The sequence below is a fragment of the Sorex araneus genome, chromosome 5, assembly GCF_027595985.1.
Source record: "Sorex araneus isolate mSorAra2 chromosome 5, mSorAra2.pri, whole genome shotgun sequence".
Lineage (NCBI taxonomy): Eukaryota > Metazoa > Chordata > Mammalia > Eulipotyphla > Soricidae > Sorex > Sorex araneus.
The window spans coordinates 80266605-80338693 of NC_073306.1; the positions used below are offsets into that span (position 1 = coordinate 80266605).

Below are 72089 nucleotides of genomic sequence, written 5' to 3' on the forward strand. Positions count from 1 at the left end.
AATTTGTATCTTAACATTGAATTTTCCGGTCCATGAAGGAGGTATGTCTTTTCATTTGTTTAGCTAACCTTTGATTTCTCTCAGCTATATTTTAAGGTTTTCAGGACATAGATCTCAGAATCCTTTTGATAAAATTATTACTAACTATTTTTTTAGTGCTACTGTGACTGGAAGTTCTTTTTTTTAACTTTATTTTTCATTTGTTTAACAGCATATACTTCAACTCTTGCTTCAAAACTTGCTTCTTGGTTCTTCTTGTAGATTCCTTAGGTTTTTCTACATACTTATTTGAAGATTGTGTCATCTTCAAATAAGGAGTTTTAGCTCTTCATCTCCAATTTTTTTAAGACGAACTGCCATGTGCAATAAATCATTTGGATGTGTCTGGAGTCTTGGAAGCTTGACCACCCAACATTCTCCCAAAAATGGACCTTGAGAGTTTGGAGGTTCTAACAGGGGCATGCAGCTACTCATGTGCTCTCAAACAGAGAGTAGTCTGCTCTATTTGGGGAGGGACAGCCAAGCACATGGCTTTTGACCAAGTACATGGTTTTCAGAGGGACACAGATGGGTCCCGGAAGAAGGAACCCCCACCTGTTGAGCCAGCCAGATTAGCAGAATCAACTCTGGAAATCAATAGGGTGACATTTTGCTGTCAGATTGCCCTTACATTCCAATGTGTATTTTTAACTTTCATTTTATCCAATATTCATTTTATGTTACATTCTTCTGGTAATATCAAGCAGGGTAAGGTGTTGAGCGCTCAGTGCCAAGCTAGAAAGCTGCAGTTTGGTAGTGACCTGCAGAATCAAAGGTACAGGCCACACCTCTGAGGGTAGCTCTGCTCTTCAGGGCACCCAGAGCTGAGCTGCCACAAAGGTTGAGCAGCCTGTTCTCCCCCAAGAATGCCAAGGGTGGCTAATCAGCACCAGGTTATTTTATACATAGCAATAGAACTATAATATTATGTGTACTGACATGCAGAATTTGGGAGTCTCTATCAGGTGGATACAAACTTTTCTTTGGTGTCCAGTTGTGCAACTTCATTACAAATCAAGGCCATGCGGACCCAAGTACTGGCTAGGGCCAATGACATTAAAGAGAGTAGGAGTGGTGAGAATAAAACCATTCTTGCCTCTGTCCTGCTCTCCTGACAGACCTTGGATGTTCACTGTTCAAGGAGAATCCTGCCACCTCTTCCAGAAAAGGAAGAGAAATTACAGATACCCATGATTCTCGGTTTAGTAACTTCCCAGCAGTGACCCGTCCATGTCTCTTCTCTCCATCTCCTGACTCCTGTCCTTTAGTCTAGCTTTCTGCCCCCACAGCCAGTCTATTACCCAAAACATTTCTGCTTCATTGTCATCTCTCATATTCTTGATTCCAGGCTGAAACAACATTTGAAATTAATTAGATACCCATGTTCCCTGTGGAGGCACCTCAACTTTTTAGTCAGTTTTAGCCTCTCTGAGAAATAACACCTAAATTTTCTTTTTGAGGGGGGTGGTCCACTTATTGGGATTCAGTGAGGGGAGAATAAAAATCAACTGAAATTTCTGAAACTTGAATGCAAGATTTCTTTCAGCCCCCTAAGAAACTGAGGTTGAGTCTCAGAAGAAGCACCTGAAAGCCTTGTATGTATTATAGGGGGCTGTCATGAGCTCCTTCATATCCATTTGTCTGTGCTCTCCTCCTCTTAGCTCCCACTAAACTCCAATAAGTCAAATCATGCAAAAGCTCATAAACCCACAGATTTCTCAGGAACTTTGGTTGACTGCTCCCTTCCTTCTGTAATGCCATCCCACTTTCCTCTGCCTGCCCCTAACCTGCCCATCCACAAGCACCTCACCCCAGATCTTGCTCCTTCAAGACCTTCCCTCATCACTCCAGTCTCTAGGACCACTGTCTCTCACCATAGCTGTACTCAATTGTCATCCCTCAGAGCACAACAGTTTTGGGCTGTGTAATTATGGATATGAATTTTCCCAGGCTTCTTGAAGGTAAGAAATTTGACATTTGTTCATTCCAAGTCATGATCTCTGGCTTGACCTCACCCACCAATGCTGATGAGAAGCCCAAAATTGGACACGAACTGTGATGTCTCTTCATTTTTGAGATTCCTACAGTGGCCATGAAAGAATGTCTTCCATGCACCTCACCACTGCTGAGTGGTTCTCACCCATGACTTTGGCAAAATGGAAGCCCAAGTCTGATGCCATGCTGAGCCAGAGCAATCACCAAGCAAAGACTTGTTGATCAGCTGATAGATGGTGTACATTGGCTTGCTACCCTCTAAGCTGTGGAGAGCCTCCATGGGACCGTGCTTCGTGAACACCTGTTTCTTGTTGGTTGCACCCTGCTTTGTGAACAACACCTGATGGGGAATCAGGATGTCTTGTCACGCTCACAAGTTTTGGCTAGTTTATCAGCTGCAGACACTTGAGGGCAAACAAGCAGGGAGAGGTAGATAAGGAGGGAAGTCACCTAGCTAGTCGGTTCCCCCTCATGCGTCCCTCTTTCCTCCTCCTCGTTCCCCCTCGTTCCCGTTTCTTCCCTAATGCATGAGAAAGTTCCTGAATAAATCGCAGCCAGAAGGATCTCCGAGTTGCGTGTTTCTTCGCTGGTCGAAGTGGCGCGCGACACTAAGCTACTCGTTTTGCGTTCCCTTCTACAGGGAGTCTTTCTGTTCTCACAGACACCCACAGTACCCAGCAAGGGTAAACCTGAAATTGGGTAAATTTGGGAGATAAGATTGCCCAAATTTGTGATCACAACCTCTTCTAGCCAGGCCAGCTTGTGACAGAAAGAGCTGTGCTGGAGGGGTAGACCCTGAAGCCTGTACGAGCAGCCAGACTCTTGGGAAACCCCGTTCTTGACCCTGGAACAGGAAATTGTCTCATAGCTCAAGCTCTCTCTGCCTGTAGAGTGCATGTCTATCTTGTTGCTTTGCCAGCATTTCCATTGCACACAGAAGGCCATCGATTGCAAAAGTTAACTTTTCTCCAGTCAATTCAAGTCACCCTGGCCTCAGTCCCTCATTCTCCTTTGTCTGTGAGCAAAGACCCAGTTGTTCACGCAGCTTTGTCTTGTTGCAGTGAGGCAGCCCTTTCCCTGCCCTTCTTCTCTCCCTCAGAAGCCCCGATTGTGCCTCTCCCTTGACCCTGCTCTACCGCATGTGCAGATTCTGCTTCTCCCCCTTTGACTCACATGTCAAGGGTCATTCCAGGACAGGTGGGGATAGGGACAGGAGGAGGAAGTAGTTGCAGTTGGCAACTGTTAGATGAGTGTTATTTTACTACTGGGCAAGAATGACCAAAATAACCCCATAGGGTGGTTTCTAAAAGCCCAGACCTGAGTGGAGTGAGGCCAGCCTGGGGTTGGGAGGCAGGATGTGGTCCTGTTGGTGTCCCAGAGGTAGTTTGAGAAGAGGGCCTGGTGGGTCCTGAACAAATTCAGGTATTTCTTTCCTATTTTAAAAATCTCATGGCTTTTCAAGAAGCCCTTTTCCAGAGTTTGTTCTGTCCTGCCTCCAAATTTCTAGCTTGTATATCCTTCTCTCATTCATGTAAATGACTGTCCCCGCTTCCCCAGCACCCCATGATCTCCTGCAAAGCACAGTGTGAAATGGACTACTTCTTGGGGAACTTTTACTTCCAACCCACCTGGTTCCATTCCCACCTTTTTCTCAGTTCACTGGTGCTTGTTCTGTTTGATTTCTTTTGCATGTGTTTAGTCCACTCTTTGGAAAGATCTAAAGTTTTATCCTTTAATTAAAAATCCCCTGCAGTCAGAAGTTGCATATTCTGGCCCCTTTCCTACTCTCCAGCCTCTCAGGTTCTGGTCCCACAGTAAAAGGATCAGCTTCCACAAAGCATCGCCTCTGCCTCACAATGAAACTGCAGGATCTCTGAGTCAGACACTCAAGACTGAGTTCCTGGCTCCCAAAGAGCAGCCACCCTCCTGCAGACACTCAGCGCTGCTATACCCTCATGTCCTCTCCCAGGGGTAGTCAACGATGCCTTCAGGCTTGTTAAAATATTGCAAACATTTCATTCAAGTCTGTTGCTTGTTTCTAAATTTTTGCTAAATCAATGCCAGTCTTTTCTGTAGACTCAAAATAATATTTTGAAACACTGACTGCACTTGTAAAAAGTCTATTAGATTTCATATTTAAGTTAAGTTCTATCTTCAGGCCTGCTGCTTCTGATACAGCTCTAGTGAATAAAATATGTACAAAAGTTGAGAGGATAAAAGGACGTTTTCAAGGAAGGTAGTGAATTGGTCTTCTGTGTATATGCTCTCAACCCAAAGGTGAACTCTGGTGCAAATGGCCAATGGAAATTCCCAAGAAGACACCATTTTCATGTAACTCTTTGTCTTTAAACCACTGGGTGACCAGGGCCTCAGAGTCTGTCATTTAAACAGTGATTTAAACATGCTGTTAATTCTGAGAAGCAAATGTTTGTTCCTGAAAGTATGATCTTGGAGAAACAGCAGCAGTATCAAGTTCGGGTATCAAACCCAGGTTGGTTGTGTCCTACCCACAGTACTATCTCTCTGGCCCCTCACCAACCCTTTCATAGGCAGCTCATCAGCTATCTTCCTTCCCCAGAGGTTGTGAGGAGACAACATGGTGTCCACCAGTCTTCACAGTAAACTAGGGCTGGCTGCCTCATCAGCATCCATCACAAAACTTTTTCTATTCTATACCTCAAAAGAGCAAAAGCACAATATGGGCTAAGGAGTGATTTAGGTTTCCTGTGGTACACACATTTATTGCATTGTGGCATTTCTTTTTCCTATGTATCTAATGGGGCAATGAAAAAATTGTGGAAATTAATTGGAAATACAATATTTCCCTTTATAGACTTTTCAGAAAGACTTTTCAGGCTTGGAAACTACAGGACAGAGATCCATCTGCTTTATATCCCAGGAAACCAAGGAAAGAAGAGATGTGAGGGACGCTAAGTTCTATGAATAGTTCATGTAGTAATGAAAGGACATGAAAGAGTCAGATCATCTCCTGAATTATTTAATTTGATCCCTTCATGGTGAAAGTTTCTCATGAAATATAGCTCTGTTTTTATGTTTTCATAGTGCATACATTTGTTCTCCTACTTGGAGACACTTGAGAAGTGCGAAATATTATGTGACATTTCCCATGAACGCTAATGTTGGAGACTTACAATTAAAACCCTGAGTTGGGGTCTGGGGTGGAGCACTGTGCAGGAGAGCAGTGTGTCTTGTATGTCTGAGGCCCAGGTGGGAGTCTTGGAATGATTAAAAAAAGGAAAAAGAAAAATCAAACTCAAATTTTAGAGCCATAAAAATGTGTTTGGACAAATTAACAAAGCCCAGTTTTCTTGTCTATAGAGAAACATTTCTGATCTTTGCTTCGCTGCACATTTCACTGAGTATTCCATGAGAGGAGACAGGGAAGGCATTAGGCATACGCTCAGCTCCCAGTAAATACTCAATGATGGTGATTGTTGGAACTAAGTCATCACTGAGGTCATTGTGTGAAGAATCTATAGGATTTAGCTCATCAGCTTAACTTGAAATGTGTCTCCTTCAGTGGCTTCCTGAGGCATCCTCCTTGTATGCTGGACCAGCAAGCTGCAGTTCTATGTAGCTTTTTGTTTTACCTTTTTTTTTCTACTCCGTTTTTTCACTTCTATTTAAGGATTAAAACTACATCTATTTAGTCTTTACACTCATTTCAGACCTGAGTTTCAAAACTGAGATTTTAATTGTTTAAAGATCAAAATTGTCATGAAACAGAACTTCTCTGTGTTCTTATGATTTCCTGATCACTCAATTCTGAAAAGCTCATGCCTCAGGGTTCAGAACAGTTAGGCCAGGGAGAGGTTGCCTGATCCCAAGCATTCATATCTATTTTGAAAGAGAGATCATGTTTCATTCAGCCACTACCACAAATATTTCATCTTGGCCACCAAATGATTTAAGATGTGGTGCAATCAGGGTATTTTTTGTTTGTTTGTTTGGTTTGGTTTCTTTGTTTGTTTGTTTTGCTTTTTGGGTCACACCGGATGATGCACAGGGGTCACTCCTGGCTCTGCACTCAGGAATTACCCTTGGTGGTGCTCAGGGGACCATATGGGATGCTAAGAATCGAACCTGGGTCAGCCAAGTGCAAGGTAAACGCCCTACCCGCTGTGCTATCGATCCAACCCCACAATAAGGGGTTTAATGCACATGAATTACATTAGATTCAAAGCTAGTTACATCTCTGGGATTTCGTCGAGTCTCCAGATAAACAATTCTACAGTATAGACTCCCTTCATTGTAACCATCTGAGAAAATTTTAGTTCAGGGGAGGAAAGCTATTGATTATCTGTGCAATTGCTATTATTTTTCCTTTGATACAGAATGATATGCACCACCTACTTATAGTTCTCACTAAAGACTCAGTCCTGGGTTGTTCAGTGCAGTTTGAATTTGTTTCAAGAGAAAATTTTAGTATTTTCATACCTGATTGGCTGTCTGCTGTTCATATATTTGACAACTGTTTGTGAATATCCTACTTTGATCTTCTGATGTTGGCTGTGCTGGACACCATGTTGAACAAAAAGTGCTCATTCCCACATTCTAGTGAGAGGAAACCTCCAAAAATAAAACAAACAAAATTTACAAACAAGTAAACTATTAAGATAGTGGGAAATTCTACACAGAGAAGTTTAATGGGGGTTGGAGGAGCTATTCAGAAGGGAATAATTGGGTAACTGCTTCATATCAAATGTCAGCAAAACGTGATTCAAGGAAGCAAATTACAAGAAGGAAGAAAAACTAGGTCCAATGACCTAGGACTTGAGCAAGCTTGATATTCACTGCATTCCTCTATCCATTGAAATATAAACTCTAAGCAATCAAGATCTGGATAGTCTTTTTTTCCCCTTTGACATGTGTTTCATTAACATTAGCAAATGTTGATAATTTTATTAATGTTGAACAGCAAGAAAAGGCAGTGGAAAGAATTATTTAAAAAACAGAATAAAAAACAGAATAATACAGGTTTCTGTATTTATTCATGGTATCGAAGTAGCTAAGGCTTTTTTTGGGGTGGGTCACATCTGGCAATGCACAGGGGTTACTCCTGGCTCATGCACTCAAGAATTACTCCTGGCAGTGCTTGGGGAACCGTATGGGATGCAGGTCAGCCACGTGCAAGGCAAATGCCCCACCCACTGTGCTATCGCTCCAGCCCTGGCTAAGACTTTTTAAATATTTTAAAATTCCAAACCTTGACAATGAGAGAGAGGGAGTGTGAGAGCGAGCGAGCGAGCAAGAGAGAGAGAGAGAGGTGAAACAGAGAAGACAGAGAGATTAATCCAAAGAGCAATTCCAGTTTTGACCATCTGACTATTGGCAGACTACTTCAGAACAATACTCCAGGATCAAGAACATGATAGCAACATAAAGCATTGTGGAAAATGTCATTTTGGTTACTTTAAATGTTTAGTTATCACAATAAATTTTCAATTCCGTTGTGTAGATGTACCAAAGTTTCTTTAACCAGTCATCTGTTAGAAAAGATGAAGTCATGAAATTTGCATATAGGTGGATCAACATGGAAAGTATGTTAAGTGAAATGAGTCAGAAAGATAGGGATAGACATACAAAGATTGCACTCATTTGAGGAAAATAAAGTAACAGAATAAAAGACTAACACCCAAGAACAGTAGAGATAAGTATCAGGAGGATTACTCCACAGCTTAGAAGCTGGCCTTGCATGCTGGAGGAAAAGGCAGCTCAGATAGAGAAGGGACCGCCAAGTAAAGGGTGCTAGGAGGGCCCGTTCGGGATGGAAGATGTGGGCTGAAAGTAGACTATAGACCGAACATGATGGCCACTTAATACCTCTACTGCAAACCACATCACCCAAAAGGAGAGAGAGAGAGAGAGCAAAAGAGAATGCCCTGCTACAGAGGCGGGGTGGGGTGCAGAGAGGATGGGGTGGGGGTGGTGGGAGGGATGCTGGGACCATTGGTGGTGGAAAATGGACACTGGTGGAGGAATGGGCACCATTGTATAACTGAAATGCAAGCACGAAAGTTTATAAGTCTGTAACTGGACCTCACAGTGATTCACTAATTTAAATCTTTTTTTTTAATTTTAATTCCATCTTTTCTTTTAAGCTGTTGAGGTTTTTTTGTTTGTTTGGTTGGTTGGTTTTTGCTTTTTGGGTCACACTTGGTAATTCACAGGGGTTACTCCTGGATTTGCACTCAGGATTTACTTCTGGCGGTGCTCAGGGGACCATATGGGATGCTTGGGATCGAATCTGGGTCAGCCACATTCAAGGCAAACACCCTACCCACTGTACTATCACTTCAGCCCCTAAGCTGTTGAGTTTTGAGCCATTCTGGAGTTGGGGAAGGTTACACTTTTTTCCTATTTAAAAATGAGGTGGTTTGGGAGTTTGTTTCTGAGAATAAAATGAGGGCTTGGTCTGAATCATTTATTCTATTTCTTCAGTATAAAACAGACATCCTCATTTTTATATAATATGTGTTACTGAGAAAAAATACTAGTTTAAAGAAATAAATTTTATGTCATATTTCTTCTCTGAATCTTCTCCAAGTGATGACTCAAAAACCCACACTCTTAGGGCTGGAGAGATAGTAGAGCAGATAAGGCACTTGCCTTGAATGCCCCTAACCCGAATTTGATCCCTGGCATCCTATATGGTCCTTGAGCAATCAGAATTAATTCCTGAGTGCAAATCCAGGAGTAACACTTGACATCACCAAATGTGTCACTCCCTCCCCTCTCCCCAGGCAAAAAAAAAATCTCAACATTCCTTCTCTCTCGTATTACTGCCATCTTGATTCACCACAGAAGAGGAAATAGCACCTGGACAGTTAGTTGTACGGTAATATTATAACTGGATCTGAAAGTAACAAGTACCTTTTCTGCCCTATCCTTTTATTTTCTTTTTGGATCACACTTGTCGATACTCAGACACTGCACTCAGGAATCACTCCTGGTGTTGCTCAGGGGATCATATGGGATGCTTGGGAATTGAACCCAGTTCAGCCGCATGCAAGGCGAACACTCTACCCACTAAACTATTACTCCAATCCCATTTCTGCCCTATTCTGTGAGAAGAATGACCCCAACTAATAAGCACTCCCAAGGGCATTTGGGAAATAAAGTTTTTCCCATGTGCTTGAGAAAGATGAATGACATGAGATTTGGTGAATTTAAAGAATTGTTACTGTTGCAGAGATATCTCCCTTGTCTTGCCCACCTCTTAGTCTCTTATTGTATCTAAGCTCTGGGCTCATTTTCCCCTTTTTAGTATACTTTTAAAGTATGATTGAAATATGCATTAAATAAATGTTTGTTGGTTAGATAGAAGGAATGATGAATTAACTGTCATTTAAGATCTTGTAGCTAGTAAAAACATTGAATTAGATGGTATCTGTTACATTGGTTAGCTAATTAACTGAAAATAATGGAATAGGATCAATTATACTGATTAGCTCATTAATTAATTTTAAAAATTATGGGAAAAAACAAAAATTTTACTGTTCAAAACAAAATTGCTTCATGTCCGACAGCCGCTACCATATCAACAACAGCCTAGCTTAATGACTAATCTCAGAAGAGATGCTGGTCCAAGCAAATGCAACTCACAGAGACATTGGTCTTCAGGTTACAAACTCTGGGGTTCCCTCAGGAGAGGTTGGGCCAAGTGTCTACCCTGCTGAAGTCTATAGTGCCACTATTCAAGTGGCCCAACCTCACTGATACACAACTAATGTAGACAGAGAAACCAAGCAGATGAAACTGCCAAGTACACTAGTTTTCCATCTGAAAACTCTGGGGTCTTCCTGGAAAGAGAGTAGACAGACTCTTCCCTACTACCCCTAGTAACTCTGGAAACCCCAGTAGTCACACACAAATCCCACAGCTGCTTCTTAGTAAATAACAGCTCAGCTTCACAGGTAATATCAGAAGAGATGCTAATGCTAAATTAAACTGATACAACTCACAGGTACAACAGTCTTCAGGCTGAAAACTCTGGAGCACTATTGGGAAATGGTTAGGCCAAGAATTTTTCCAGTTCTACAGGTTTGGGAGCTCCTGAAGTTCACAGCCACATATGCAGCCATGAGACAACTCCAAATTCCACCATACTGACAGCTCAATAGGAGCATAGAAAATTAGATAGGAATGTAGCATAAAAGTATAAAAATAACGCAGATGACTCAACTAGCAACAAACAGCTCATAAGCAGTGACTTTAATAACCTCATGATGAGATGTAACAATTTTCACAAATTTTCTTTTACTGAACTGTTTTCCTATAATTTTATTCGTCATTTTTTTGTAATAAGCAACACAAAATAAATTATTTTATGCCTTCTACGGGGGCAAGTTTGGGATGGGGGTGGGAAATTTAGGACACTGGTCAAGGGAAGGTCACACTGGTTGTGGGGTTGGCATTGGAACATTGAATGCCTAAAATAACTGTATTATGAATAACTTTGTAAATCATCGTGTTACATAGAAAAATTAGAAGAAAATGCTAAATTATGTTTCCCTAGAAAATTATCTTTTCTATTTCAATATACAACCCACTAGTCTAAGTCATCCCAGCTTTCCTCCCCTTGAATCACTCTGGCAATCACTCTGCAGTTGTCGCAAAGATTGGGAAATTATTCTGCAGGCAGTATGGCCTGTTGATGGCATTGACGTTGGCTTTTCCTACTCTCACTCTCACTGTTGCCATAAGCCTGTTTTTAAGGCCTTGAAGTTGGCAGCCCTTGAAATAAAATGGAAAAACCTGAGTTTGTGGGCCAGTTTGGTCCCTAGCCCGTTTCCCCAACCAAAGAGAAGGAACAATTCCGCATTTGTGGCATCCTGAGCTGGCAGTGACCTTCCGGGCCAGCCAGGATGCCCGAGGGAGCACATATTCTCTGAAATTATAGTAGAGGAAGAACCAACCCATTGCCTAAGGACTGATGAAAGGGTCTCTTTTCCTCTGGGAGAGCCTCAGCAAACCGAATGGAGTATTTAACTCTTTCCTCTCGTAACCTCTATATTGTCTTTTTTCCTTTCTGTCTTGTCCTTTCCCCTCTTTCCTTCTTTCTTTCCTTCCTTCTTTCTTTCTTTCTTTCTTTCTTTCTTTCTTTCTTTCTTTCTTTCTTTCTTTCTTTCTTTCTTTCTTTCTTTCTTTCTTTCTTTCTTTCTTGCTTCCTTGCTTTCTTATTTTCTTGCTTGCTTGCTTCTTTGCTTTCTTCCTTCCTTTCACTTGATTTTGGGGCCACATCAAGCACTCAGGAATTACTCTGGTGGTGCTCAGAGGACCCTATGGGATACTAGGGATCAAACCCAGGTTGGCCACATGCAAGGCGAGGACTCTACTAGCTCCTATATACAGAGTCTTATCTCTCCTGTCTCCTAGCTGAGAATTAGTTGGTATGAAAACAGATAATAATTAGCCCTCAGTGTTAAACTGTTGATTCATTCGAGCCAAATTTTTCATTTGTTGTGTTTTTCCACCTGTATTTGTGAAGGTAAGAACAATGTCTGCTTTGTTATTTAATTTCTTTGTACCAACCACAATGCATGTCAAAGTTACTTATCTGTAGTATGGAGAACAACAAGACAAAAAAATGGAAGGTATTAAATGAAGGCAAATCCTAGCTCTGGATTATAGAAATGAGAATAGCTAGGAATCAGGGGGGTTAGATGAGGAGGTGAACTGATGATAACATGAGTTCAGGACATACCTCACTTTACACCATCATTCCAGTGATGTACAAGTGAGGTACTATGTACATCAAAATCATAAGTCAATACTAGTGTAAGCATGTGACCCAAATTATAATAAGCAAAATAAATTTTATTTTAGAGTTTGTTAAGGAGGCAGGGCAGGAAGAGGAAGGGAACCTTGAACTATTGGTAGAGAAGTGCTAATACTGGTAATGGGTTTGGAGTTGGAATATTGAATACCTGAAGCTGTCAACAGCCTTGCAAATTATGGTGAATGAAAAAAAGAATAGTATTTATAAAATTACTTATAAAAGAGTAGTACTTATAAAATAAATCTAATAAATGTGGAATGACTCTGGATCCACCTTATCTTATAGTTTAGGCTCTCATCCTGGTTATTTCAATCCCATATTGCCCCAAATTGATTATTTTTTTCATCCTCAACACTAAATATACATCAAGCATTTCCTGATATTTCTGACACAGTATATCACAGAACTATCAAGAAAGAAACTTGTGGCATACCCCTCATGAGCTTTCAACTTTGGGTCAGTGGCAAAAAGTTCTTGGCTTCCTTCCACATTACTGCTATAGTCACATATTGCAACTGTAAGAACCAGTACAAAGAGCCACAAATGAGGGTCAATATTGTTCTATTAATTTTTTCCACACAAAACAAGTGGCTTGTGTTTCCATGGTTTGACAGATTGTAGGTGTAGATAGATGGTCTATGACTTGTCTAAAATCTCCAAGATTTACATAATCCCCAAAGAGCAAACAATGGGACTTCCACATGCTGATGAGAAAGCACTGCTGGTTACAAGCCTCCAAGATGACATGGGCTCAAGGCTCCGCACTAATTGCTAAAGAACTATTGCAGAAGGAGAGACTTTTGCAATAGCTTAGGTAATGGACAGGACAGATACCTCCTTAACACTAGGTTTAGGCAAGAAACAGGTGTCAAATATTTTCTTAGAACAAGTCTGTTTTGTTTTCGTGCAGCAGAACAGTGGCTGGTGGCTAAGTTCCCCAAAGTCACTAGGGTCTGCACCTGATCTGAGGGTGTTTGGGGGGCCCTTGACCTCTCGTTCAGGTGTTATTGCCAATTTTAAGATACTACCTAGACCTAATCATAACCATCTGCTTCTGCCTGCCGTAGGAGACAAACAGTGAGTCAGAAGGCACGCTCCAAAGCACTGGCATGATCAATAGTCTGTTTGAAGGAAAACAGTTGGATTATCAATAGAATACCAGACCACATGGAGGTGGAAGATGGCACAAACTGTTTATTCATGAGACGTTGATTCACTTAAGATCAATGCAAGTGTCCCCCAAATTCACTATACTTTGAGTATGTTGTGGGAGCAAAGAGTGTGGTGGAAAAAAATCAAAGCCAGAAATCCTTTGGTGAACCCTCAAATCCTTAATTATCAGAGTGTGGGACCCTGGAACAGGAGAGTGAGTGAATTACATAGCTTAGGTGCCTGTGTGGCAAACCCACCTACATTTCCCCTGGAACATGTCTTGTTGCTGAGTCATGCTGGTGAGTTAACATGTTTTGTTTTGTTTTGTTTTGCATGGCTTGCTTCTGTAACAATAATCCCAGCAGTTAAACAATGACTGCCTATTTCCTCCTTTGATCCTGTACTTTCACTGACAGGCAAAAGGCAGGAGCCTGTGGCCTCCATGAGGGTTGGCCAAGGGGAGTGAGACAGAGGGCGCTGCCACAACTCTTCGTTCACTGCTTAAGTGGAACTGAATTGAAATTGAATTGGATTCCATTTCAAGCATCTGGGTGTGCACAGACTCCAGGGGCTCGGTGGGGCGGACAGGGAAAGTAGGCTGTGGCAGGGTGGGGGGCATGATCAAACAGGGGCCCCAAACATGAAGGCAAATAACCTACTGACATGTTCCAGGAATGTCAGACAAGACAACAAGGAAAAGAGCTAGTAAGTAGAGAGCAATTATTATTATTTTTTAATTTTTTAAATGTTATTGAATCACCGTGAGATAGTTACAAGCTTTCATGTTTGGGTTACAATTACACAATGATCAAACACCCATCCCTCCACCAGTGCACATTCCCCACCACCAATATCCCGGGTATACCCCCCCTTTCCCACCCTCCCCCTGCCTCCATGGCAGACAATATTCCCCATACTAGTAGAGAGCAATTATTAACAAGAGAATGGCTGCCACGAGGTATGTGGAGTCCAGAGGGAACTAGGGAGGGGAGGGCTTTGGATGGTGAGTACGGGGTGGGACAGAGGTTAGAATGATGATAGTAGGGGCTTCAGGTATAGAAGGGTTGGCATCCCTGCTCAGTTCTTAGGCTTTAGACAGACTCTCTTTCTGTGGACCTAACCTGTTTGCCCTCCAGCATAACACCTAAGGCTCCTGCTCTCACAGAAAGAAGCCTGCTTCACCTGGAAGTTATTTCCTTGAGGCCTGTAACTGGTGCCAGAAATTCCCAGCATTTGGCCACTCCTCAGAAGCCTTCTGAAAATGTGCACGTACTAGTACTAGTTCCTGGACAGGGTCACACGTTAGCGAGTTGACCTGCCCCCTTCCACTTGCCAGTCACTCATATTTCTGCTCAAAGGCAGGCTCTGAGCTAGACTGCCTGGGTTCCAACCCAGCTCTGCCTCTTGCAGTCGCAGTCGTAGAACCTGGGGAGAGCTACTGACCCTCAGAATCACGCTCTTGCAAGGCTCTGATGTGTAAGGCCCCCCTAGGGTGGTGGAAAGTGTTTCTGAGATCAACGGCACAGGTACATTGCTTTCTTTGGGCCGCCATTCTCACTCACCATGCCATTTCACAGTAAATAGCCCTGGAGCAGTGCTAACTCTCAGAAGTATACCGTGAGTTACATGTATAATTGAAACTTATCCTCGGAACCTGACTACAAAAAATGAAAGGGAAGTTGAAATTAAAAATATGTATTACTTCAACAAATATGTCCAAACTAGTATCATCTGACATGCAAATTAATGTAAGAATATATGAGTGAGGTTTTTGGTTAGTGAATCTTTATTGTCCTGAGCATAATTCACTTTTACCACACATCTTGGTTCGGACCAACCACATTTAGAATGACTACATGTGGCCCAGCGGTCGCGAGTGACTGTCACTACTATATTGAATCACCAGCTATATAACAATGACCCACAAAAAGTTCATGGCCTGAAATCATGAAAATATTTCTTTTTTTTGGCTTTTTGGGACACACCCAACGATGCTCAGAGGTTACTCCTGGCTCTGCACTCAGGAGTCACTCGTGGCGGTGCTTGAGGGCCATATAGGATGCTGGGGATTGAACCCGAGTCATCTGTGTGCAGGGCAAATGTCCCACCCACTGTACTAGCGCTCCGGCCCCAAATATTTCTTTTTTTTTTTTTTTTTTTTTTAAATTTTTTATTGTGGAAAGTTACGAAGTTACAAAGTTTTCAGGTTTAAATCTCAGTTATACAATGCTCGAATACCCATCCCTTCACCAGTGCTCATATTCCACCACCAAGAATCCCAGTATAGCTCCACCCCGCCCCCTCACACCCCAAACACCCCCACGCCCCTAGCCCCAAATATTTCTTGATCACTAATATTTCTTGATTAGCCAAACAACTTTGGGTAGATTACTAAAACTGTTTCCTCCTATATCAAAGAGAAATAATTAAAAAATCTCACATTGAATGTTAATTTGACACATGCTTGCATCAATAGTTTCCTGCCTGGAATGCCCTCTTCTCTGCTAAAAATCCTTATTCACTCATTAAGGCCTTGTTCAAATGTCTCCTCTGGAATGTACCACACTCCAGGTGCCCTGGCTCTGGACCTAATAAGTATTTTATTTTTTCAGTCCTCACTTATGATGCTGCTGATTTTTCTTTTTCTTTTTAAGTGTCAGGAAGGCCTTCCCCCATCCTTCCCTTCTTTTTGTTGTTGTTGTGCTATCTGATTTCATGCCTACATACTTCATGGCAGTGATTTCTGGAGATGGTACCTGGGTGGTATCTGGGATCACAAAGGCAGCACCCCTGGCTTCATGCGTGCTCCACTGAGTCTCATCAGGCCCTCAAATGATGCTTCTCAGTGTGCTTTGTGATTGTTGCCTACCTGAATCTATTTGGAACGGATGATGAGTGCATCTAGTTCATTCCAGAATGGAGATTTTCAACTTTTTAGCCTCCCAGAAATCAGGATGCATTTATGTGACACTTGGCAGGGTTTTCTTCTTTTTTTGATGAGACAAGGAAAAAGAGTAATGGGGTCATTACAATATATAACATATTTGATACATTTTAGTGCATGCTTTTGTGTCCCCAGGCACTGGGTTCAGTAAATGCAATAAATGTGTAGAATGTAACTGACAACATTAATAAAAGTTTACTGCAGTTACCACACGTGTGAATTATTTGCCTGGCTTCCTCCCCCCACTCTGGATGGCGACCTCTCGTAGGGCAGAGCTATGGGTTCTTGTAGAGTAATAGGCGAGGCACCCCGTAAGAAGACAAAATGTAATACCTTGTTTGGGGGTCAATGTGTTCTTGGGTCACGGGCAAGAAAAGAAATGCCACCCTCCCCACTACTGCATGATTAAGTTTTCAAATTTCCTTCAGCAAAATATCTGATTACGGCATCAGGAAGCAAAGCCTTCCAGCTAGAGGGGGGTGGGGAGGATGGGGGTTGAGAATGTGCACTTGTAGGACCCAAGGGGAGAGAGCGTTTCCCCTCAAAAGCTGCAGGTTTCCTCAGAAAACCCCCAGGGCCCCAAACAGATTATCTTTCAAAGGGTTCATTACAAGGCAAGGAGAGCTTTGAAATTCCAAGTGTTTTAACAAAACCTTTTATTTCTAGGAGCTCCTCTGTTAAATTATGCTCTTTTCCCAATTCATAAATTTATAGGCACAATTTTTAAATCCATCAAACTCTTTGTTCAAGAAAGTTCAAACTGCAACAAAGTACCAATAATTAGAGGGATTTAAAAAATTACAGGGATTGAAAAATAATGCTTTTTCTGAAAAAAAAAAAAATGGAGGGCAAGAAAGTAAAAATCTTTTGATGTGTTGTGTTCCCCAAGTTATACACCATGGGAAACAAGGAGTTTTATAAAATCCATGTATGAAAAGTTGGGAATACAGAGTTCCTATAAGCAAATGTTGACTTTCAAGTCTTTGACATTATCTCAGAGTTGTTTAAAGGTGAACTGCCTTTTTAAAAAAGTAGATTGGAGTTCCTATAATAAGGAATAAATATATTTTAGGGAGTCCATCCAATGCAACACGCACAGAAACACCATCCCCCAAACGACCACTATCCCTCCTTAGGGGAAGTGGTGTGTCTTATCTTTGGCAAGCAGTGCAAGAGCTTGGTGTTTGGATTGAGCTCAGGGTGTGTGGTTTTACTTTTTTTTTGGCCTGGAAAGAAAACATGGCTTTGCAAATGCAGTTAAAATAAATTGCTCTCTGACTTCATAAATTCTCAGGTGGATTCAGGGTGTAGAGACCAAGGAATGGGCCTGCCTGGATTTGTGCTGCAGGGGCTTCTGGGAAAATGAGTCAAACTGAATCCCTGTGGTAGCTCCTATATCCTGGGTTTGAAAAGGACCCAAGTACAAATTTTTTAATTTCCTATATTCCCTTTTCTTCCTTTTCCCCTCAACTTCAGTTTCTTTCTTTCTTTCCTTTATATTTACTTATTTATTTTTGCTAGCACAGTGGGTAGGGCGTTTGCCTTGCACACAGCCCAACCCGGGTTTGATTCCTCCGCCCCTCTCGGAGACAACCAAGCTACCAAGAGGCAGAGCCTGGCAAGCTACCCGTGGTGTTTTCTATATGCCAAAAACAGTAACAAGTCTCACAATGGAGACATTACTGGTGCCCTCTCAAGCAAATCGATGAGCAATGGGATTACAGTGATACAGTGATTTTTGCAGGAGAATAGAAGGAGGGAGGGTATCCCCAAGTGGTACTCAGGATACTCAAGTGCCCTTACCTAGTGATTCTCAGCCAACTGGACTAGAAGTTCATTGTGAGGACCTGTCAATGAGGTGCCACCCATATCTTCAGTGCCAAAGATTATCCAGGCTACCCCCACTGGGGGGTTGAATTCATGAAAGGTCTCCTCAACTTCAGTTGAAATGAAACTACTTTGACTGATGGATCTAAAGGAATGGTCAAGTGAATTTTTTTTTGCAGATACTTCGGCCCTTCTCGTTTCTGTTCCCATGTTAATGGGTGCTATACCCAGTTTCTTTCTGGAAAAAATTGCTGCTGTCTGAAGCCCTTCTAATGATGTCTGCTAATGAGTTAGGCAGCTAAGAAGCAGCTGTTCACATTAATGGAATGCCATTCAGCACTTATCGTTCATCTTACAAGAGTGATTGGTTTCAGAGCCAGATAATGGCTTCGATGCTAAAGCACCTTGTAAGCTCTTGGGCATGAGTTTAATGCCCCACATTACTTCGTGTGCAGCGGGCACTCCTGGCAGCCCTGCTGTTTGTGCATGCTAGCTCTTCTGTCTGAGATCTCTGGCACCTCCAACAATTTTATTTTGTGTTTGTGGACGGCACTACACCCAGCAATGCTCAGGATTACTTCTGGCTCCGCACTCAGGAATTACTCTTAGTGGTGCCTGGGGAATCATATAGGTGGCTGGGGATCAAAACCCGGGGTTGATCACGTGCAAGGGAAGTATCCTATCTCCTGTATTATCTCTTTGGACCAACATCTCCATCAAATATTAGCTTCCCTGAGTACTGCAACTTAAGGGATTTGTCCTTAGAAAACACATAACTAAAAAGATGTGCAAACACCCTGACAGAAGTATGACCCCTGGTGATCTCTACAACGCAAATGTGTGCGAGTTCAACAATTAAAGGAGCATGGCCCTGTGTGAGAACAGTTGTTACAGTTGTGTACAGAGTAACAGTTGTGTTACTCCCGAGAGCACACCACACTAAGTGTGTGTGTGACCACAAACAAACATGTGTGCAACCGGTAGTCAACACAACATCAGTGGGGCATGGGGCGAGTTCACTGAAAAAAGCATAGAAGACACAGTTTCATCAGCCGCAGGACAGAGCCTGAGTGAGGAGGAAGGGGAAAAACTGCTGTTGGTAGCTCCCCATCCAGGACCAGGTTCCTATGTTCTTTTATTTCATCTTTCTTTAAGAGCCCACTGCCAGGAGAGATGAGAGAGAGGGGCGGGGGGGGGGGAGAGAGAGAGAGAGAGAGAGAGAGAGAGAGAGAGAGAGAGAGAGAGAGGGAGGGAGGGAGGGAGGGAGGGAGAGGGAGAGAGAGAGAAGGAGAGGGAGAGGGAGAGAGAGAGAAGGAGAGGGAGAGGGAGAGAGAGGGAGAGAGAGAGGAGTGCAGATTCACCATGCGGGCTTCCTGCAACCTTCATGTTCTTAAACTCTCTTGACAGTCATTTTCCCTGTAATTCACCCAAAGCAAAACTGCAATTCACCATCCCACCCCTCCTCCATCCCACCGCTCTTCCCTCCTCACCCCGCCCAATCAATTTTTCTGCAATTAAGGAGGAAGCTAAGGAGGGACAACACAGAAGAGAAGCGTTTACAGAGTCTCTGATTTCTTATCTGGCAGTACTTCCGGGGGAATTGTTTCCTTTCCCTTACCCTCCCTTCCCTTAGAAAAGGCCCTGATCTTTTGTGTGCAGTGAGATAAACTCACTTCCAAAGAGGATAAGCCCCTTTCTTCTTGAGATATTTCCCTCTCTTCATCCTTTTCCGCACTGTATCCCGAAGTTGAAACTCCTTAAGGAGACCACAACCAGTATTCATTATGTTAAGAAAAAACACATCTAGTAGTTCCATGAACTTACACTGAGATACATATAGTAACTGACTCCGAATCACCAAAGAGATATGAAGATCAAGGAAAAGGAGAAATGTTTCACAACAAGGGGAAAAAAGAGATGTGAGTCCAAGATACCATGTTAAATTCTAAATTTAGATCACTTTATTACTATTGAATTTAATTTGTTTTTAAGGCTACACCCATCAATGCTCATGTACTGCTCCTACGTGCTTCTCAGAAGTTGCTTCCGGACATACTCAGGGGACCAGGTGGTACAGGAGAACTAACTCAATTGCCAGTTTGCAAAGTATGCACTCCAGCCCTTTGAACTAGCTCCCTGATTTTATTACATTATAGAACATAGTTAGTGATAATTGGAGTATAAGGATTAGATAGTAGATTAGATCCAATGCAAATGTCCTTATTTTAAGAGGTGATTTGTTATGATGTGGGTTTTTTTTTTTCTTTCTGGGTCACACCCGGCATTGCACAGGGGTTACTCCTGGCTCATGCATTCAGGAATTATTCCTGGCGGTGCTCAGAGGACCATATGGGATGCTGGGAATCGAAGCTGGGTTGGCCGCATGCAAGGCAAAAGCCCTACCCGCTGTGCTATCGTTCCAGCCCCTATGTTCTTATTTATAAGAAATACCAGAGATGGAACCTCAGGCCCACCATTGCTTTCAAGGTGCAGGGAAAAAAACTCTTTGTACTTTATTTTAAATTTCTCTGTTTAAGAATGTAAAACAACCCACCACAATCAGTTCTGTATTTAGCAATTCAATCTTGGGGGAATCTTTTTTAAAATCACTGTATCATTGTCACTGTCATCGCATTGTTCATCGATTTGCCTGAGCGGGTACCAGTAATGTCTCCATTGTAGGACTTGTTACTGTTTTTGGCATATTGAACATGCCACGGGGAGCTTGCCAGGCTCTGCTGTGCGGGCAAGATACTCTCAGTAGCTTGCTGGGCTGTCCAAGAGGGACAGAGGAATTGTACCCAGGTCTGCTGTGTGCAAGGTGAACACCCTACTCGCTGTGCTATCGGTCCATCACAAAATTTATTTTTTAAATATAAAAAGAAAATACAAGACTTATTTTTGTCAATATAAATGACTCAACACAACTACTCATCATCAAAAGACTCTGTGAATTCTGTATACTAGTCTTAAAAAGGAATAATATCTCTACCATTATTAAGTAATTTCAAAGGCACAATAAAATAAAGTAAAGCAGAGCAGAAAAATTGTTTCTGCATGGTGAAAAAGAAATGTGTATATGTGTATATATTACAAATAAATAATAAAAAGAATATAATTTAAGCTTAAGAACAATTAGTGGGAACTGGAGATATAGCTCAGCAGTAGGGCATTTGCCTTGCACACAGCTGACATGGGTTTGATCTCTGGCACAACATACGGTTCCTAGAGTCCCATCAGGAGTGATCCTTGAGTACCACTGGGTGTGGTCTGAAAACAAAAACTCCAAAACCTAAGTACCAAGTTACAGGAAAAACAGAGGAAAAGGAAACGTGTAAAGTGACACCACGGGAGAAAAAACTCGAGTCTGTGAGAAACTCTATATGAATAACAACCTAGTTTCTGTTTATTTGGTTTTGGGAATCACACTGAAAATTGTTCAGGGACTATTCCTGGTGGTGTCTGGGGAACTATGCAGTGTTGGGGAAAGAACCAAAGCAGGTGCTACAGCCCTTTGAGTTCTCTCTTTCACCCAACATAGTTGTTTTAAAGAAAAAGAGAGAGAAAATGAGAAAGGATAGAGAGTGTGTGCGTGAGTGAGAGGAAAGAGGGTGCGAGAGATGGAAGGGGAATGAAATCAGTAAAACTAAATACAATGAAACATAGAAACCAGTTGGAAATTATTTAGAGCAGATCAAATAAAGAAACTTTTAAAAAGTTTGAGACAGTTTTTAATTTGAATAGTGTCTAGATATCTAATGGTATTAAGGACTTAGTGCTATTGTTTTAATATGATAAAAGGGCTACTCTGCTGTCATTCAGGGGACCACATGGTTCCAAGAATTAAACCCAGGCCTCCTTCATGCAAGGCAGGTGCTCCAGCCCTTTGAGCATTCTCCCCAGCCCTTAAAAAAGTCTTTCTTTTTTAGGATTGAATACAGAACTGTTTATGGGAGAAACTTTACGATGTCTGAAATTTGCTTTAAAATAATGCAAAGGCCAGGAATATGGTTCATTTGCTAAGTGCATGGCTTTAAAAACAAAACCAAACAACTCTTCCTTTAGGGCCCTGGGTTCCTTAGTAGGGTGGGGTATGCTGCTGCCTTGCCTGTGGCTGACCCTGGTTCGATCTTCAGGACCATATTGTTCCCCTAGGATCACAAGGAAAGTTTCCCAGAGCACAGATGGGAGTCGCTCCTGAGTACTGCTGGGTGTGGCCCACAACTCCTCCAAATAAGCAAACAAAAAGATGTCTATGAGCCAGAGATATATATAGAGAGAGAGAGATTAGGCACTTGCCTTGCATGTGAATGATTCTGGTTTGATTCCTTGAACTGCATATGGCCCTCTGAATACCACCAGCAGTAAACTCTGAACACCACTAAATGTGACCCAAAACAATGCAGATAGGATGAAGGGAATATGTGGGGGGGGAGGGGAGATTGAGTTACTAAAAGTTGATACTGAATGAAAGGTACATTTTTAGGTACTTGAAATCTTACACATTCTATATTTGTACTTTCTTGGGCTTTTCCCATAATAAGGGTTTAAAAGAAAAACACCTATTGCATACCAGGGACTAAGCTAACACGATGCACCACAGCCATGTATTGGCATCATAGAAAAACAGTCAGCACTTCTTGATTTAGCCATGTGAGAAGGAAGAAAAACTTAGTGACAACACCCTTAACTCTCCCTTACTTGACTAGATGAATATGCAGTTTCCTTTGCCAAATTGGAAATGGAGAGCAGAATGCAACGCTGTCTAAACTGCTCCTCTGTGGAGCTCGCTGAAGGCCAGAACCATTACTCAGGGGCCAGCTGCACAGCATTCTCATCCACCCAGAAACATATGCAGATAGGACGAGATCAAAATAGGCCCACATATGGGCTTTAACAAAGACCAACCAGACAAAAGCCCCACAGACGTGACTGACCTCTCTCTTGGCCTCTGGGCCTTCCATGGAAATGTGAACTTTTCTTTGACACTCATGACACCCCTAGGCCTTTAACAAGGGTCCTATAGAGAGTGGGCAGTGCCCTTTGGCTGCTAGGAGCAGGGCCACCCCCCAGCTCTAAATTGCTGACATTCACACCACAAACTCTTCTTATTTCTGGGCTCCACCCAGCTTGCAGTTTAGCCCCCATGATGGTAGAAACATAAATTCAGCTGGATATTCTCTGCTCAGAGTAGTGACCTTGTGACCTTTATATCATGCATGCCTGAGATATTTCCCAGAGGATCTGAGAGAAAATGGTTTCCTCAGAGAAAGAGAGAGAGACAGAGACAGAGACAGAGAGAGACAGAGACAGAAACAGAGAGACAGAGACAGAGACAGAGAGTTGACGATGATGATGAGGTTTGCCTTGCCTTTGACTTACAGTGAGGGATATTTCTATGGTGCTCTGTTTCTTTAAGCATTATCTGAGCCTGAGCCTTAGAAGCCCTGAACTATGGAAGGAAGAATAAGGGAAAGTCTTTGCTCTCAAAAGGTATCAAGCAAATTATCTTTAGGCCAGCACGTGTAGAGGAAACATTTTCCACTGCCGTAATGAAGATGCAGGGGGTGTCATGTGAAAGTAAAAAAGATGACCAAGATTTCTGGGCAGGGTGACAGTTCAAGTGATAGAGGACATGCAGAATCTCTTTGAGACCTTGATTTCCATCCCCAGCATTGTATGCCTCACCCCCATTGCCTAGGGGTGTGGCTTCTCATTCACTCTCCAGCTAGAACACTAGATTTCCTCCCCTCCCCCCACTCACCAGATTTCCTGTTTCAATAATCTGGAGAAAAAGGAGTCTGAGTCTGAGGAGAATAGCCAAAAGAATAGGCAATAGGTGGAGGGAATGTCTTGAGCTCAAGATAATTAGAGTTATTCTCTGCAGAGGGAGAAGAACAAGCTCAGAAGTCAATGTAGGTCATTTAATAGCACATGCGATGGATGAAACAATCCCCAAAGTAGAACTTGTGAACTTGTCAAAATGATGTGGGGACCAAAATGATGAGCTCCCTTAACCATGTCTTAAAGGTTGTATTAACAACTTGAATTTCATTCCTTCTAGTCTCTTGTTATATCAAGTATCCCACAAACTTTTTGGTAAACAACAGAAGATCTTAATGGTTTTATAGTTACAAACTTTGGGCATTTCAGGCTAGTAATTACTTTTACAGGAAGCAGTTTGGGCTTTGTAGGATGATAATCAGTGTCCTTGGCTCTACCCATTAGAGCCAGTAACACTCATCTCCCTGTACCTTGCCTTGAGACAACCAAAAATTTCCCCAGATGTTTCCAGTGTTGGAGATTTACCACTTTATAGTGGAGATTTCTATATTCTATGAAAACCGAAAATTATATTAGAAACATATTTATCAAGTATTTATTATGTGTGACATTCTTTCTTAAGTGTTTTAATATAGTAATTAATCCTCACAATGTTCTGAGACAATGTACAGATACGATTAAATTCCCAATTCATTGGTGAAGAAATTGGAGGTCAAAGGATCAACTTGGTTGATCAACCCAACCTGGTTGGGTAAACCAAATGGTGTGGCACCATGAATCCGGAGGCCCTGCCAGCAGTTTCCCTTTAATTGATGAGAATTTTCAACTCAGCAACCCACCCACCCAGGGTCTAAACATCTCAGGGATATTTCATTATAACTTGGGAGCACTTTTCACCAATACACTTCTCCCTTCCTTCTCTGCCACTCTCCGAGTACCAAGCAACTTGCACTGACAATATGCTTTCTAGAAGAGCTGCTGTCCTGTTAGGGTCCCATGATTGTGCCACTTTGCTTATCATCATGTTGACCGCTTCCAGGTAGAGTGTCAGCTATCAGCACTGTCTGTAGCACTGTCATCCTGTTGCTCATCGATTTACTCGAACGGGCACCAGTAACGTCTCCATTGTGAGACTTGTTGTTACTGTTTTTGGCATATCGAATACACCACGGGTAGCTTGCCAGGCTCTGCCATGAGGGTGGGATACTCTCGGTACCTTGCTGGACTCTCTGAGAAGGACGGAGGAATCAAACCCAGGTTGGCCACGTGCAAGGCAAACGCCCTACCTGCTGTGCTATCGCTCCAATCCACAAATTTATTTTAAAAAATTAAATTATCTTGAAGAATAATACTAGTTTGTGGACCAGAGAGAGTGTAGTGGGTAGGCCATTTGCACTGCATGTGAGCAATTCGGGGTTCATCTCTGGCACCAAATACTGTCCCTGAAGTCCCGCCGGAAGTGACCCCTGAGCACAGAGCTGGGAGTAAACCCCCCAAATTATAGTTCTGTATTTAAGAAAATGAGTCCTTGGACCTTGATAACTGTCTCATATCTGGTACTCTGATCGTGAGGGTGGTATAATGGATATCTCAAAGGCCAAATTCATAAAGCTGTAGAATCCCCTCTGTATCAGTGATATCTAATAAGGCCATTTAAAATTAAAAAGAACAGGGGGCCGGAGCGATAGCATAGCGGGTAGGGCGTTTGCCTTGCACGCGGCCGACCCAGGTTCGATCCCCGGCATCCCATATGGTCCCCCAAGCACCGCCAGGAGTAATTCCTGAGTGCAAAGCCAGGAGTAACCCCTGAGCATCGCTGGGTGTGACCCAAAAAAGCAAAAAAAAAAAAATTAAAAAGAACAGATATGTGATGATTCAAGTCCAATAAGGTTTACTCCAGTAGAACTGCTAAAAGCAAATTATCAGAACGTTCTCCCTGACCATCTGTGCAAGACTGCGAAGACAACCAACACCTCAGTGCTGAAGACTCTGAAGGCAAGGCTCTGTGTGCGGGCAGGATACTCTCGGTAACTTGCCGGGTTCTCTGAGAGGGAGAACTAGACAATAAGAGTCACACAGCCGCAAAAGCTTTGTGTGTTAGCAATGATTTTTTAACTAAAACATCAAAGTATAAAATTATATGCATAAATCAATCCTGTTTTCTACAAACAAATACCCTCTGTAGAAAAGTTGACCTATTTTGATGGCTCCTGTCACAAAATGGACACTGAGCACAGGGGTAATAGAAGCAACTCTGAGTGCATTCATCCCTTTACACATCTCATGTTTGTGATCCTCTACGTGATTCCCGTGAAACAGAGGAGGGCTGAGAGGAAGGGCTGCAACTCGATGGCCAACATGGGGCTATCGTGGTTTTCATTTTCTGTGTGAAGAAAATACGTTTGTTGTTTGGAATGAAGAACATCTCTGTGCCACAAAACTGAAAAGAACCTGTGTGTGACAGGCCATCAGAAAGGACAAAAATGGGGTGTGGTGGGCAGAGGGATGACCAAAAAATAAAACCACCACAAAGGATGAAAATGATTCTTTGAGCTCAAGATATAAAGGTTTGTTACAGAATTTAAAAGTCCCTTTCTGCTTATTCCTCCAACCTTAGTTCCTCCTTCCTCAGTAACTATGTTGATTGCCATTCAGATATTCACATCACCGACCATGTAATCTTGCTTTTAGGCGTATGTGTGGGTGAATATACCCAGAATAGACAAATCTGACGTAAGGTCTGTGTTTCACCATGTAAAAGATATACAACCTTGCTCGAGTGAATTTATATTAAGTCTCAGTTTCATTTATGCCTTGTATTATATTATCTATATGAAATTATAAAGAACTACCATGCAGAATTATCACATGAATTATAAAGCATATATTCTAAACTGTGCTGTTTAGAGGTTTTTTTTTATTATTATCACTCCCATTAATCCCTGTATGGGAGTTACTTTGCCAAGTTGCTTCTTAGTCTCATTTGCAGCCAGCTGAGAGCAACCAGAACTTGCAGGACATTTTCATGACAAGACTTGGAAAAATGCAAGGAAGAAGTGTTAGGAGCAAATCTTGAGTCAATGATGGTGGGTATGAGTATCAAAACTTGCACGTACTCCAACGTACTAGGTACTAGACATGGGTAACCTACTGGGATGTTAGTAGGTACCAATTGCTAGAGTAACATTTTAGGGCAGGAAAATGCTTCTATTGTGTTTTTTAGATCCTATTGCAATTATTGGGCTGGAGAAATAGCACAGCAGTAGGGCATTTGCCTTGCACATGGCCATTAAAGAACTACTCACCGCCCCCCACCCCCCACCCCCGCTGGTGAGGGATGTGTGTTAGAGACCTCTCTGGGTGGCTCTCTCTCACCACCCACATTTGGTGCTCTCCAGCTGCTGTGTATGGACAGGATCGGGAGGCTGTAAGCAATAGGCAGGCGAAGGAAGAACGAGGACCAGGCTGGTTGCTGATTAGTTGCCATTTATTCAATCTCTCATCTCTCTCTCTCATCTCATTCCTTGATACCTGTTCTCTGGATTCTGCCCTCTGGATTCAGACTCTCTGGATTCAGACTCTCACTACCTCTCTTTGATTCTGACTCTACCCCTCCCCCCCACTTCTATTTATAGCTCTTCACCTTGCCCTGCAACTCTGGGTCCAAGCTCCCCTGGTCTGGAAGCAAAAGCAACATAAGGAAGCCCTTCCTGATGGCCTGTGGGCAAAATACCACTTAAGGTGTTTTTATCCTTTAGTTACTTTTGCATGGACACAATAAGAGATACATTAAGGAGAGGGCAGCTCTCCTGGCAATATCTTGCCACAGACTTAGACTACAGAGCTCAGGCCAGATTAATCATTCCTAACCCTAGCAGGGTGCAAATCTAGTTATTACTTTTTGGATCATGACAGCATCCGTCTATGACCATGCTCTTAATTTACAGTTAATCATTAGGCACTTTGGCCAGGCCCATCTTGATGCCAGGGTAGCACGTAGCTCACAGCTTGCCTTGGGTCCATCCAGTCCCTTGTCGCTACCCTGTTTTGGGGGTTGCTAGGAAGTAAGGGCAGCTGAGGTTTAGGTCCAGAGAACAGATACCCAGGAGGAAAGTATCATTTAGGGTCAAATGACTCCCACATAACAAAAGCATACCATTTACTACTGTCTTCCTGTGCCCATACAAAAAGGACATTGCTTTGAATATACTATACAAAGAACTTAAAAAGAAGAGAAAAAATATTAACAAGTCAATCGAGCACAAAGAAAGAAGTTACAAATAAGCACAGGGGAAAGGGAGAACTGTGATGGGAACAACCCAATAAACCTAAGCTACCTGAGACTATATTATCCTACAGCGGCAGACCAGGGTTCGGTTCCTCCGACCCTTTCCGAGAGCCTGGCAAGCTACCGAGAGTATCTCGCCTGCACTGCAGAGCCTGGTAATCTACCCGTGGCATATTCAATATGCCAAAAACAGTAACAACAAGTCTCACAATGGAGACATTGCTGGTGCCTGGTTGAGCAAGTCGATGAGCAAAGGGATGACAGTGATATAGTGATTGCCAATATTAAATCAAAGTACATCCTTAAACTCCAGCTTCAATATGTGCAGCACTGGTGAGCCCAGGGAAAAATAATGCTTTGCTCTCAGAGGAAGTAACCATTTTGTACTTTCATCCAGGTACAGTAATATAGTTTCCCAGTGAATGAACTTCTGTGGATTGATCTTGTGAGCCAAGACCAATCTAAATGCTCTTAAATATCCCATGAACTTCTACCAATTTCTGAAATATTGACTCTTTTTTTTGAACCAGTCTATATCAGAAATTCTTAAGAGAGAACTCATTTCTGAGTTTTTCTTCTTAAAATTTACAGAAACTCTTGTACATAATTACACAAATAATACAAACAGGAATATTTGTATATTTGTGGCACATATTAGATAGATTTGATCCTTGACTTTCCCCAGGACTTCAATTTAGTAAGAGGACTAGGAATCAAAGCTAGAATCATATAACTTTTCCATTATGGGGCCAGAACAGAATCTTCCTTTACTTCCTGCTTATAGAGTCAACTAATGATGGAATGAACCAAGACAAGAGCAGGAAATGGGAGTAAAGCACTCAGAAATCAGTGTCAGAGGAAAGAAGGAAGAGAGGCGATGAGGAGGAAGGAAAGAGGGAAGGAGAGGAAGTAGGAAAGGAAGTTGCTTTTTCCTGTCTTGGAAATAATGACCTAGAGGAATCGTTCTAACTGGCTTGTCAGAGAAGGGGTGGAGACCACGCCAGCTGGTGGATTTATTACCACCACTCACCCCCTTAAGAATGGGTGTTGACAGCACCATTTTCACCTCAGAGGGAGGAGCACTTCCTACTCAAATGGAGGACATGTGATGGACATTTGACATGAGACACATAACAGGCTCAGTGAATTGCTGCTAAGCTTTCCCCCCCACACACAGGAATCACTCTGAAGTTCTGTGGCAAACAGGGCCAAGATGTGTACTCGAACTCTCTTGGGAAGCTTCTAGAAACACCCCGAGTCCTCTGTTTTGAACCACCCTCAATATAACCACCTCTGCAGTACAAAGGCTGCATTTAGGAAGCGGAGAAGCTTTAAAATTGACACATTTCTGTAAATATACAGATTTAATTCTGATTTTACTACTCACTACTCACTACAGCCCATAAAGCATTTACAATGTTGTTTGAAACCTATTACTGTTTACTTTCCTTGCCCTCCATGCAGGTAAAATGGATAGAGGAACTTGGCCAGAATCCTAGGGAAATAGTTGGGATTAAATAGAAACCACAAACGCTACAGCAATAGCATGAAATCCAAATGGGACGTGAAAGAAACAGGGAACCCCAAACACCAGTATCCAACTAAAGAGGACCTGGATAACAAGGCAAGCTCAGTGAGTCAGGAGGACTTGGGCGATCACACTAGGTGATGAGATGGATATTTATTTAGTTCTACTTACAATCCACATTTTATGCAAATTTTTCTTTTCAACAATTCATCAAAAGCCTCTTCTACTTGGTACTCAATGATGCATGGATGTACATACTGTCCCATGGCATGGCATCTAAAGTGACCTGCACTCTGGGAGGGTCCTGTTGACATCACAACTGCAGGCAGTATGTACCCTTAGCATCAGCCATTTAGGGAAAGCTGCTAAGGAGACAGGAGGTATCAAGATCACTTACCTCAAATTATCACAATTTATCCCTGGAGAAGTTATCTTCTCCAAGAGGTAGACTCATGCTTGATAAGATCTCAAGCTCGTGAAATTTCTGATAGTTTGAAAAGGAAAGAATGGAAAGTTACAAACATAGTATCAGGCAGAGTTGCTGGGTTGGGGGTCATGGTGCTTCACAAGAAACAGACCCCAAAGCTTACACTTACCTTTGCAGCAAATCCACTTCTGACATGCCACATTTTACCTGTCTGAGATCATTTTTGATGGCTCCTCTCTGGTGGTAGGAAGCAAAGCTTGGCTTTATTTCCTTGGCACACAGAGATGCCAAAGGGTGAATTTTCAAGCTCAGGATGGAAAACTGATAGTATGAAGTAAAAAGAAACTTGATAAATCAGAGGTCTATTAAGAAATTGAAGGACTGGATTACTAAACTCAAAAGTAATAATGTTAAAAGAGAAAATTAGAAAATGTTTATTTTGTGAATATTTTAATACTTATAATTTATTTGTTTATTATACAAAATGTTTTAAATAAACCTATAAACTATGGATACTATATTATACACTTAAAGTTTTTTATTGTTACTGCTATTATTCTTCATTCCCATAACTCAGTGAAGACATAGATCACCTATTACCTTGGGACCCAACACCTAAAGACAGAGCTATTACTGAAATCCATACTGAGCAGCGTTCTGAATTCTGCCTTTTGCCTTGAGAGCTGTTCTGAACAGTGGGCAAGTCTAAAACAGGAAGCTTACCTCAAACTGTTCAATTTGATCTGTCAGCTACTGGAGCTGCTGGGACATGATGAATGGTAGAAGACGTTCCAAGATCCACAATAAATTAGATCAGTGAGCCAGGTAGCCTTTCCTCGTGGGATATAAAGCACCATATCATCATAGGGGATTCCTGCAGAAGCATAAATGGCACCTCGGTCGATAGTATGTTATGCAAATAGGGACTTTGTCTCAGGTCCCCCAAATACCCTTCATGTGAACCCAGCACCACCAGGCTGGGTGGTAGCACATGACACTCAGCTGGAAAGACCCCAACCAGTAAGAACTAATTAAATAACTTGTTCACTGAATGACACAGCTCTGGTAATTAAAATCTCCCAACAGAGAAGGAACTGAAACTTCTGATTAGGGACACAGCCTCAAGTCAGAAAACCAAATATGACCCTGGGTGGAGTAGAGTTAAACTTCTGGCTCAGAATAGACTGGTAAGGGGAGTGCAATGGGGAAAGATACTTAGCCAAGAGAAGGAAGAGAATAAGATATAATCTGCCGAAAACACTTGGCTCTAGATCCTGAGACATCGGTATCTCTTCAGTGGCCATAGGGGGTCATAGTGGCCAAGGGCTGGTCCTGGACTTTAATCCACCTAAGAGTCCTGAGAAAGCAGGAAAGGCTCCTATTAACTGGAAGGAAATGACGTGTCTTACTCATATTAACTGGAAGGAAACAGACATGTCCCAGTAAGGAGGTTTCTACTCGTATCACATCTTACTCTGGAAACTTCTTGCTGGCATTTCCTGGTTGTGTCTGTCCTCTCATAGAGTATAAGGTTCTGGGAGAATATGCCAATGCCATTTTATTGCCCTAGGGACACAAGGCTCAGGCTCTGATTCATTGATCTAAGATCATTGCTCAGCCTAAAGTTTCGTAGCTAGCATCAAGCCATATACCTGATTCTAATGCCATGAACAAAATGTTAGTCAAATTCATTGATATTAATACAGGAATATAGTCAGCTACTGGCTTATCACTGTTATCCCGTTGTTCATCAATTGGCTCAAGCAGGCGTGAGTAACATCTCCATTTGTCCCTGTCACATGCTAGTATAGCCCGATGGCGTATTGGGGGCTCTTTCAGATCAGGGGAATGAGGACCATCATTGTTACTGTTTTTGGCATATCTGAGTATGCCATGCGTAGCTTGCCAGGCTTATAATAACTAAAAATGATCCTCAAGCAACTAATCCAGAATTCATCAACATTTGACCTAAGAATGTACTTTTGCGTATATATTTGAACCATATGTTTGAACTTTGGTATGTTTGCTATTTTAGGAATTTACAGTATTGAACAAAGTAAAAGAGATAATCAAAGAAATCAAAATTGTTTCCTAACTACTTTTCCTTTTAGAACTTCTCCTGACAGGGATTCATTCCTGGGCTTGCTTTTCCTCCATCTCTCTCTGAATCCTTTCTACTTTTTATTTCCAGCCCCAGCAATTTTGAGCTTCCAGATTAACCTATTTATTTGCTCACTTAACATCGACATTTGGATGGTTAACAGGCATCTCAGAATCATCCGCAATAAAACCTCATGTTCTACTATCTTTACAGTCTGTTCTCCTAGTCTTTTCCATCTCAGAAGGTGACATCACCATTCAACCAGTTACTCCAGTCAAAAACAAAAACATGTTTATCCCTGATTCTTTTCACCTGCCATCCATTGCCAACTCTTATTGGTTACTCCTCCAACATATACTAGGCCTTCTCAAAGCTATCATTTGTTTATTGGGTTCACAGTTCTCTCACCTTTAAGATGAGTAGTCTTGACACCTATTTTGGTTATTAAACTGTTAAGAGAAATGCTAAGTTTTCCAGGAATAAAATTGTCCAGAAAAGAAAGATGGCCCTTTCCAGAGCTTTGTTTCTGATATAAAATTTAAGATGCCGTGCATTCCATCACCAAAATATCTCTTGTTTGATCCGCCAATTCGGTATGAAAAAATTGATCTCTTGGGAATATCATTTACCTTTTTGTTTTCAAGTGAATTTTATTTAATTTATTTCATTTCATGCCAAGTGTTTAAGAAATAACACAACTTCAAGAAGAGAATTAAGTCTATTATTTCTCCATAAAAGCAAAAGCCAAAGGCTCACCAACTTGACAGGAGTACAGTTTGTTAATTGACAAAGATGATCTCAAAGTAAACTGGCAATCACTAATTCCCTTAGCAGCATTCAATAAATTCCTCTTCTGTGAACTATCAGAAGCTGCTTATTTCTCCATGCCCTCAAAAGCAATCTGGATTTTCAGTTAGCCATCGCAGAGGTGGACTGAAATAGGAGCTGTAGTTGCTGGAAAATTAATTATATTTCTCCCCCCAATTATTTTTCAGTCTTCCAGTTATGCAATCAACTTTAAAAGTAGATCTTAAAACCTTGAAGACTATAACATGGTGGGGGCCGTGTGTGTGCGTGTGTGCGCGTGTGTGTTTAATCTTGCCCAAGGTTCCAGAGTGATCTGCTGTTGCCTGTGTAGACTGACATGGCCCGAGCAGGACTGCAGGAATACAGATAGAGCTGCTACTCGGCTGTGCTCTTTCCTACACATTCCTGGGAAATGTCATTCCTGTGCTTTCCGATCTCATTTCTCTTAGACTACAGATAGGAGTTGGATTTTTACTTTGAAAAAAATCACATGCACTTTGGTTTACATTAAGATTAATTCGAGATGTATAAAGTTAGAATCACTGGGGATCAGTATTTACAAAGTCAAAATCTCCATTATGCTGCAACAGAGTTAATTAGTGCTTAAGAATCCACCATCATTGTGACAGGCTTCATTCTGTTTACATTTCTGAGATTAAACAAACCATCCCTCCTTAGTGGTCCCTCTTGAAGAAGAAACACAGCTGGCTTCCAGTGAGTTTGGGTCCTTATTCCCTCCATTCTCACTCTTTTCCATTCATAAGTGAACAAGCAAACAAACAAACAAGCAAACAAATGAAAACACATAGTTCTGCTCCCAGGCCAGCTGTTAGAAAAATATAAACTCTTAGCAATACCTAAATAGAACATGGAAAGCTCTGAAGTTTATTTGATTCCAGTTTGCAGAAACCGATGGAGGAGGAGAGTTACAAATCAGCTGCTTCTGCTGCCACCGCAATGCAGAACCCCTCAGGGTTGTTTTTCTGACAGTTCTACCAGAAGTCACCAATTAAAAATTTTTTAAAAACACAGTAAAAAAGATAGTATAGTGGGCAGAGAGTCTCTTGACCGCACACCTGGCTGTCTTCCCTCGGGCCCCTTGGAGGGGATGGGCTCCAGCTTCCCTCCCCGCTTGAGCAGAGCTCCCTGAGGCTGAAGACCACCAGAACCTAGCCACAGCCATGCTCAAGGCCTCTCTCCACACGTTCGGACAAGCCTCACGCATAAAGGTACTGGCAGAGGAACCCAGGTGTGTGTAATCCCTTCAATGGCCAACATCCAGAGACTTAAAAGCAAGCTCCCAGAAGCGCATGGCCGCTTTGTGGCTGCGAGATATCTTCTAATCTACTTTTTCCTCTGGGAGAAACTAGCAAGCTACTAAGAACTTCCTGCCCACATGGGACAGCCTCGCAAGCTTCCCATGGTGTATCCATATGCCAAAGCCAGTAACCAGCTGAATCTCATTCCCCTGACCCTGAAAGAGCCTCCAATGCAGCATCGTTGGGAAGGCCAAGAAGAGAGAGGCTTCTAAAATCTCAGGGCTAGGACAAATGTAGAGGTTACTGAGACCACTGGAGCAACTCGACGATCTATGGGATTTCATGATTCGTGATAGTGGGTAAGGTGTTTGTTTTCCTGTGGCCATTCTGGGTTCGATCCCCAGCACCACACAAGCTTCCTCTGAACAGTGACAGGAGTCCTGAGAATATAGCCAGGAGTGAGCCCTGCACACAGCCAAGTATATCCTAACCAACACCCCCCCCCCGTCCTTAAATAAAAATAAATTTTAAAATCGTTGTGCTAGTTTAATTAATATTTTATTAGGCACCATGGTTTGCCATAGTGTTAGCAGTAAATGTTTTATGAGGACTGTGTCATTGTGCTACAGTGTGCCAGCGTCACTCCACCACTGTCTCTGAACCAGTTGTCTCTTCTCATAAGGAACTCACACTCAATGTTTTTTTCTTTCTTTTTTTTTTAATCATCCCCAGGTCTGAATTGGCAGCGGTTTCCTGCAAAAACACAGGGGAGAAAGCAGCTCCCCAGCTCTCTCAGGCTCCATCACACGTTACTGAGGCAGCACCTTCTTAGATTAGATAGGTGTGATAGAAGATGGCCCTACTTACGTCCCTGAGCATCGGAAGGGGTGATTATAATTGAGTAGGGAATTTGTGCAGTGCATCCCTAATGGACATATTTCCCTGAAAAGAAAGAGTGGTTTGAAGCCACAGAGATGATTAATAGGGCTGGAGGCAGCTGTGGTCAGATACAGCAATGGGAGCGAATCGGGAGTAAAGGGATAAATTAAACTCCCTGTGGTCAGTGGCTTGTAGAGCTGTGACTTTGGATTTACATGACTCACTGTGAAGTAAGGAAAAAGGAGTCAACTAAATCACAAGCTGAAAATAACAAACAAAAACTTCCAGTTTCTAACAGGCACAAGTTTGTTTCAACCATTTTTTTAAAAAATCTTCAGGCAGTTGAGGATTTTGGTTAAAATCAGAAACCAAACTTTGAAAACCTGTTCTCATCATGTTCCAAGTTGTCTCACTTCTCAGTGGTTCAATTTTCTATACAGCAAATAGAAGTGGCAAAAATGAACGGAAGTGTAAGTGGAACCTGAGGGTACTCTTCACCCCTTCCTGCAGCGCCTCACTTCACAGAATGAGAACTGTCTGGGAACTCTGAGAGAGAAAATTGGGATAGATAAGAAACAGCTGGAGGGATTAATTTGAAGTCAGAACATATCATTGACCTGTTCAGAGCTCCTGAGTCGACCAACAACAAAAGCAAAGTCTTCACAGTTCCTTCATGGCCCACAACCCGCCCTCCAATCTGTTCTCTTCACTGATTTGCCCCTCTCTGAGGAAAAGCCTTTTCAGAAATGACTTCTGCCACCATCTTAGTGAAAAATAATATCTCCAAGCTCCCTCTTCTTGTTCTCTTCTTTGTTTTCTTTTTTTCCACATGACACCTATTGTGATCTGCTATTAAAATATTTTTATTCTGGGGTTGAGGATGTGGCTCAGTAGTAAAGTATGTTGTATGTAGGAGTCATCAAATTGGAGTTCCAGCAGTATGTATGTGTGTGTGTGCGTGCGTGCACACACACATGCGCACACACATGCACACACACATGCGCACACACACACATGCACATAATTTAAGTATTTGTCTCTATCCCTAGAAAGTGTTTTGTTGGGTCAGTGTTTATTTTATTTTTTGCTATATTTCCAAGGCCTAAAATCATTTATGATACATAGTAGGTGCACAATAAATGTCTGTGAACTGAGAGACTAGCAAGTTAAGCAGCTTCTTGTTGATCAATGTAGGGTGGGTACCACATCGATATCATCCAAGAGGCCCATTTCTGGGCCCATTCCCCAAAAGTTTGAATCACTGCATCATAAATAGGTCAGGGATCTGTATCTGAGATGATTCTGAAGCAGTCAACACATCAGATGCTTAGAAACCTTTCCCACAGCCTTTGAAGTCTGAGCAGAGAGCAGAGGTAGTCATTATTTTTAAAAGTAATTTTCAGAAGTATCCATTATTCTTAATGCAGATTTTGACCTAATTGAACAGGACACCATATTCCAAACAAAAGCAGTTTGGAAGTTGCGAAGCAGGACTCTACCTAGCAATAATAAATTGCCTGGAAATAAATCTTCCCTTCAAGGAAAAGCACTTGAGTGGTTCCTCTTAATTTCCATAGATGTCATAGCTCCAGGAACGAAGTAACAAACATTTATTTTTTATTTTAAATTTATTTATTTATTTTTAATTAGTGAATCACCGTGAGGGCACATTTACAGATTTATACACTTTTGTGCTTATGCTTCCCTCATACAAAGTTTGGGAACCCATCCCTTCACCAGTGCCCATTCTCCACCACCAGTAAACCCAGCATCCCTCCCACCCTCCCCAGTCCCATCTCCCCCCACCCCACCCTGCCACTGTGGCAGGGCATTCCCTTCTGTTCTCTCTCTCTAATTAGCTGTTGTGGTTTGCAATAAAGGTGTTGAGTGGCCACTGTGCTCAGTCTCTAGCCCTCATTCAACCCGCAACTCCCTTCCCCCACATGGCCTTCGACTACATTATAGTTGGTGATCCCTTCTCTGAGTTGCCCTTTCCCCAGAATGTGAGGCCAGCCTCCAAGCCATGGAGTCAACCTCCTGGTACTTATTTCTACAGTTCTTGGGTGTTAGTCTCCCACTCTGTTATTCTATATACCATAGATGAGTGCAATCTTTCTATGTCTGTCTCTCTCTTTCTGACTCATTTCACTCAGCATGAAACTTTTCATGCCCATCCACTTGACTACAAAATTCTTGACCTCCTTTTTTCTAACAGCTGCATAGTATTCCATTGTATAGATGTACCAAAGTTTCCTCAACCAGTCATCCGTTCTAGGGCATTTGGGTTTTTTCCAGATTCTGGCTATTGTAAACAGTGCTGCGATGAACGTACATGTGCAGATGTTGTTTCGATTGTACTTTTTTGCCTCTCTGGGATATATTCCCAGCAGTGGTATTGCTGGGTCAAATGGGAGCTCAACCTCTAATTTTTTGATAGTCGTCCATGTTGTTTTCCAGAAGGGCTGAACCAGTCGGCATTCCCACCAGCAGTGTAGAAGGGTCCCTTTCTCCCCACATCCTCTCCAACAGCGGTTGCTTTTGTTCTTTTGGATGTGTGCTAGTCTCTGTGGTGTGAGGTGGTATCTCGTGGTTGTTTTGATCTGCATCTCTCTGATGATTAGTGATGTAGAACACTTTTTCATGTGCCTTTTGGCCATTCGTATTTCTTCCTTGGTAAAGTTTCTGTTCATTTCTTTGCCCCATTTTTTGATGGGGTTGGACGTTTTCTTCTTGTAGAGTTCAACCAGTGCTTTATATACCATTGATATCAACCCCTTATCTGATGGGTATTGTGTAAATATCCTTTCCCATTCTGTGGATAGTCTTTGTATTCTGGTCAGTGTATCTTTTGCGGTGCAGAAGCTTTTTAGTTTAATGTAGTCCCATTTGTTGATCTCTGTTTTTACTAGATTCCTTAGTTCTGTGTCACCTTTGAAGATACCTTTATCTTCAATATCATGGAGGGTTTTGCCGACCTTGTCTTCAATGTACCTTATGGTTTGTGGTCTGATGTTGAGGTCTTTAATCCATTTTGATCTGACTTTTGTGCATGGTGTCAGGTCAAGGTCTAAGCCCATTTTTTTGCATGTGGTTGTCCAGTTGTGCCAGCACCATTTGAACAAACATTCCTTAAGGTTTGACAAAGGCAGCTCTCCCCTACAGACGTTGTGCAGAGATTCATACTGTTTCTCTGAGGGTAGACAGTCTAGACCAAAACCCACTTTGGGTGAAGAATGCTGTGAGGAGCCAACCTCAAATTCATGAAGAAAAGGGAAGTTGGAGTGGGTGACTCAGAGCCTGGTTATCACAGGGGGATGGCAGCATAAAGGGTTTCGACCCATGTTAGTATTGACTAACAGGAGTAATAACTTTGGAGTCTGAGTTGGCTCCCTGCCTGTTCCATATAGGCCCTACGAGTGTTGCCCTTCGTCAAAATTTACTTTTCTCTGCTGAAATTTGCACTAATTATTGTTTCTTTGCATTTTGTGTGACACAAGCTCGTGTGACGCAAGGCTTGCATTTTAGCCTCATCAACATTGTTGAGGCTTTTTGATGTGCCTCCCCTGCCCTGGTCAGAGTGGTTTGTGTGCTCAGGATAAACCATCACTAGGTTTTGTTTTGTTTTTTTCAATTGAATCACTGTGAGATACAATTACAAAGCTTTCTTTCAGGTTTGAGCTTCAGTCATACAACGATCAAACACCCATCCCTCCACCAGGGCACATTTTCCATCACCAATGTCCCCAGTATCCCTCCCCACCCCATCTCACCCCTTCCCTTGTCTCTATGGCAGACAATTTTCCTCTTATTCTATCTCTGCTTTTGGACATTATGGTTTGCAATACAGATACTGAGATGCCATCATGTTTGGCCCTTTATCTACTTTCAGCACACATCTCCCATCCTGAGCGATACAGCCAACCATCATTGACTTTGTGATCCCTTCTCTATCCCAGCTGCCTTCTCCCCCATTTCATGAGGCAGTATACCCTCATGAAATGAGCTGTAGAATGCCTATCTACCCTCAGGCATTCCCACAATGGAGCAATATTCCAGGCTCTTTATTCTACTGTTCTTAGGTGTTAGTCTCATATTATGTTATTTTATATTCCACAAATGAGTACCATCATTCTATGTCTGTTCCTCTCTTTCTGACTCATTTCACTTAGCATGATACACTCTGTGTCCATCCACTTATAAGCAAATTTCATGACTTCAGCTTTCCTTCACTAGTTTTAAACACACAAAGTATTTATCAAGGGAATTAGAACTCACTTCTTCTCTTCTGGTTTCTCACCTTATTATCATTCCTACCAGGTCACTGAGAATATTATAATTCCTTCTATTTGTTGTCACCCTACAGTGTTTCAAACAAATGAGGAGGTCTGGAGTGATAGTTCAGTGAGAAGGGCATTTGCCTTGCATATGAACTACCCAAGTTCAATCCCTGGCACCACATAGAGTTCTTTGAGACCCATAAGAAATGATTCCTGAGCACAGAGCCAGGGGTAAGCCGTGAATATTGCCAGGTGTTGCTCAAAACAAAACTTAGTCATACAAAAGCAATATAACAAATGATGAACATTTAAGAAATCTACCAAACTAGATTGTTGCTGTCTAAGAAACATGAAGCCTTTTAACTCAGTAGTCGCCTTGTCTGTGTTCTGGTGTATGCTTTTCCAGATCTGGCAGTTTTCAAATGTCACCACTTTCTCTTGCATTTTAATTGGCTGCCCCATAACTTCTTGGTTGGTTGCTGGATGAGTGTTAACACAGTAGGAAAGCTGCTAAATTTGATACCAGGATCTTTCGTGTTTTTTTCCTCCTTTCCCAATAGACATCTAAGGTGAATGCACATGCACAAGCACACACGCACGTGTGCGCGCACACACAGACACAGACACAGACACAGACACACACCAATGGAGAACTCTATGCTCAAAGCAGCTGCAAATTATATTGCTTATAGGTTTTTACATAAAGTTCCTGTTGCCTTCATTAGGTGGGAAAGGAAATAGACTCACAGACCATTTTGACTAACAGTATGCTGTGAAAAGTCACAGAAACAGAATTTTCCCTCAAAGTCCTCCACAAACTCTAATCTTCCCTTTTTTGTCATTGTTGTGGTAGTCATGGCTGTCACAGAAGGTGGGTCACTCCTGCTGGTACTGGGCAGGATGGGCCAAGGAAAGCAGGGTTTGAACCCAGGACATCACACATGTAAGGCATGTGCTCTGCTGCCACAAGCCACATTCCTAGCCCCCCTTTATTTTTAACAGCTGTTATTTATTGAAAATTTTCTGAGTGCTGTACTCTGTGCTTTTTTGAGGCAGGGGAATACCTCCCAAGTGGGGCATCGGGATGCTGAGGCTACACCCAATGATTCTCAGTCAATTGAGTCAGATGGCTCAGTGCTAAGACTGGGGGTTGTGATGCTGCTCAGGCCTTGTGGCTCAGAAGATCACCAGGACCACACCCAGCAGAGCTTGGGGATTGTGTCGTGGCAAGGATTGGACAGATAGCACTATCTCTGTACTAGCTTTCCAGCCCCTAAGCTCTATGCTTAATGTTTTTCATGCATTAATACAGTCAATCCCGTTATAATTATGTAATTATTATGTATATGTTAGCATATCTATTTTGTAGATGGAAAAGTCAAGGCAGGGCTATCTATAACTTAGGAACTTCCCACATTTAATCATTAAGTAGCAGAGCTGGAGTTGGAGCCCTGATCAACAATTTATCAATTACAGAAAACTGTGCTGTGCTGCCGTCTTCTATAGCTTATTGAACACATATTGGTTTTGGAATAAAAGCTCATTGCTCAAGTGTCAGCTCTGCTTCCAAATGTGAATTTGGGAAGGTATTTTGAGACTTCTAATTTTATATCTGCTTTCTTTCTTGTGTCCTTCCTCTTCCTTCCTTCCTTCCTTCCTTCCTTCCTTCCTTCCTTCCTTCCTTCCTTCCTTCCTTCCTTCCTTCCTTCCTTCCTTCCTTCCTTCCTTCCTCCGTTCTTCCTTCCCTCCTTCCTCTCTTCCTTCCCCATTCCTTTATTTTCCTCTCCTCTCCTCCTCTCCTCTCCTCTCCTCTCCTCTCCTCTCCTCTCCTCTCCTCTCCTCTCCTCTCCTCTCCTCTCCTCTCCTCTCCTCTCCTCTCCTCTCCTTCCTTCCTTCCTTCCTTCCTTCCTTCCTTCCTTCCTTCCTTCCTTCTCCTTCCTTCCTTCCTTCCTTCCTTCTTTTTCTTTCTTTCTTCTTTCTTTCTTTCTTTCTTTCTTTCTTTCTTTCTTTCTTTCTTCTTCTTTCTTTCTTTCTTTCTTTCTTTCTTTCTTTCTTTCTTTCTTTCTTTCTTTCTTTCTTTCTTTCTTTCTTTCTTTCTTTCTTTCTTTCTTTCCTCTCCCTCTCTTTTTCCTTCCCTCCCTCCCTTCCTTCATCCTTTCCTTTCTCTTTTTCTCTCTGCCTCTCTCTCCCTCTCTTTTACTTTCTTTCTTCGTTGTCTTCCCCAGGGATGAACCAGAGCCTCATGTATCATTGTCTTTTTTGGTCTATAAAATATCACTAGATTATTTAGTGGCTCACATAAAAATTATTTTGGAGAAAAATCTTGCAAACCAAGACATATTCTGTAATACATGGTTATTATCATGGAAGCCACTATATCATGTCACTTTCCCTCTGTTTGAATTCTAACAAATGCAATAGATAAAGGACTGTTAACAGAATTCATGAGCCTTGTGGTTGGATTCCACATCAAGAAGAGCAGTTCCAAAGGTAGTGAGTCTGAGGTCGGTAATGCATGCCACAGGTGTGGTTTGTGAATCTTTACTCAGGCCAGGGCAATGTCAGCAAGGAAGGTACTGTCTCTCTCCAGGAAGAAGAAATGAGAAGATTCCCAGTGCCTCTCTAATTTTATAGCACAGTAATAAACTTCTGAACAGAACCCACAGTAACACTGTTTACAGCCTTTGAAGACCATAATAATGTATGCCAAAATGTGTCAGCATAACCAGAACTGTTCTTACTGTTCTAAGAATGTGTCAACATAGAAATCATAATTGACATTGGTTTAATGATTTGTGAAGTGAAGTTCGCTCTTCAGACAATAGCTTTCCACAACCCTTCATCCTAAAATTCCTCATAAAAATGTGCTTCCATTTTATTTATAATTTGGGATGCGTATAAGAGTAGAGGTTAGTATCCAGCCTCTAATGAAAAGTATATTCAGATTTAGTTTTGGTTGGAAATTATCTATCATTCTTTTTCTGATAATCTAAGTACTTGGAAGCCCTAGAGGTTAAGCTTTTAGCCTTTCTTTGTTAGGAACTGGTAACACATTCAGTAACTACTTCCTGTAAGGAATTCAGTGGAGAGTGCTGAGTCTGACTTGCATAAGCATAAGAAAGCAGAAAATTGAAACAATATAGCAGATTATTAAAGATGAAAAATTCAACCTTTTTATTTATCAGATTTAGATAGAGAATGTTTTTAAACCCCCCATTGATTCTTTTGTTGTTGTTGTTTGGACTATTTTACTAAAAGATTTTTAGTGAAAGTAATTTTTTTAAATGGCGGGACAGAAAAATTCTTAATGTAAAACAGACTATGCCTGGCATTTTTTTTTTAATTTTATTTTATTAAATCACCATGTGGAAGATTACAATGCTTTCGGGCTTAGGTCTCAGTTATACAATGCTGAAACAACCATCCCTTCACCAGTGCCCATATACCACCACCAAAAAAAAAAAAAAAAAAACCCACACAGTACACCTCTCATCCCGCCCCCCCACCCCCTACCTTGTAACTGATAAGTTTCATTTTACATTCTGTTTACTTTGGTTACATTCAATATTTCAACACAAACCTCACTATTGTTGTTAGGAGTACCCCACTAGATTCAGACCTACTGTGAAGACAAATAAGGTCCGCGGCCGCGCGGTTTTGAATTTCTGTACTTTAACAAGAAGTCCAGGGAGATTTCTTCCAGATATTAGATAATTGCTATGCCTGGTATTTTTTAATGCTTACTCTCTGACTCCATGCAGAAGAAACAATTTGATATATATATATATATTTAATTAGAATCCTATTGTTGGGGTACATGCAAACAAAACCATAAATAATAACATTTGATATTCAAGAGAATTCTTGCTTTTTTAACTTTTTTTTTTTACTTTTTACATAAAACAAATTTTTTTTTCAATCCTTGAGCTTGAAATAACAAATTTAAGTTTTGGATATTAAATCTATGACTATATATGTAGTTTAAAAAAACTTCCGAAGTCTCAGCCAAAGAAGATTTGACATCCTGGTAAATCAGTGAGATTTCTTTGTTCTAGGTCTTTGGCCATCAACCTTGATGTCACCCTCTCATCCCCATCAGATATCTTGACATTTCCAGCAATTTATAATAATGAGTATTCATGAGACAGGGTAGGATGATGTAGTTACCATTCCTGTGAACACATATACTAGGGGTAGGGAGGGATTCTGGGGATACTGGTGGAGGGAAGTTGACACTGGTGTAGGGATTGGTGTTGAATTGTTGTATACCTAAAACTCAATTATCAGTAACTTTATAAATCATGGCCATTTAATAAAAATTAAAATAAAATTATTATAGAAAAGGACTTTTAGAAGACCTACTGATCACTCAGTGATGAAGAACCTGTCTTGAAAATAAAGGCTATGAGTGAGATTTCAGGGCACTGTTGATTGGGATCCCTGGTGCCACAACTAAGTGTCTGATCTTCAGTGAATCACAACCAAATGTGTGCAACACCGTAACTAAAGTGTACAACCCCCAGTGTACACTGCAATCTAGTGTGCATGAGACCATCCAGTTACTGTAGAAACAGAAACAGAAAGAGTAGTGGGAAATAAACAGTATTTTGTGTAAGAAGAAATCAGCTTACAGGAAGGGGTTTCTTTTTACTGTATTTTCCACTTGTAGGCCTTACTTGTTTCGTGTAAACTCAAAGATATATTAGCAAAAAATTAAAAGTAAAGTTTTATTAATGGCAGGGAAGATTTGATGGCTACCATAATGAGACTCAAGCCACTGTCACTGTCATCCCGTTGCTCATCGATTTGCTCGAGCAGGCACCAGTACCGTCTCCATTGTGAGACTTGTTAATGCTTTTGGCATATTAGCTTACCAGACTCTGCCATGTGGGCGAGATACTCTCGCTAGCTTGTTGGGCTCTCTGAGAGGGGTGGAGGAATCAAACCCGGGTCGGCTGCGTGCAAGGCAAACGCTGTGCCACTGTGCTATTGCTCCAGCCTCAAGTAGCAAATTAAATTTAATGTAATATATTTTAAAAGCCAGAGTTGAAAACTTATTTAAGTAAAGAAGAATAGGCATTTGATTATATTGTATTAAATTTGCATAGGTTAAAATCATATAGCAGTCATCATCACAAAGTGCTTTTTTTTTTCACTGTTTGGTCAATAGGTTTATTACTTAGTAACTTTACAAATTCTCCATTAAAAAATCATAGTTTGATTTTAGTTCTCAGCAGCCCACTCCTGAGCTCTGAGGAAACTTGCTTTCTTCTGGGTTACCTGATCGTCTAGGGAAGAAACACTTTGGGACAGTTCCACCTCTTCTTTTTAACTTCTCTCTTAGGTTTCTTCTCTTAAACAAGGTTGACCCGTATAGCCACATGAGCTTTCTTTTACATCTGCTCCACCATGTCTGGAGTTTTGTTGTTCTTTATGTATTGAGAAAACTGTTTCTTGTAGGCATCCTCATCTTCTTCCATTATGGAATGCATATACTCTGCAACGTTCTGCCCCATAATGTGTTTCCAATGCACTTCAGTGTTGAATTTCTTACTTTCTGTGTCATAGCCAGGGAATCATTTGGTCACTGTCACTGTCATCCCGTTGCTCATTGATTTGTTCGAGTGGGCACCAGTAACGTCTCTCATTGTGAGACTTATTATTACTGGTTTTGGCATGTCCAATATGCACAGGTAGCTTGCTAGGCTCTGCCATGCGGGCTGGTACTCCAGTAGCTTGCGGGGCTCTTTGAGAAGGGCGGAGGAATAGAACACCGGTTGGTCTCGTGAAAGGTGAATGCCCAATCGCTGTGCTATCGCTCCAGCCCAATCATTTGGTACTGTGAGGAATAGACAAGCCTCCATCCGAAGCTCCTTTCAGGTCCCCAAAGACTTTGTTTCCAGGAGTAGTTCTGGCAAGTCCTGCATCCAAATAGTTGCTGAGGGCACCAAGTTGTCCACCAATGCTTTCCACATTATATTTATCTCCAGTGATCTCCACTTGGCTTGATAAATCTTGTCCATGACAAAGCTATCTAAAAGCCAGCAGGTTAACCGCAGACCAGTATAATATGCTGCAGTGTACTTTGTCAGGCCAACTTTGACACAGTACTTAGGAAGTTCGTGAGCATATGCTGCACAAACTATCATATTTCCTATATGAGCATAAGCAATAATGTCTCTGTTGGTGACAAGGATGATCATCCTATATTTTGGTGTGCTGTATTTATTTTTATCCTCGATTACCAAATGTTTTTGAGCATAGTAGTAGATTTTACACTCTCCCCCATTTTCTAAATTTCACTTGGTTCCTCTTGAAATACACCTTATTCTTGACAACTTTAACAAAACCCATCCTATGGAACAGAGACCACAGCCTGCGACCTCATGCAGAACTACAGGCCGAGCAGCTACAGGGAGTGGGGGGAGAGAAAAGGCACAAATTGTAATAATTCTATTTGCTATTTTGTTGAAGTAATCAATATGAAGTTAATTTGTTATGTGCCTCTAACAGGTTTGGAGGGGGGAAGGAAACTAGGGACATTGGTGGAAGGAAGGTCACACTGGTGATTGGATTGATGTTAGAACATCACAAACCTGAAATAACTGTATTATGAACAACTTTGTAAATCATAGTGCTTAAAAATTTTTTTTAACTTTTAATAGGGGCTACCTTAGGATGCAATTTTTTAGGATACATTTTTAAATGAAATCAAATAATGAATGAAAATAAATAAAATCAAATAAATACTGATCAAGAAAATCACTACTTTAGAGTTACTGATTAACCTACAGTCTACATTACAGTAATTGAGAAAGCCTTTTCGGCAAAACAAATTATAAGATGGAGATTTCAGTACAATATAATAGAAAATATGATGGCTGGTCTAAAAGTTGATTGAGCCTTTTGGACCCGGCTGTGGAAGGAGCATGATGGAGGGGCCCGAGGGAGCGCCCTCGGACCCCAAGCAGCCCACTGAACTAACTCCGGCATGGGACCAGAGACCCCACGGCGTGCTGAAGCTGTGGGACCCGGGCATCCCCCAATTCTTTTAACCTGTCTCTCTCTCAACTCCTCCCTCTTGAGCACAGCGCAGGGGCCGCGGCTTTCCTGAGCGCAAAACGGAGACGCCGAGCCTCTCTCTAGGTTTCTCCATCTTATGAGCACCATAAAAGGGTAAAAGTTTATAGTGATGTTATTTCTGGTTGTACTTTCCCTGGACTTTATACAGAAACCCAAAACCGTGCGGCCGCTGCCGCGGCCCGCGCGACTTAATATCATCTTAGTATGAGCAATATGTAATGGTTCCTTTCTAATGGGGCGGACTTTTGTGGGAGATCCTAATAGTAAGTCTGTTGCTGAAATATTGAAGGCAATCAAAGTGGTAGCCATCTCACTAGACTGAACTAAGCTATATCCCCACGCCGGCTGAGAAGAAATTTTCTTCTTTCTCGGGAAGAAACGCGGTGTGTCATCAACTACAGTGTGATGTCCATTAAGCAAACAGACCTGGTGGCGTGGGAATGGGATATAAGGGGAAAAATTATGTACAAGGAACAGCGGGACGCTGGTGGAATCTCGAGCCGGAGCCGACACCAGCGCAAGACCGTCGGTTCCAGAGACTGCTTGCAGATACTCTACAAGTCTATCAACTAAGCCAGAGCCCCACGCCTGCTGATGACGGGAAATAACCATCCTTTTCGGTTTTTTTTTTCCCTTGTCAGGCAGCGTGGCGATTACTAAAACAGGCGTGAACTCGGTGGCGCGGGGCAAGGGGGAAAAAGAAAAACTATGTAACAAACAGCGGGACTTAATATCTCTATATCCTTAGCAATGGAGAACTATCAAATGCCTCCTTGGCAATAGGACTGCTTTTCTTTTTTGGGGGAAACCCCAACAACGGTAGTGAGTTGTGTGTTGAAACATGGAATGTAATCGAAATAAGGCGTAAATGAAGTGAAACGTATCATGTGCAAGGGTTGGGACTGGGGAGGTGGGAGGGGGCGGCAGGTATACTGGGGGGGTTGGTGATGGAAGATGGGCACTGGTGAAGTGAAGGGTGTTTGAGAACTGTATAACCGACATAACCCTGAGAACTATGTAACCCTCCACATGGTGATTCAATAAAATTTTAAAAAAAAAAAAAAAAAAAAAAAAATAAAAGTTGATTGAAACATATTGGATGAGTTTGAGTGCTTTGTGAGCAAGTAACTGCTGACAGACACCAAACTGACTTCAATAAGAAGAATAGGCATGGGCTGGAGTGATAGCACAGCTGGTAGGGCATTTGACTTGCATGCGGCCGACCCGGGTTTGAATCCCAGCGTCCCATGTGGTCCCCTGGGCAACACCAGGAGTAATTCCTGAGTGCATGAGCCAGGAGTAATCCCTGTGCATTGCTGGATGTGACCCAAAAAGAAAAAAAAAAAAGAATAGGCATTACTTTACATAACAGCAAATCCAAAGTCAGCCCAATCCCTATGGGACATGTCAGGGCTCTATCTTTTCATTCTTTCATAGAAAAGAAATCTTTCCCCAATTCTCCTTTAGCCAACTTTCCACTTTTCAAAGGACAGAAATAGATCACCAACTGATTCCTCTACCAGCCAAATGAGATCTCCATGATGGGCTGAAAAAAAGTTTACTCAAGGATTGCATCCGATGGATCTTGTTGAGGAGAGATGAATAACTCAGAAAAATTGAGGTTTATCAGGAAGAAGGAAGGAAGGAAGGAAGGAAGGAAGGAAGGAAGGAAGGAAGGAAGGAAGGAAGGAAGGGAGGGAGGGAGGGAGGGAGGGAAGGAGGGAGGGAGGGAGGGAAGAAGGGAGGGGGAAGAAAAGGGAAGGAAGGAAGGAAGGAAGGAAGGAAGGAAGGAAGGAAGGAAGGAAGGAGGGAGGGAAGGAAGGAAGGAAGGAAGGAAGGAAGGGAGGTAGGTAGGGAGGGAGGGAAGAAGGGGGGGGAAGAAAAGGGAAGGAAGGAAGGGAGGGAGGGAGGGAGGGAGGGAGGGAGGGAGGGAGGAAGGAAGGAAGGAAGGAAGGAAGGAAGGAAGGAAGGAAGGGAGGGAGGGAGGGAGGGAGGGAGGGAGGGAGGGAGGGAGGAAGGAAGGAAGGAAGGAAGGAAGGAAGGAAGGAAGGAAGGAAGGAAGGAAGGAAGGAGGGAGGGAGGGAGGGAGGGAGGAAGGAAGGAAGGAAGGAAGGAAGGAAGGAAGGAAGGAAAGAAGGAAGGAAGGAAGGAAGGGAGGGAGGGAGGGAAGAAGGGAGGGAAGAAGGGAGGGAAGAAGGGAGGGGGAAGAAAAGGGAAGGAAGGAAGGAAGGAAGGAAGGAAGGAAGGAAGGAAGGAAGGAAGGGAGGAAGGGAGGGAGGGAGGGAGGGAGGGAGGGAGGAAGAAGGAAAAGGAAGGCAGGAAGGAAAAGGAAGGGAGGAAGGAAGGAAGGAAGGAAGGAAGGAAGGAAGGAAGGAAGGAAGGAAGGAAGGAAGGAAGGAAGGAAGGAAGGAAGGAAGGAAGGAAGGAAGGGAGGGAGGGAGGGAGGGAGGGAGGGAGGGAGGGAGGGAGGAAGGAAGGAAGGAAGGAAGGAAGGAAGGAAGGAAGGAAGGAAGGAAGGAAGGAAGGAAGGGAGGGAGGGAGGGAGGGAGGAAGGAAGGAAGGAAGGAAGGAAGGAAGGAAGGAAGGAAGGAAGGAAGGAAAGAAGGAAGGAAGGAAGGAAGGAAGGGAGGGAGGGAAGGAGGGAGGGAAGAAGGGAGGGGGAAGAAAAGGGAAGGAAGGAAGGAAGGAAGGAAGGAAGGAAGGAAGGAAGGAAGGAAGGAAGGAAGGAAGGGAGGGAGGGAGGGAGGGAGGGAGGAAGAAGGAAAAGGAAGGCAGGAAGGAAAAGGAAGGAAGGGAGGGAGGAAGGAAGGAAGGAAGGAAGGAAGGAAGGAAGGAAGGAAGGAAGGAAGGAAGGAAGGAAGGAAGGAAGGAAGGAAGGGAGGGAGGGAGGGAGGGAGGGAGGGAGGGAGGGAGGGAGGGTAAGTAACCACCAGGGTTGCCATGGAAATCTTGGGTTCTGAGTCCAAGTGCAGCTTTACCACACACTTATCCTCTCAAGATAACATTACTCACAGTTTACTCTGCAGTTTTCTATCAGATTTTTATATAAAGCATCATTTTTCTCTGACCTTGTGCTATAATCTTGTTTCTTCTCTCCTTAGCAGAGACCACAATGAAAATCCTGCTATAAAAACACTTGAGTGCTATCAAAGAATCAGACCATATAAGGTGCTGGGGACCTTTTTATTTTAAATAAGAAACAAAACTATTTATACTTTTACAAGGAGTCTGCCCTATTTTAGTAAATATTTGGCAAAGCTTCTTGATTAAAAGAGCAAACTGACCCTTGTTCTGCAGGGTTGTTTTGCCATAACTGAAATCGTTCATTAATTTTCTGAAAATAGAAGCAGCAAGTGTGTTCTCTTGCACTGACTCAAGTAGTGATTTGTTTTAAGCTGTATTTACAGAGGCACAATCGGTCAGGGTCCTTCTAAGTCTTGGTCCCAATCAGACCTTGTTTTGAGTTACAGTCACCAAATGGTACCTGTGAACAGAGCATTAAAGATGCAATAACCAGGCCTGAGAGACAGAGAAAGAGGGAGAGAGAGAGAGAGAGTAAGAGTGAGAGCTTGACATCTCTTCACAAGTGAATTACATAGATCCTGAATTTGGATCAAGCCCTGTTCTGAGTAACAGTGACTCCCCAGGTTATTAGGCAGTGTGCGCTGTCAGAGAAACATGTGGAGCATATGTTTCTGATTCATGGGCAATTTACTCATTCTGTGGGGTGGGACTTGCAGGAAACACCCTGGCCCAACCCCCTTCGCATTATTACAAGGTATTCTTTTCCCAGCTGAGTTTGGATGGGTGTGGTGCAGCAGCAAGGCATGTTTTTAAGTCATTCTCAGACTTTTTGTAGAATAGCTACATTGGAAATGATCCCATTATGTCCCACTGTAGACTGGCATGCAGGCTGACAGCAGAATTTTGACCCAGAATTCACCATCTGTACTGGTCACTGTGAAATGTTGCTCTGAGCCCCAAGCTCAAGCCTCCATCCTCTGGTCTGGGCTGACAGAGTCTGATCCTAAATCAAAGCTGCTCAGAAGAAAAACTGGTAGTGGACAACAAGGAGGAGATTTAACATGGAACATGTCGGGACCTCAGATGGCCTTAGAGATAATCTAGTTCCATCTTATCAGTCAACTGAGCAAATGAGGTGACTCCTCCTTTGTCACATAGCTAGTTTCTTGTTAAACTATAATTCCCACAGTCCTTACTGCTTCTCAGTCACTACTGTGAAATCTGAAGCTCATCTTTATTTTTTGTTTTTGGGTTACACCCAGCGATGCTCAGAGGTTACTCCTATATCTGCACTTTACTCCTGGTGGTGCTCGGGGGACCATATGGGATGCTGGGAATTGAACCTGGGTCGGCTGAGTGCAAGGCAAATGCCCTACCCACTGTATTATCGCTCAGGTCCCCTGAATTCCATCTTACACGTGATTAGCCCCTGCATTCTGGGAAGAAGTTTATGTGACAGTGCTGGGTTAGCCAAGAAAGTGCTAGAGAAGGATTTTCAACATACACAAAGATCACCCGGAGTCTCAATACACACATCCTGCTTGCATAGATCAGGTGTAGAGCCTGAGATCTAGTGTTCTAACAAACTCTCAAGTGTTTAGATGCTGCAGATGTAGAGATACCTCCCTCTCCACCTTCTGATTTGCTGTACTACATAAGTGTACAACATAAGCATTGCAGTCATCAGATCAACAATTACCTCCCAAACTCTGCCTTCATGCCAGCCACAGCTGCAGATAAACAAAATGCTGCTCCTAAAAATTCTGCAAAATAAAGAGCTCTCAGTCAAGGTCTTATGTGTTTATTAAGTTTATCCTTTAGTTTTAGCAGTCTTGAGCTTTGCTCAATATCATTTTGTAAATCTGGTGACTATGACGTCAACATTCTAAAACTCCTCCCAGGACAGCTGGTTCTGATTCCTTGGCCCTTGTCACTTGGAGCTACAGTTGGGCCAGGTACCAAAGGTAGCCTTTTGGGAGGACAGGTGTGAAGCCAGAGGAAAAGGGAGAGGGATGGTAAGTTAGACCCTCAGACTTGGAGCCAGATTATATTTCAGTTTCTGGCCACTTTACAAACTCTGGTGTAGATGAAGCATGAGTGAAGTAGAGGCAACAGCAAAATCTAGCATTGTCGCCAGGAAAACTGTGAATAACAGGAAAGAGACTTGAAAGCAATATGTTTGTGTTTTAAGAGAATTGCAGAAATGTTAACAGAGACCAACACAGCTGGAGAGGACTTAACTAACTCTAATTAAAAGTAGGCAGGAACTTGGGTGTTTGAAACTTGATTTTGAGTACTTCTAGAGCATTGGAAAGTTCTAAGATTCCTTTTCCCAGGAAATGAGGTGCTTTGATGGCCGGAAATAGTGTGACTTCAAGTTGTATTACTGGATGTCAGGCTCATTCTCTCTGATGGTTGGTCAGTCCAGGGCCTAAGAAGGAGCCCAGAAATAGGAATTAAAGAACAAAGGAGACAGCTATGTAACCCTTGCTTTGGTTTCAGGACTCAGTCACCATCCAGTTCAACAATCATCACCCTCTGCAAAGCCACACAGTAGAGCAAGGCTGCGCTCATTTCCCTGTGACCTGAGCTTGGGGCTTTGTTTCCCAGCAAACCCAATTCCTGGCCTGATCCCAGTGAACATGGGGTTCTGTGTTCCTGAAATGAGAACCAAGGAGAAATAAGAAAAAGTGGGAGAAAGAAGAGGAAACCAAGACAAGAGAAAGTGAGTAATGTTTCGGAAGACAGCTTTTCATGGTTTCAAGAATGCTTTCTCTAGAGGGCTGGAGAGTGTACAACAGGTAGGACACTTGCCTTGCATGCAGTCAACCAGGGTTCAATCCCTGGCACCTCATATGGTCCCATGGTCCCCTAGGCACTTTCAAGAGGAATCTCTAAATGTTGAGCCAGCTGTAAGCCCTGAACATCACCAGGTGGCCCACAAAACTCCCACTCCCCAAAGAGAGAGACACAGAGAAAGAGTGAGAGAGAATCCATATCCCTAATACTTCCCATTAGGGCCCTATTAAAGGACTGTTTCCGGGGCTGAAGCGATAGCACAGAGTGTAGGGCATTTGCTTTGCATGCAGCAGACCCAGGTTCTATTCCCAGCATCCCATATGGTTCCCCGAGCACTGCCAGTAGTAATTCCTGAGTGCAAAGCCAGGAGTAATCCCTGAGCATTGCTGGGTATGACCCAAAAAGCAAACAAACAAACAAACAAATAAAGGGCTGTTTCCAGTTTTGCTGAATTGTGCATGTGTACTAAAACCAAACTATGTCTGAATCTGACTAACCCATAACCTTCTCTCAGGCATGGGCAAAGACCACTTGGGGTTAAATCCAGAAGAAAGACCTGGTTCTTCAGCTGGGTTTGAAAGCAGGTGAAAGATCAAGCAAGAAGGCCACAAGCGGAGCAGCAGTGGGACCCATTTTACTCAGAACTAGGAGATCCTGACTTTCCAGAAGCCACTTTCAAGGGAGAGGGGCTGGGCCGAAGCTTCACCTACAAACGTGGAGAATGTGTTATTTCAGCCACGCTTCATCGAATGCCAGTATGTGAGCTGCTTTCTGAGGATCACGGGCATTGCTGAGCTTTGAAGCTCAATGCTGGGTGGTAGCATAGTGGGTAGGGCTCTTGCCTATCATGCGGCCAATCCACGTTCGATCCCTGGCATCGCATATGTTTCCCCAACCCACCAGGATTGATCCCTGAGTGTAGATGTAGGAGTAAGGTGCTCAGGACTTACAGGGAGTAAGATCACCACAAAACAAAACAAAAATTTCTGAGGTATCCCTACAGATGTGTTAGCATTCAAACCAAGTATTGTTGAGTGTGCTGACCAAGGCAGCCTTCCCATGCCTGGAACATGAGGATGGTAGACAGAGATGAGGAAAAGCTCCATGAAGACTGCATTTCCAAGATCTCTGGGATACCTCGCGCCCTAAACTTCTTGTTGTAATTACAATTACACACCAATTACTCAGAGTATCCTCAACCTACAGACCACTAGCAGCAGACAAATGGTTCTCATTCATTTATATAAACAGAAAACTAAGTTTTAAATATCACCAGCCCAAATGTCACAAAATTAGACTTTGGGCCCCAAACATAATCTTTTCACTTGTGTGTCTGCCCTTATAAAACTCAACAGTTGTTTGCAGTCCTCTTCATGTCCCCGATTTCTGCATGAGTTCCCAGATAGCTTTTAAAAACACCAGAGACTTTAGACCGAACATGATGACCAACCACTTAATACCTGTGTTGCAAACCATAATGCCCAAAAGGAGAGAGGGAGTAAAAGGGAATGAATGTGCCTGCCACAGAGGCGGGGGTGGAGGTGGGGTAGGGGATGGGGCAGGGGTGGTGGGAGGCATACTGAGAATATTGGAGATTTTGCACTGGCATATTGGAGAATATGCACTGATGGAGGGATGGGTACTAGACCATTGTATGACTGAAATATAATCACGAAAGTATGTATGTCTGTAATTGTATCTCACAGTGTTTCATTAATTTTTTTTTAAAAAGACGTTTAAACAGTATATTTCCCATTTAAATAAAAATGCTATTATTTGAAAGAAAAAATAAATAAAAACACCAGAGAGACAGTGCAGTAATTTTGGAAGGTGATAATTCTGCCCCACTGAAGCTACGACTCCCAGAATTCCCTTCCCTCTATGGTTCCAGATGAGACCAGGGGAAGTGGAAGTGAGGTGGTAGCCATTTTGATGCCGGGAAGGTCCATGTAGGTCCAAGTACCTTGGCAGCTTGCCTACACTGTTAGCATCTGCTGGCCAAGGCAGGCGCTCGGCTCCTGCAGGTGCTGGGCTGAGTGAGTGGACACAGGACACCAGCTGCTTCTGCGGTTCAGAAGTTCAAGTAACATCCTCAAGGCTCAGGGCAGTGAGATGGATGTGGGGCCTCATGAGCTTGTTGTCTCATGTGTATACCACTTGGCTTTCCCTTAGCACAATTTCAGTTTTCTGTAACTGCTGACCTACTATAACTTCAGTCCCAACACCCAGTGATGGAAATGAGGTTCCATCTGTGCAAAGTTAGCTGCATGGTACACGTGGATCTTAAACCCTGTATTCTCTCTCCAGTTCTGATTTAGTTTTAATCTACATTCTAGGTGATTTTTAAATATAAGGCCTGTTTTAAATTTTTTTTTATTAAATCACCATGAGATACACAGTTACAAAGTTGTTCATGATTGGGTTTCAGTTATGTAATGTTCCAACACCGTCCCTTCACTAGTGTACGTTTCCTACCACCAGTGTCCCCAGTTTATCTCCTTCCATGCCCCCTACTCCAAGTCTGCCACTACAGCAGACAGTTTTCTTCCTCTTCTCTCTCTCTGTCTCTCTCTCTCGTTCTCTCCTCTTTTGGTCATTATGGTTTGCTGGAAAGGAACTTTAAGGTTATCATGTATATCACTTTATCTACTCAGGTCTCAATTCTTAACACCTAGTATTATGTGTTGCCTCTAATTTTGTTTTTCTGACAGCGCTGATGACACTGTAGGAAATCCGTTCAATGGCACATGCTACAAAGATCCTATGGCTAAAAGGAAGCTAGTTTTTACCCCAACTTGGGTGGTTCATGGTCCCCTCTCCCAAAGAAAACTTCCACCTAAGGTGATGTTGGCCAAAAGATACACAAATGAACTTAGTTTATACTGTCCTCTTCTTTTCTCTCTTTCCTTCTTCTAGTAGTTCCAAGTGATTTTGCCTTCCAGACTTTGATCCTGAAAGATGACTGGTTCCTCTGACAAGATAGGTCCAGCTAGACCAATGCCCACACCCCAAAACATACCAGCATTTCCCCTGGCAATCTCTTCTCCACTATTGACTCCTCTGACTGATCCCTGCACATCTTCACTTTTAGCTGAAATCATTCTTTCCCTCTCCATGTTCTCCTTCCCTCTTGCTTTCAAACACACAAAGGCTACCTGTTCCATTGTCAAAAGCATCTTCCTTTGATCCTGCTATCTTTCAGCTACCTTCATATCTCTGCCTTTTCATGTCCCCCTCCCCAAAGAAACTATTACTTATAGTACCCACTTTTTTTATTCAGCCCTTTCAAAGCAAACTTTTGTATCCATCTTCTATTCCTGTGGTGCTAGAACTTGGCTGCCTATGGGAACTTCCCAGCACACAGGTCCCACCACCAGATATTCTGAGTTAGATTTGGGGGGCATGTCACCTCAAATAAACTAAGGGAAACTTCTTCATACCTTTGCAAATCCAATATCCTTAATAGGAAAAGAATAACTTTCTAAACCTAACTTTTTTAAAAGCAGAGAGGAGGATGAGCATGTTTGCCTATCTCTAAAATTATTTAAAGTTTCCAAGTAAATTCTTTTAAGATGATAATTTTTTCATTAAATTCATATTAACATCCAAAGCTGGTGAGAACAAATTTACGCATTATTTGCTAGTGACAGGAAAATTAGGTATCATCTCTTAGAAAAAACAACCTAGCAACTATCTACAGACACAAAGATGTATATATAATCTATTTATAGGAATACGAGGAAGGTCAACTACTTCAACAATAAGCTAAAGTCCTCAAAAATATTTTAAATGGTGAGAAATTGGAACCAATTTAATAACTAAAATTAAGAATCTATTTCTATTGCAGTCATTGAAATATTAAAAATTAAGGAATAATGGAAAAATACTTATGATCCCTGGGGTGAGGTGCAGTTATAATTCAGAAGTGCAGCTATAATTTAGAGACAAAGTCACAAAAAATATTTCAAATGAAGCCTGGTTAAACTAGTGATGCAGCTTTTCAAATATCAGGTCACATTTTATAACAAATTCTAACAATTGGACATTTGGGTGAACAAACTTAAAAAAGAAATAGAATTCCCTTTAAAACTCTTCCAGCCTTTTAGAAGACTCTACCCTTGCTTTAGTTGACGTTTACAAATACATTTGGAAACAAGATTAGCAAGTTGGTTTTATCCTAATACAGTCTGTGCTCACCCTAAACTTTAATCTTATAAACATGACTCCAGATGATACCACAATTCCCTTCAGCCTCATCCCTTTTTAGGGAAGCTATTCTCCTTTACCCAGATGCAAGATTTACGGGAACCATTTGACTATATACTCTCATTTTAGTTTCATCAACAACACCATTTCTTCAGTGAATTTTTTTTTTTCTGTGGCCAATGGAAGAAATGTTCATGCTTGCTGAACTCAAGGTTGATTCTCAACATTAATCCCAAGGGGAATTATTCTCAGTTTTTCCTAAATTCCCAGAGATAAGGTCTGACAGTAATTGTGTTTCGGGGTTCCCATTTGGCCTGGGGAAATGGCTTGAGGTGAAAGAGAAAAATGATCATTTCATAAGCATGTTTTAATTTAATGGTAGAAATACATCCCACAGGAAAACAAAATGCATTAAATAACTGGAAATATGAAGTAGAAAAAGAGATTTAAAAATAATCAGTCAAAGAGCAATGACAAACCCTTGGCTTCAATGATAAAACTGAAGTGACAACACATTGGGATGGGGCAGGGAGTAAAGAGGTGGATTAAGTGACATAGGACAGCAGGATGGGTCCTGAGTGGTGGTGGGAGGGAGAGGAACTTGTATACACAAACTATAAATGTCAACTAATTGTTACCATGTTATCTAAACTGAAAAAAAAAAGGGAAGTGAAACATGTGAGGCTGTTTGTTCAGTGGGAATTTTTGCCAGCTGTGTTCACCCATTGCCAACCGCATTCCATCAAGATCTGGCCACATGTGGGTCCTCTTGTCAGGAGAGCCTCCTTCCAGGTTGAGTGTTTCACCGATGGAAAATGAGGGTACAGAGGTTCGAGAACAGTGTTACGGCCGGGTGACAGCATCAGTGGTGCTGATTATGTCATGTCAAGGGGATTTTTTGGTCCCCTAATGGGATGTTGCTCAGATCTCTGAGGGAACCCACTTTCTCCCACTCCCATTTCTGCAGTCTGGTGAGGATGTTACTCAAGTAACATCCACATGTTAAACAAGTGAGAAATATACTTGTTTCTGCAAGTAAGCGTAAACACATTTTTACTAACCTCACTGAAAATATCTTACTTAGCTGATGTTCAAAAAAATACATGTACTTCTATTTTCCTTTTTCTTAAAAAAAATCCTAGGGACAGAAGAGACAAAGTAGAATGCTTGCCTTGAACGGTGTCACCCAAGTTCGATCTTCAGCATTCCACACAGTCCCCACTCCATCAGGTGTGAATCCTGAGCACAGAGTTTGGAGTAGATCCCGAGACTGCTAGAGATACACCCCCCCAATAAATAAATAAATAAACAAATAAATAAATAAATAAATAAATAAACAAATAAAAAGAAGTCCTAATTTGACTGCAGCTTGATTCCTCTCACATCTACTGTATTTTTCTTTGGAAACAGCCTTGTGATAAAGGGCATTATTCATTCCCCTTAAGCCCAAAGCCCAATTTGAATCCAACACTTGCTGTTTATTGCTTTCACTGTTTAAATATTGTTTTTAATAGTGAGTGTGTGCATTTTCCTCAGAAGACTTCAGGGTGTGAGATATACATCAAAAGCAAGGTACTCTACAGGATTACAGTAAAAGCAAAACTGCAGAAACACACCTGGTTATCATTGACCAGTTTAGAAAGTTTTGTCTAAAGGACAGCAATGCGTTTATGTTGCCTTTGGGACTAGCATGGAGTTTGAGATCAGTCAGTTCAGTTGACACACACAGCATCATTTCCTATTTCAAATGGCAGAGGCGTTCACATAAAATCCACAAGCACTCTTAAGAGCAGCCTCTGGAGTATCCCTCACCCACACGTCCTTCCTGTCAGGTGTGCTCTGGAGACAGAGGGCTGAGCGGCAGATCACAAAGTAGCCACCACAGCTCCCAGCCCCTGGGAACACTTCTCACATATTCATGGCACGGAGACTAAGCTTCACAGTAAGGAGGAGAACAGAGGCCATTGGAACCATCACTGGAGAAGGCAGCCTGCACTGAATTAGTTTTCTGTTAAGCATCTGTTCACTTTCTGAGTGTCTTTGGACCTGACAGCCAGACTAGCCTCAAAGTCTACTCTGCTCCTGTGTTTACATTTATAAGATAGTAGAGGAACTGGTGGCATACATACCATGAAGCACCAATGACACGAGACTGATGCCACAGAAACACTGACCACTGAGACAGTGACCTGTAAAAGTCTAGCAAGGGACATGGACTGGGTAATGCTTCCAAAGCCTGAGTGAGCTTTATCTAGGTTAGTATGACTGGGAAGTCAATGAGGTGGTATGGGTGGCAGACGGCAGATCTCGCCAGCACACAATTGTGAGATTCCCAAGTGTGTGGAATCCTTCAAGGCTGTGCTCTGCTTTACACAGTGAGGAGAAGACAAATTAGGTCATCATCAACTTTAATATAGTAAACTTTTCTTTTATCTCTAGATTACAGAAGCAAAAATGTCAAGGGAGGAGAGAAATGGAGGGGAGAGCTAAAAGAGGTGGTCTGGATGTAACATAGGGGCAAGGCTAAGGGGTCTTGGCTCATCTGTGGTATAGAGGTGAGGTATTTGTATACACATAGAACTCCAGAGTAAACAATAGTGAAAGTATGGAAGCCAAGATGTTACAATCATTAAAATTTAAAATGAGTCTTTCACGTTTGGGAGATGGGAGAGAGCCTAGAATTGAGAGATGGGTCACTGTGTGGCAGGATTAGAGATGGGAACATTTTATGCCTCAAAATCCTATTGTAAACAACTTTGTAAATCATAAAGTCTAAATAAAAATTCTTTAAGATATTAGGTTTTGTAAAAAAAACTATGCACACTGAAGGGCGTGTGCACTCGAGGGCTCTCCGGGCGGCTGTTTCACCCCCCGCGTTTTGTGCTCTGGAACCGCTGTGTATGGGCTGGATCGGGACGGCCGTTGGCCAAGGATAAGCGAAGGAAGAACGAGGACCAAGCTGGTTGCTGATTAGTTACTGTTTATTCAATCTTACATCTTTCTCATCCCCCACACTCCTAGCTCTGTCCTCTCTCTGGATCTACCTCAGCTCTGGATTCTCTCTTGTCTCTCTCCTCCCTTTTTCTCTCTCAACCTTGCCCCTAGGTTACACACAGCCAGGTAGCAAAATCAACATAAGAAAGCCCTTCCTGAGGGCCGGGCATTCCAAAGCCCTTCCTGATTGCCAGCAGGTAAAATACCTCTTAAGGTTTTTTTTCCTTTCCTTAGTCCAAGAACTTACTCACATCTGAATACTAGTTATTTTTGTATGGACATAGCAAGAGATACATTGAGACTTGTAAGGCAGCTCTCCTGGCAACATCTTGCCACAGAGTCAGATTACAGCCGTCAGGCCAGATTAATCATTCCTAACCCTAGCAGGGTCTGAATCTAGTTATCACTGTTTGGATCATGACAGCATTTGTCCATGACCAAGCTCTTAAGCATTAGGCACTTTGGCCAGGCCCATCTCGATGCCAGGGTAGCACACAACTCACCGCTTGCCCTGGGTCCCTCCGTCCCTCGTCAGGACCCTGCTTTTGGGGGTGCTAGGAAGTAAGGGCAACTGAGGCTTAGGTCGAGAGAACAGATGCCCAAGAGGAAAATAAAGTGTAGATTCAAGTGACTCCCAAGTTACAAAAGCATAGCATTTGTTAAGTCTTCCTGTGTCCATACAAAAAGGACAAGGCTCTGAATAAACTATGCAAAGGACTCAAGGAGAAGAGAGCAACAATATTTACAAGTCAACAGAACACTAAGAAAGAAACTACAAATAAACACAGAGGAATGGGAGCACTGTGACGGGAGTAACCCAGTAAACCTAAACTATAGAGGCTATGTTATCCTACAAGGTTTTCCTTGGCCTTTTAAATAAAACAAAAATCTATAAAGTAAAGCAAACAGTGTTAGGCTTCAATTGGAAAATATAAGAAAATGGGGATTAAAAGCCAATTATATTTTGTATCCACCCAAGGAGCTCACCCTCCACTCAGCTAAAGAAGAAATTTCTAGGAACGCCCATCAATCATTCCCCTTCCCTGGTTAAAGTCCATCCATGCTTCCTCTCTGCAACCAAGATGCTCTGGGACTTTGCTGTCCACCTCTCTGGAGTTGTCCCCACACCCCACACCCCACATTGTATGTACCTTCTTTCCAGGAGCCTTCACAGCCTGTACCCAGGGGTAGATGGGGTCCTCTATGGTCACTGTGGAGATAACCTAGAAGACCATGATGATAAACAGCCTCATTAAACCATTGCCCAAGGCCAATTAAGCCAGATGAGCGTGCCCTTGGCTACTCTGCCATAGTTTCTCCAATGACATGCAGATTTTTTTGTTTTATATATTTTTTGTTTGTTTGTTTTGTCCTTCTGTTTTATCACCTCCTTATCCTTATTCTTGACCTCAAGTTTTTGGGCAGCACTAATTCTGCTCTATCAGAGTTGCTGGGAGCTTCAAGCACAGCAGTTGCAAAGGGCAGGCTAGTTGTGCAGAGCCTGAGGTCCACGGGAATGGCTAGCGGGCTTCTGGGATGAGACAGAGACCGGGTTCCCAGCAGGTTGCCAAGCATAGGGATATACAGGGGTTCTGGATAACCCTGGCTTGGCATTATCCACCATCCATTGGGTCCCACTTGAAACCTTGCCCTGTTTTCTGATATTTACTTGGGGTGGGGCTAGGAGTGGGGGTAATGTTGCTCATCTTTCCACATTGCACCCATTCAGTCGGTCTCAAACAGTTAGGTTCTTTTTCCGTCATCCAATTTTAGTTGCCCATGATCTTTTCTTGCTATTGGATGGACAAGTGAATCAAGAAACCAGTGGTTGCTTTTACTCTGGGAAGGCACTGGCTAGCATTTACCCAGGGTTTTAATCTTCTCCCTCATCTTTTTGTTGTTGTTGTTTGGGTCACACCTGGCAATACACAGGGGTTACTCCTGGTTCATGCACTCAGGAATTACTCCTGGCGGTGCTCAGGGGATCATATGGGATGCTGGGAATTGAACCCAGGTCAGCTGCGTGCAAGGCAAATGCCCTATTCGATGTGCTATTGCTCTACTCCCTGCCTATTGAAAGTGTTGTTATCTCATTTTTCATATGTGGAAGCTGAAATTCAGGCTCAATAATTTTCTTGAGGTGATAGCTAGAGCTTAGGTTCCTGTCAGGTCAATTCCAAAGACTGCTGTCTTCCACTCTGTAGATTGCCTCGTGCTTCCTTTGGGTTAGGTACTTAACTAAGCACTTTATACTCACAACCACTCTGACTTCACAACATCTTATAAAGGGAGGAACTGTTATCTCCTCTCACAGAAGAAAAACTACAGCTGAGAGAGGTTTCGTAACTTGCCTGAAAAACACAGCTTGTAGATGGCAGAGATAGGAGGATCGGCCTGTGATCTGGCTCCTGAATCTGTCCCCTCACTCCTGGGAGCCTGTCTTTCCAAGTCCCCCTTCCTGGATTGTCAGCACCACCCACGCCTGTGCTGGCCCAGCACAGCCTGAAGACACAGAGAGAGGAATGTAAAGGGCAATTGCAAGATCCAGCTAACAGGTCAACAGGGCATGAGGCCTCTACAAGGGCAAGCAGAGGGTCATGTCTAACGCACATCCCCAGATTTAGTTCTCAAAACAGTCCCTTTTGGAAATCTGTACAATGCCCAGGCCTCTGTGCTGTCAGAGGAGGCTGAGAAATAGCCAAAATCCGTGTTTGGCTTTATCATCTTAGATAGAGGAGAAATATGCAGTTATGTGTGGCCTAAGGAGAGCCAAGATTTTGACACTGGCCAGTTCTGTCTGCAGAGAGAGAGAGAGAGACAGCAGTTGAAGTAGAGGATGACCATGGAAGCTTGACCAAGGGCAGTGCAAAGCCTGACACTCCTGCCATCTTACAGCTCTTCTGCAGGCAGCTCAAAGGCTTCATATAAGCTCTATTCAGTGTCTCTGAGTCTCTGGGCAAAGCTGAGACTGGAACACACTCTGATCGTTGCCTGACCCAAGAGGCTGGTTGCTGCCTGTGTTCCCTGGGTTCCCTGAGACAGTCCGTGTCTCAAGATGCATGGTCTGTGAAAGAAAGTCAGTCAGAATCTGCACTTATATGCTCATTGCAGCACTGTTTACAATAGCCAGAATCTGGAAAAAGCCCGAGTACCTGAGAACAGATGACCGGTTAAAGAAAATTTAGTACATCTACACAGTGGAATACTATGCAGCTGTTAGAAAAGATGAAGTCATAAAATTTGCATATAGGTGGATCAACATGGAAAGTATCATGTTAAGTGAAATGAGTCAGAAAAAGAGGGACAGACATAGAAAGATTGCACTCATTTGTGGAATATAAAGTAACAGAATGGGAGACTTAACACCCAAGAACAGTAGAGATAAGTACCAGGAGAATTACTCCACAGCTTAGAAGCCCGCCTCACATGCTGTGGGAAAAGGCACTCAGATAGAGAAGGGACCACCAAGTAAAGGGTTCTAGGAGGGCCCGTTCGGGATGGGAGATGAGGGCTGAAAGTAAACTATAGACCGAACTTGATGGCCACTTAATACCTCTACTGCAAACCACAACACCCAAAAATAGAGAGAGCAAAAGGGAATGCCCTGCTACAGAGGCAGGGTGGGTTGGGGGAAAAACGGGGTGGGGGTGGTGGGAGGGATGCTGGGACCATTGTTGGTGGAAAATGGGCACTGGTGGAGGGATGAACACTCTACCACTGTATAACTGAAATGCAAGTACAAAAGTTTGTAAGTCTGTAACTGTACCTCACGGTGATTCACTAATAAAAAATTAAAAAAATATTTTAAGTGAAAAAAAAGAGAGAGAGTCAGTCAGAGTTAGAATCTAGATATCAAGGTTGGATCAAAGTTCCTAAATACGTTTACATCCATGATACCTTAACCATAGGGTCTGAGGGCCAGAGCAATAGTTCAGCTGGAAGGGCATCTGCCTTGCATGTAATCAAACCCAACCTGGGTTCGATTCCCCAGAATCCCATATGATCCCTGAGCACTGAAAGGAATAATTCCTGGATGCAGAGCAGGGAGTAACCCCTGAGCATCACCAAGTGTGACCCAAAACAGAAAGAAAAAAAATACAGGGTCTGGCACTTATTTTATGCCCTATCATTGCTAGATATTAATAATAAAATTCTAAAGTTCAAGTCATCAGTTAACTCTATTCTAAACCCTTCTATTCCCCTTCAACCCTTCTTCCCTATCCATATTCAATCTTTTCTTTGGGCTGTGATAGCAACTTTATACAAATTTTGTTTGCAACTTATCAAGCTTATGGGACTATAGTTCCATTATGTCTGTCACCAGAATTAAACCATGAATATGTATTTGCAGGCTGGGCCTTAGCCCAGAGATACTCTTGATGTTGATAAGAGTTGCAGATTAAACATAAGCCTGTCCTATCTTTCTGTGCTGGCTCAATGGGCCTGTTCCCACAAACAGTGACAGGGCCGAATACATGTGTCTGCCACTCCTCTTTGCTACCACATGGGCCTTCATCCAAGAGAAGGACCCAGGTGAGAAAACTGTTAGGAACTGACAAGAACTCAAACCCAGAGCCAGATTTCCAGATCAGGCCACAGGAAATGCGAAAATTCTATCTTTCTTGGCCTCATGGCTCAGACTTCATGGGACTCCAGTTTGGCAAATTTTCTACATTAGATTCCTTCCTTCCTTCCTTCCTTCCTTCCTTCCTTCCTTCCTTCCTTCCTTCCTTCCTTCCTTCCTTCCTTCCTTCCTTCCTTCCTTCCTTCCTTCCTTCCTTCCTTCCTTCCTTCCTTCCTTCCTTCCTCCCTTCCTTCCTCCCTCCCTCCCTTCCTCCCTCCCTCCCTTTCTCCCTCCCTCCCTCCCTCCCTCCCTCCCTCCCTCCCTCCCTCCCTCCCTCCCTCCCTCCCTTCCTTCCTTCCTTCCTTCCTTCCTTCCTTCCTTCCTTCCTTCCTTCCTTCCTTCTTTCCTTCCTTCCTTCCTCCCTCTCTCCCTCCCTCCCTTCCTTCCTTCCTTCCTCCCTTCTTTCCCTCTCTCTATCCCCCCTTCTTCTGTCCCAATAAAGATAGATCCTGATCTGTTATTATGAGGGGTGAGGGTGGAGGAAGGTTGGTTACAAAGAGGCATAAAAGGAAATTGTACTAGAATGAGAATGTTCTGTAACTGGTTGTGGCAGGTTTACAGACTATATACATTTGCCAAAACTTAAAAAGGATGACTTTCCTGAAAACAAATGATATACTCCCAAACCACAATTACAGCAACAACGCTTATAAAACACCTTTAGTTGCCCCCATTTGCACAAGAAATAAAAGCGCAAACTTCAGACACTATCCTTTCTAACCAGCAGATTATTTTCTTTAAATGTTAGATAAACGTTGCTGCCATCAAGATGTGGTCTGGGCTTCCCCCACACAATCTGTGAACAGAGAACACGTGCCTGTAAAATCCTATTCTTTATCTTTTTTTGTTTGTTTTTGGGCCATGCCCAGTGATACTCAAGGGTTACCTCTGGCAGTACTCAAGGAACCATATGGTGTGCAGAGATTGAACCCAGGTCAGCAGAATGTAAGGCAGATGCCTTACCCCCTGTACTGTTGCTCTGGCCTCAAGCAATATTCTCTTCTTTTAAAAAACAATAAGATAATAAATAATCACTGTATCATGTCATCCCATTGATCACCGATTTGCTCAAGCAAGCACCAGTAACGTCTCCATTTGTCCTAGCCCTGAGATTTTAGCAGCCTCTCTTTACTCTTCTTTCCCAGTGGTGTCGCATTGGAGGCTCTTTCAGGGTCAGGGGAGTGAGACCCATCATTGTTTTTGTTTTTGGCATATCGAGTATGCCACGGGGAGCTTACCAGGCTCCTTACACTCTTTACAGGCTAATTACACTATGAATTGAAAACTTTGTTCTGAAAACCACTGGATTCATTTGTGGAGTATAAAATAACATCACACGAGGCTGACACCCAAGGACAGTAGATACAAGGGCCAGGGGGATTGCCCTATAGCTGGAAGACTGCTTCATGAGTGGAGGGGAGAAGGCAGATGGAATAGAGAAGGGATCACTAAGGAAATGATAGCTGGAGGAACCAGTTGGGATGGGAGATGCATGGCGAAAGTAGATAATGGACCAAACATGATGACCTCTCAGTGTCTGTGTTGCAAGCCATAATGCCCAAAAGTAGAGAGAGAGTATGGGGAATATTGTCTGCCATAGAGCCAGGGAGAGGGTGGGAAAGGGGGGGTATACCCGGGATATTGGTGATGGGGAATGTGCACTGGTGGAGGGATGGGTGTTTGATCATTGTGAGATTGTAACCCAAACATGAAAGCTTGTAACTATCTCACGGTGATTCAAAAAAATTTTTAAATTTTTTTAAAAAACCAATGTGCTTTAAATTATTTTTAGAAGTTTAGAAATTCGGAATATGGCTCAAAGTGGTGGAGCCCATACTTGACATGTATGAAGCCCTGAGTTTTAATTTCCCCTTGGTTTATAAGTAACATCCCTTGGTTCTCTTTTGATTAACAATTGTGCCAGCAATATAGAACTGAGTTTGCTTCGTGTGAGTGTGTTAAGTTAGTTAAATATCAGACTCCTGATGCCTGTCTAGAAATGTTGAGGGGATCAACAGTTAGTGGTAGAGGAAGGTTGATACTATGCAGATGGGTGTGGTATAAAAAGATGGTATTTATGAAACTTTAACAGTATTATAAATCACAGGTCCTACATTTTAAAAAATACAAAGAAAATATTTTTTAAATTTTTTTATTTTAAAAAACCTTTTTTTTTAAGATATCAAATTTTATTCCAACCTCCAAGACCCCCAAAATAAAAACTTGAGTTTGGGAGGAGATAATTCTGTTGGTTCCTTAGCCATATTTTGCAAAGTAATCTTTTTGGATATCTCTTTAGCAATGAAATTAAATAACAGTAGTGCTTTCTTCCTCTCTGGTTCATTTCTTAAAAAAAACTTTTTAAAGAAAACAAAAATATATTGAAATTTTTTAATTTAAATTTTATTTTTTATTTTAATTTTTATAAAGTTTTTCACAATAATTGATTATATTCAATCAATTGAATGTAATCAATTATTATTCACATAATCACAATAATTGATTACATTTAATATTTCAACACCAATCCCACCACCATTATACCTTCCCACCACCATTATTTCTAATTTTTCCACCACCACCCAAACCTGCCCCAAAGATAGATGCTAAATACTTTATTTTGTATTGCTTGTTAAGAATAATTGACTAGAAATGATTAAAAAGTTTTCCTTAAAAGTATCATGTTGAGTGAAATGAGTCAGACATAGAAAGATCGCACTCATCTGTGGAATATAAAGTAGCAGAATGGGAGACTAAAGCCCAAGAGTAGTAGAGAGAAGAACCAGGAGGTCTGCCCCACAGCTTGGAAGCTGGCCTCACATGCTGGGGGAAAAGGCAGCTGAGATAGAGAAGTGAACTCCTAGTAGAGAATGTTGGGAGGACCCACTCGGGTTGAAAGCTGTGTGCTGAAAGTAGACTATAGACCTAAAATGATGGCCACTCAATACCTCTATTGCAAACTACAACACCCAAAAAGAGAGAGAACAAAAGGGAATGCCCTGCTGCAGAGGCAGGGTGGGGTGGTGGGGGTTGAGATGGGGGTGGTGGGAGGGATACTGGGAACATTGGTGGAGGAGAATGGGCACTGGTGGAGGGATGTAAACGAAATTCAAACATGAAAGTTCATAAGTTTGTAACTGTACCTCACGGTGATTTACTAATAAAAATTTAAAAACAAAAAGGGTGTTTTTTGAGGTAAGTGTGTGAAAATTGTTGTATTTTGGAGCCATTAAGCCCCTATATAAGACATCACTAACATGTTGTTAGAGTTTGAGCCTTCTGTGCTTATATATATAAGCACATATATAAGCACACATATATAAGTACATATGGATATAAGCATATATATACATGTATGTATATAAGATTGGTTGTCTTCTACTTTGTATTCCATCAAATGTGGTGTGCTACTCTTGGTAAATCAGTGGCATAAAGTCTGAGATGTCAAGCAGCCATGAAAGTAGCTGTGTGCTCCTGGAATTCTAAAATTTTAATAGCATGTTGGAGTTAATTTTTTTTAACTGGATGGTGATTTGGGTGTCCAGAGCATCTCTGTAGCATGTTATTCTCTTCTGAGATTCATTTGTGAATCTCTGGATCATAATCATTATTGTGCTTAATGGTGCCCAGAGGCAGTTCATGAGCATGACTGCCAGGAACCCAGAAATACAGGAAACTAGGAGGAGGGGCCCATTCCCAACTGAAAATATTTTTTTAAATAGAATCTTTGGTCATTCCAGAAGGATTTCTTGTCCTCAATAGTTCATATAATTAAGAGTGAGACTGGCAAGGTAGCTCAAAAACTTGCATGCTTCATATGTGCAATGCCAGATTTGATCTCTGCACTGAATGGTCCTCCAGGACCACTAGGTATGGCCCCAAACAAACAAAATTGTGCCATGGAAAAATAAAGGTGCACCCTGTCTCTGTCAGTGAGGAACTCAGGAGAGTGTATGTGTTTGGCTGGATTCTGATTGATTCTTAAGACAAAGGAAATTGATGTGAAATCTGAAAAGTGCTTAAGAGGTGAGCATATTGCAGACGTGGAAAGGCCGTTCCCTGGCACACATCCAGCAGGATACCTCTGTCCTCAAACAGCCCGCATGGGTGAGCCAAGCAGGCCTTCCTTGCTGACAGGAAGAGCTGTGGTGGTGTTGCTTGGCTGGGCTGCCGTGATGGATCTTCCTGTCCTCACTCGCTCATTCACAGAAGTTCCTCACAGCCCACATCTGTCTGCTGCCCGACTCTAACGGAGGCACCTCCGGTATGTCCGACCTCACGGGGTCTTTCACCCGTCCATCAGTCCTAGCTCTCTGACAGAATTCCAGGAAGAAAATGCATGAGGTGGGCTCTGAGCGCTGACGCCATGGTTGGTCTCTCACTCGCTCACACTGAGATCTTGTATTGGACAATAGCCGAGCAAGAATCCCCAATATTTGACCAAGTCCCGACTGAGTAGAGGGAGTCCTGAAGGAGTTACACTTACATGCTGAGGTGGATATTATATTTCTGCTTGGGTCTTTAGGCACAAGTCCTACACCCAAGATAACATCTCTTGGTGAATCGGGGGGTGTCAATATTTTACAGGATCTAGGCAGTATTGGAGCCTCCAGGATGTGCAAAGTGGCTGCAGGTGTCAAGTACCTTCATTTGAACCCTCATTCTTGAGGAAAGACAAAGAAACAAAGCAGAAGTGTGCAGGGTCATGTGCTCTCTCAGACTCCTCTATGCCTCTGCTCCATGGTCCAGAGTTTTTTTTCTCATAAGTGGAAGGAGGTTGGGTGGGGAGAGGTGAGGTCTGAAACCACTCCTGGGGTCCAACAATGGTAATATGTGGGGGAAAGTTTAAGTTGCAACATAAACATAAAATCTCTGCCAAGATCAGTTGCATAATTTGTGGGGCTCAGTGTAAAATTAGGATTTGGAATCCTTGTTCAAGAAGCAGGAACTAAGCATCTTTAAAGTATTAAAATAAAAACCTACAGATTTGGGGGCTGGAGCGATAGCACAGCGGCTACGGTGTTTGCCTTGCGTGCAGCCGACCCGGAATCGATTCCCAGCAACCCATATGGTCCCCTGAGCACCGCCAGGAGTAATTCCTGAGTGCAGAGCCAGGAGTAACCCCTGAGCATTGCCAGGTGTGACCCAAAAAAGAAAAAAAAAAACTTACAGACTTCATCACTTTTATCTGCTTTGGCATTTTTTAAAAATGTGTTTTTGTTATATAGTGTTCTGAATAAAGAAAAATTTATCATTTAAAATAATAGTACAAATTTGGCCATTTATCTCTTGTATTGTACAATTCTTGTTTTATATGCAAATATAAGAGCATTTAACTTCCAGATAGAATCACAAAATTATACCATTTTTTATTCATTATGTGGCTGTGCATTTTGTTTTTACCAGAATGGTAGAAACCAAAGTCAAAACAAAAGCAATTTTTTAAAATTTCACATCTTGTTTTGCGCATGCTCTACCAATACTCCCTCTTCAGCTGAGGCTATGTAAGAAGCCTCGCCTGGAGAGAAAAGGAACCATTGCTTGGCACCTCTTTCCCTTTCCTTCTGCTTCATGAATTTTCAGTGATTGTGACTGACTAATAGAGGGAAGAATGAAAGGTCCCTGGATCTTGACATTTCATTTCAACTCTGCATTCAGTGCACGCTGCTCTGGTGTGAGTGATCACCTTTCCCTTGTGGATCTGCCTCCTGCCCAGTCGCAGCTGAGTTTCCCTTGCCTGACACACACTCTGAGCCAGGCCATCCTCTGTGTTCTGTGAATCTACCTGAATCCTGTGCTCGCAGACTTTGCAGTGAACTATCTGCAAACAGGCAGCAAGGAAGGAGACCCATGGGTAGGTAGCATCAGTGTCTCTCCACAGCTCCACTACCTGCCTGTTGAATAAGTGGCTTCCTGGTCACTTTCCCTACCCTGATTCAGCATCTATCCGCTCTGCTGCCAGCAGCTATCTAGACTCTTAAAAGCCAAATCCCATGTATCACTTAAAAGGTCAAGTTCCTCAGAGACCAAAACAGCCAAGATGCTTTAAGTCTCAAGTCTCTTGACTCTGGGAGGACAAAAGTTTCTGTTTCTACTGTTTGGTCTGTTCAGCATTTTTTTTTTTTTCTTTTCGGGTCATACTTGGTGATGCACAGGGGTTACTTCTGGCTCTGCACTCAGGAATTACTCCTGGTGGAGGTCAGGGGACCATATGAGAGGCTGGGAATTGAACATGGATGGGCCACGTGCAAGGCACACACCCTGCCCGCTGTTCTATCACTCCAGCCCCTAGTTTTCATTTTTGACTATGGCCAGCATGAGGACAATAGATCAGAGGGTTTTTCAGATGATGTGAGAGATGCCTGGAACCCATGGGCATTGTCAGCAGGAGCCCCGTGCCCACCCTACCTCCACTACCAAAGCCAGCCAGGCCCTATGTTCCAGCCTTTCCCATGCCCTTAGGACTGAGTACTGCCCTCGCCTTACTTTCTTCCCCTTCTGGGTCCCCCTGGGGTTCTGCTGGCTAGGATGAGAGAGTAAGGGCAATGCATTTTGTCCTCAGGGGATCAATGAAGGCGAGTGGATCTTGGCTTCCCACTGATGTAGCTCCTGATGAGAGGTAAAGAGAAGCACGTGGAGGAGCAGACTGGCCGTGCTGGGTGCCCCACGGCCCGGGTTAAGGATGTAGGTTATGCTGCCCTTGTAAACAGAGTACATTGCTTAACGCTTATCGTTGATTTGGTAACTCATCAGTTCAGGGAGATAATGGGGAAGCTCATATTGTGACCCTGGAAATCCCTGAGCCCAACCATCATTGCTGGAACTTAATATCAGGGCACAGTTTGTATCTGCTGCTGGGAGGTCCAGGGCTGACCCCATGAGTTTCCAAAATATGCAATTTGTTTAGTGTCCATTTTTCAAAAACAAAAGTTTTTTTTTATAATTATTAATTCCTAACTGCCATGGTAAAACAAAAACAAACTAAAATTTACCACACAGCTGCTGATATCTATAAGCTTACATTCTTCTATTAATCATGGGTTTAGTTCATTTGGGGGAGAAAGTCTTATCATTAAGTTCATACAAAATGTTAGCCTATTCATTTTTACTTAGTAAAATAGAAGCATAAAAGAAAACAAAGTGGAAAAATTACAAAACTCACCCCTAGACTTGGTGAAAGCTATGGTGATTTTCTTCCCACTATAGATGGAAAGAGTAGGTAGAGTTGGTCTTAGGAGAATGTTAGCAGTGGGAGAGGTGACAGTTCTATGCATTTAGAGGGAAAAAAATCTATAATATTGAAAACCCAAAGTGAATCAGTGAAATCATAAACATAAGGACTTCTCTAAGTCACTAGTCTGATTTTTAATGCATATGAACTATCCATATAAACTATCCATTAAAGTGCATGGATATCTCATAATTTAATCATTCCCCTGTAATTGGACATATAGGCTAACTGAAGTTTTTTTTAATATAATAAAAACATAATGAAAAACATATATGGTGAGTAAAATGCAGGCACATTATGTATAAAAGAGGAGATGCTGTAAAAAGCTGAATGCTTGTTTCTTAAACTTACGCTTTTCTGAGTGTCCATTTCAGAGCCCCAAGATTTGGCTGTGGAGATGACTCAGAGGAGTGAATGGTTTTGTGTGTAGGAGAACCAGGTTTGATCCCTGGGGATAGCAATGTATGGTCCCCCTTGCAATGCTTGGTGTGCTCCCACCCTCACTAACACACAGAAGGAAGGGAGGAAGGAAGGAAGGAAGGAAGGAAGGAAGGAAGGAAGGAAGGAAGGAAGGAAGGAAGGAAGGAAGGAAGGAAGGAAGGAAGGGAGGGAGGGAGGGAGAGAGAGGGAGGGAGGGAGGGAGGGAGGGAGGAAAGAAGGGAGGAAGGGAGGAAGGAAGGGAGGAAGAAAGGGAAGGAGGAAGGGGGAGGGTGGGAGGAAGGAAGGGAGAGAAGGAGGGAGGAAAGAAGGGAGGAAGGGAGGAAGGAAGGGAGGAAGGAAGGAAGGGAGGAAGGAAGGAAGGAAGGAAGGAAGGAAGGAAGGAAGGAAGGAAGGAAGGAAGGAAGGGAGGGAGGGAGGGAGGAGAGGAAGGAAGGGAAGGAGGGAGGGAGGAAAGAAGGGAGGAAGGAAGGAAGGAAGGGAGGGAGGGGGAGGGTGGGAGGAAGAAAGGGAGAGAGGGAGGGAGAGAGGGAGGGAGGGAGGGAGGGAGAGAGAGAAGAGGAAGGAAGGGAGGAAGGAAG

At 42.6% G+C, this 72089-nt stretch overlaps 1 pseudogene; it reads right to left on the reverse strand.

The window, feature by feature from the left end:
* Window positions 1-44332: 44332 nt before the first annotated feature.
* LOC101549060 (60S ribosomal protein L5-like) lies at window positions 44333-45478 on the reverse strand (annotated as a pseudogene).
* Between the last annotated feature and the right edge of the window lie 26611 nt (window positions 45479-72089).